The sequence below is a fragment of the Prunus avium genome, chromosome 5 (genome assembly GCF_965620075.1).
Source record: "Prunus avium chromosome 5, drPruAviu1.hap1.1, whole genome shotgun sequence".
NCBI lineage: Eukaryota > Viridiplantae > Streptophyta > Magnoliopsida > Rosales > Rosaceae > Prunus > Prunus avium.
In genome coordinates this window covers 16,236,904-16,299,260 of record NC_142288.1, presented here as the reverse complement: position 1 = coordinate 16,299,260, position 62,357 = coordinate 16,236,904, and the positions used below count along the sequence as shown (strand labels likewise).

The 62,357-nt window shown below is 36.9% G+C and overlaps 7 protein-coding genes across 10 annotated transcripts; 4 read left to right on the top strand and 3 right to left on the bottom strand.

Annotated features, from left to right (window-relative positions):
• The first annotated feature begins 3,368 nt into the window (after nucleotides 1-3,368).
• On the top strand, nucleotides 3,369-5,244 carry LOC110768014 (AT-hook motif nuclear-localized protein 23-like). Its single transcript, XM_021971694.2, has one exon. The coding sequence runs from the start codon at nucleotides 3,780-3,782 to the stop codon at nucleotides 4,632-4,634; it is 855 nt and encodes a 284-aa protein (XP_021827386.1). The 5' UTR covers nucleotides 3,369-3,779; the 3' UTR covers nucleotides 4,635-5,244.
• A 13,467-nt stretch (nucleotides 5,245-18,711) lies between these two features.
• LOC110768008 (aspartic proteinase nepenthesin-1-like) lies at nucleotides 18,712-20,061 on the top strand. The gene has a single exon (XM_021971686.2). The coding sequence runs from the start codon at nucleotides 18,712-18,714 to the stop codon at nucleotides 20,059-20,061; it is 1,350 nt and encodes a 449-aa protein (XP_021827378.2).
• Nucleotides 20,062-20,820: 759 nt separating this feature from the next.
• On the bottom strand, nucleotides 20,821-21,569 carry LOC110768020 (uncharacterized). Its single transcript, XM_021971700.2, has one exon. It carries the CDS (start codon nucleotides 21,369-21,371, stop codon nucleotides 20,988-20,990), a length of 384 nt encoding a protein of 127 aa, XP_021827392.1. The 5' UTR covers nucleotides 21,372-21,569; the 3' UTR covers nucleotides 20,821-20,987.
• Nucleotides 21,570-23,994: 2,425 nt separating this feature from the next.
• Nucleotides 23,995-29,466, bottom strand: LOC110768024 (AT hook motif DNA-binding family protein). The gene is made up of 5 exons (XM_021971710.2): nucleotides 28,733-29,466; nucleotides 28,583-28,635; nucleotides 27,281-27,412; nucleotides 24,843-25,004; nucleotides 23,995-24,665 (listed from the first exon to the last, which is right to left on the bottom strand). The coding sequence occupies exons 1-5, from the start codon at nucleotides 29,247-29,249 to the stop codon at nucleotides 24,399-24,401; spliced, it is 1,131 nt and encodes a 376-aa protein (XP_021827402.1). The 5' UTR covers nucleotides 29,250-29,466; the 3' UTR covers nucleotides 23,995-24,398.
• Nucleotides 29,467-35,591: 6,125 nt separating this feature from the next.
• On the top strand, nucleotides 35,592-37,391 carry MSP2 (microspore-specific promoter 2). Its single transcript, XM_021971687.2, has 4 exons — nucleotides 35,592-35,769; nucleotides 35,937-36,104; nucleotides 36,374-36,559; nucleotides 37,103-37,391. The coding sequence occupies exons 1-4, from the start codon at nucleotides 35,698-35,700 to the stop codon at nucleotides 37,274-37,276; spliced, it is 600 nt and encodes a 199-aa protein (XP_021827379.1). The 5' UTR covers nucleotides 35,592-35,697; the 3' UTR covers nucleotides 37,277-37,391.
• Nucleotides 37,392-40,649: 3,258 nt separating this feature from the next.
• LOC110768011 (abscisic acid receptor PYR1-like) lies at nucleotides 40,650-41,739 on the top strand. The gene has a single exon (XM_088252938.1). The coding sequence runs from the start codon at nucleotides 40,718-40,720 to the stop codon at nucleotides 41,342-41,344; it is 627 nt and encodes a 208-aa protein (XP_088109064.1). The 5' UTR covers nucleotides 40,650-40,717; the 3' UTR covers nucleotides 41,345-41,739.
• Nucleotides 41,740-48,393: 6,654 nt separating this feature from the next.
• LOC110768019 (protein HAIKU1) lies at nucleotides 48,394-50,968 on the bottom strand. Of its 4 annotated transcripts, none has more exons than XM_021971699.2 (2): nucleotides 50,643-50,968; nucleotides 48,394-50,343 (listed from the first exon to the last, which is right to left on the bottom strand). In XM_021971699.2, the coding sequence occupies exon 2, from the start codon at nucleotides 49,917-49,919 to the stop codon at nucleotides 48,987-48,989; it is 933 nt and encodes a 310-aa protein (XP_021827391.1). In that variant the 5' UTR covers nucleotides 49,920-50,343; nucleotides 50,643-50,968; the 3' UTR covers nucleotides 48,394-48,986. The 4 variants fall into 4 exon arrangements, with proteins under 4 accessions (XP_021827391.1, XP_088109756.1, XP_088109754.1 ...); XM_088253630.1 differs by lacking the exon at nucleotides 50,643-50,968 and adding an exon at nucleotides 50,557-50,574; XM_088253628.1 differs by lacking the exon at nucleotides 50,643-50,968 and adding an exon at nucleotides 50,450-50,571.
• Between the last annotated feature and the right edge of the window lie 11,389 nt (nucleotides 50,969-62,357).

The following is a 62,357-nucleotide window of genomic DNA, read 5'->3' as shown; positions in this document are numbered from 1 at the left end:
ATTTAAAGTTAGCCCCTGGAAAAGGATTAATGTTCTCAAAAAATAGAGATCTTGAAGTTGTGGGATATACAGATGCTGATTGGGCTGGATCCATTACTGACAGACGCTCTACTTCAGGCTACTTCACCTTCGTGGGAGGTAATCTAGTCACTTGGCGGAGTAAAAAAGAAAATGTGGTTTCTCGGTCTAGTGTAGAAGCAGAGTATCGAGGAATGGCTCATGGAGTTTGTGAATTGCTATGGATCATAAGACTCTTGACAGAACTGGGTTTCAAGCCAGGAAAGCCAATGGAGTTGCATTGTGACAACAAGTCAGCGATTGATATTGCCCATAATCCAGTTCAACATTATCGAACCAAACATGTTGAGGTGGATAGACATTTTATCAAAGAAAAAATTGAGAAGAAGATCATCCGCCTACCATTCGTAAAATCAGAAGATCAATTAGCTGATATCTTAACCAAAGCTGTTTGTAGCAGAGTGTTTTATGACTCACTTACCAAGTTGGGCATTGGTGACGTATATGCACCAACTTGAGGAGGAGTGTTGACGTGAGTCTCCTAATTAATCAAGGAGAATTATTTCCTTGATTAATTAAGGGATTTACTTTCCCATTCCATTTAGTTGACAAATCTGTGTATAATTAGGATATACTTTCCTAATTCCTAATTGTATCTTATTCCTTGTAAAGCACTCTGTAAACCCATATATATACCTCCTTATGGAGAAGAATAAAGTATCTGAACATATTGAAAACTCATATTCATATTTTAGCAGTTTTCTCGTACTACGTATATTACTTTCTTTTTTTGTCAACTTACTGTCAAACGGATCGATCAAACCTGGACGGGTTATATTGAAACTGTTTCAACTAAAAACTATTAGTGTCCAAACCAGACCAAACCTAGTTGGTTTTGTTCATTCTATTCTGATCAGTTTTATTGGTTGGTATGAGAGGAAGACATAAATCCGAGTGGTGAGAGACGTGGTGACTTGGGGAGTTGACACTACAATAAATAGTGGCAAACCAAAAAAAAGCCTTCTTGGTGACTTAAGCCTTTAGTCACCCCAACAAATGTCACTAAATAATGGTAACTGTTGTCATTATTTTTTTGTAGTGTGGAACGACTGAGATGAAAAGAGACAAATGCCGATTTTCCATTAGGGACTAGTCTACATTGCCAAGGATCAATCAATGGAGATCAAGAGGCGTAATAGACAAATAACCCGTGTAGGGGGTGTAAGATCTTGAAAGATGAGAGTTGACAAGTGGAAAAATTCGATGACATGTGCAAAACGTCGAAGAATATGAGAGAAACGTGGGTTATGTTTAGCTCTTAAGTTAAAGAAATGTGGGGATTGGGTGCTACAAATCAAATGTTAACACATAAAAAATAAAATACATAAGAAAAAACCTCCCAATCGAACCAATCTGGTTTGATTCGATTAGAATTTTAAAAGGTTAAAGTTATAAACCAACTTAAATCTATTCAGTTCAATTGTGGACCGTTTAACTTTATTTTTGTTAAAAATCCAGCCCCATCCAGCTGGTTTGGACCAATTCTTCGGTCCTCCGGTTTATTTACACAGCCCTAAAAAAATGCATAACCCTGTACTTAAGTGAAAACTTGATCATAGAAAATCAATATATTCGATGGATTCAATGATATAATTGGTCCTTGTTATAATTAATTATTGCTAATGAAAGCTGAGGCCGAGCCAGTCAAGCAAGGATGGCTGGCTAAAGAGAGGAGGAGGAGAAGGGGCCGTCCAGGTTGGGGGAAGAAGACAAAAGTGGGGCCCATCCGCCGCAGCACCATCTCCCACTTGCCCCATTCATCCCTCGTTTCTGTAATTTTATAATGCAAATTTGTCTACCCCGTCACGTTTGAAGTTAACCCAACTGGTCAACTATTCCAAGTGTTTTTGAACCATGGTTAATTACTTATTACACCCAAGTCCAAAACCCCATGACCAATGCATCTGCGATCCATCATCTAACCCCACCCACACACTTCTCTCTCTCTCCCTCTCTCTCCCATCTAAGGTTCTTTTCCTCAAATCTTTATGTATATCATTAGATCACAAAAACTTTTGAAATGCACTTCCCCACGCTCTCCTTCGATTCTTAATTTGTCATCAAACTCGCCCATCCAATTTAAATATACTTTCTTGGTACCACATCTCATTCAAATATCACAAAGCTAAACTATTTAGGTTTGTTTTTTCTTCATTCAAAACAATATTATAAAGAGTTGTTTCATATGGTTACCTTATCAAACAACTTCATTACCTTATATTAACTTACTCATCATAAGTCAACATTTTTTTTTTCCATTTTAAGATTATTCTATATATTGGTCTATCTTCATTTACATTTTATTATTTTGATGCAAGGTACACATTATACATGATTAATCTCTTATATTTTTCTCCAAGCTAGTGATTTAAATTTTGAAAGCCAACTAATAATATGATCATAATGTTGAAACTATATTTTATTTCCCATTTCGTCTTTTTTATTTGTTAATATAAAATAGTGTTGTTATTTGTACCACATTTACTGACTAAATTGCTGACCACTTTTCTAATACAGGTAGATCCCATGTACATTAGTGTGGCCCACTCATATTAAAGAGGTGATCAACAAAGTGATCAATAAATCTTACCATAAACCCTAATAACATACTATTTTAGAAATAAACACCGCATTAGAGAATGGTTGCCACTCATTTGTCTTGTTAAATGAATATGTCACTTTTTATTTTTTTTATTTTGAGTTTTGTGCTTGCCTATATAATTGAAATTGTAAAATTTTACCAGTATTAGTTATAAATTTAACCGACATGCTAAAATTTTACAAGTTCACATCCCATCTTAACATTTCTATCATGTTAACTAATTCTTATGTCTAGAAGAAGCTACATAGTTTTAGGCTTCCATCAAATTATCAATCTTGATTAAATTATAATTTGAGTTTATAATTTGTATTTATACAAATGATATTAAGAGATGGAAAATCGCAACCCCTCATATACATACATGGATAAATATTTTTAATAAGTTGAGCTACAACACACTTACTAAAATCAAATGACTTATCATTGAACTCTAGCAAAATAACTGATAAGTAGATCAAGATCAATAATTTTTTTTGAAAAAAAAAAAACATAGAATAATAAATATAATTCCACCCATATTATATTAAAGATGACGTTTACTTCACGCTCTAATATTGAAAGTCATGCTTGCAACCATGCCCTTCTTCCTCAGAATAAGAAAGCAATATTAAACTTTCAACAAAATATTAATTTAGTGATATATTTAAACTTTTGGTGTGAGAGAAATGACTGCGTTTTGAGTCCTTTGTCGCCCCCACCCCCTCACCCCCTCCTCTCATCCCTCCTCTTCTTCTTCTCCTTCCCTTTCTCTGCACTCGATCCTCCTTGTTCTTCTTGTCGTTGTTGTTTTTCTTTTCTTTAAATCCCTCTCTCTGTCTCTCTCTGTCATATATAATTCAACTCTTAAAACTTCGAGTACCGGAGCACACCCTCTCTGTCTCTCTGTCTCTCTCTCTCTCTCCATCTCTCTCTTCTTTTTCCATTCTCTTCTTTTTTTCTCTATATATTAATTTTTCCCACTTCCATAAAATAAACAAAAGCAGAAAAACACAAACAGTTTTTAATTTCCTATTCCCAGTTCCATAAACTAATTTTATATAAAAAAATCATTTTTAATAATTTTCTCCCCTTGTTTTCTGTTTTTCTTTTTGATGTGTCCATGGCTGGTTTGGATTTAGGCTCAGCTCCCCGCTACGTTCACCAGCTTCACAGGCAAGACTTGCACCTCCAACAACAACAAACCGACTCTGAAGACGATGCAGTAGTCAACAGGTCAACCGGCCAGTTCTCCGCGGAAGATCATCACCAGGGCCTTGACCTCGGGGGCATCAACCCCGGGCAAGGAGACATCGTGGCCCGGCGGCCCCGAGGTCGTCCTCCTGGATCCAAAAACAAGCCCAAGCCCCCAGTCATCATCACAAGAGAAAGCGCCAACACTCTCCGAGCACATATTCTCGAGGTAGGCAACGGCTGCGATGTATTCGACTGCGTCGCCACGTACGCGCGGCGCCGGCAGCGTGGGATCTGTATTTTGAGCGGCAGCGGCACCGTCACCAATGTGAGTCTGCGGCAGCCCGCCGCAGCAGGCTCCGTAGTAACCCTTCATGGAAGGTTCGAGATTTTGTCGCTTTCAGGTTCATTTTTGCCCCCGCCGGCCCCACCCGGGGCCACGAGCTTGACCATATTCTTGGCCGGCGTGCAGGGGCAGGTGGTCGGGGGCAGCGTGGTCGGTGAGTTGACCGCCGCAGGCCCCGTTATAGTGATCGCCTCCTCGTTTACTAATGTTGCTTATGAGAGGCTGCCTTTAGATGAAGAGGAGCAGTTGCAGGTGCAGCTCCCCCAGGGTTCCGGAGGTAGCGGTGGCGGCGGCGGCGGCGGCGGTGTCGGGAACAACCCTTTCCCCGACCCGTCTTCGGGGCTTCCTTTCTTTAATCTTCCATTGAATATGCAGAATGTTCAGCTGCCGATTGATGGGTGGGCTGGAAATAACTCTGGAGGTCGTCCGCCATTTTGAGAGAGTAGAGCAAATTAATTGAAGTGACATGATGCTAAGGGTTTGATGTGTTTAATTAGAATATTTTAGATGGGGATTTGAGATTTGAAGCTGGGTTGTGCATTGGATGAGATGAGCTTTGTTGGAGATAAAAGGTCAGCAAATTTCATGGATTAGCTAGTCCTCATCCTCATGTTTAATTTTTTTTTTTTTCTTTCTTTTTCTGTTAAATTTGAAGCTTCCACTTCTTCTTCTTCTTCTTCTTCTTCTTCTTCGGTCTCCTGGATTTATGGAAATAGTGGCTTTTGTTCTTTATAAGGAATGGTTTGAGGTTTCAGCTTTAAACAGATAGCAATTATTTTACTACGTTCAGAAAGTGGCATAGTCCCTGAAATTTAGGGGTTACTGCTAGCAATTGTTTCACTTGCCTTTTGCTTAATTTATGCTTCTTTTGTTTTAATAACATGATTAAATCTATCTTTAGAGCAGTTGATATATTGGGAGACTGTCTCAAGTAAATCTTGTAGGATCTGTGGCTTGGCATCTGTTTCCTTCAATTTGCAATGTTTTCAGATAAAACCCTTGCTCTTTTTTCTTTGTTTATTGGCTCAACGTTTGGATTTATTTGTTATGCTGAAGTTACATTAGAAATGTTCAGCTCACTTCTTACACTTGCTCTTTTAGCTTTCAATAAAATTTTGCTAGGTTAATTACATGCATAATTTTCACCTATACATTCAAAACCTAATTAAGATAGTTACAAGATTCTATGTAAATTTGGATTGGTTAGTCAGTACATCGTGATCCCCAGTTTGGAAGTATGAAGGACAAAATCTCGATGCTTCCAAGAGCTACCTACTTTTCTAGCTAGCTCATGGCCAGTTTACTTATTCAACTAAACAAGGAGTCTTTCATATCATTTGGCCACCTACTCCGATTCCAGCACTTTGTTGAAGTTTCTGGAAGCCCATTTGGGAGCAACCTCGAAAGTTGCAAGCTGCTAACTTGAAAACCAGGAGCTAGAGGAAATGAACCATTGTAGATATATGATCCTCGTCATGCATGGTTAATACAATGCTTCAAGTCTTTTAAGTGCAAAAGGCTGCATTTTTTTTCTCATACTACAATACAATTTGCAGGAGAGATAACATAAATAATCTAGCCCTTCATGGTCGGTATTGATTCTCTTAAATATTGATTCTCTTAGTGTTCGACCGTGCTTCTTGTCTGCCGAATTGGAGTTTTTAGATTTTTCTGGCATGCATAATTCTCTCCAGAGCAAACCAATTTATTTTTGTGTTTGGTCACTGGAGATGTTGTACTCATATTTGACATTGCATATACTCTATACTATTTCTGTGTTATCAATAAAATTACTATTGCTTTTAATATAAAAAAAAAATTCAGGTTTGTGTGTTTTATGAGTTATTTAAACTCCTAGCTAGAGCTTTACAATGCACACATTCAATTCTATTATATAAGTCAACAATACTAAATAATCACACCCTTGAACTTGAGAAAACCACTTCCACATCCACTCACCCACCACCATGCATTATATGTTTCTTCAAAGTCATCCGCTATGAAACAAAGTTGGCGATCATTAATAATCTTTCGATCGTGTTTGGTTTCTTTCTTTCATATGTATGTGGACTCCAATTTTTAATTCTCCATTTGGAATGTTTATGCGAGATGTTGATGAAGAATTAATGTGGTTGTTTTGTATTTTTGATGAAATCTATCGATTCTCCTCCACACCTATCAGTATCATAGTACTAGTGGTCATTTTAATTAGGAGAATATATATTTCGTTTGATTCCTTAAAGCACTTTAGCTCACGAATATGCTTGGAATACTCCTCTAAGTGGATTCTCAAGCTACATTTATCTTGTTTAGATCGAGATGTGATTTTTTTTTATTTAGTACAAACGATAGTCTAAACTATAGGGGAGGAGGGTTTCTAACATACAGACACACAACCAAGATGCCATAGGGGGTTCGAACTTAAGACTTCTAATATGCAAGTCAATGCCCTTTTCCACTAGGTTAGAAACCTAGTAAGATTGTCTTCCCCAACTTTGGGGATGTATAACCTCTAGCAGTTACGAGGGCAACCCTGCATATATAACCCATGTACTGAAGTTGCTGCTTACTGTTTTTGCATTCGATATTAATACCACTTTTCTTCTGTGACCATTTATTTCATGAATGATTTAGGCATAGCAACCATGTATAGTTGAAGATCTTTTGTAACCTTTCTTTCGTGGAATGCATTGCTCTTTATAAATAAATAAATAAATAAATCCGTTCAACCTATTCGATTTCTTGTAAATTTTTTCTTTGCTTTTAGGTTGGAATGTGAAATGCTTAATTATTATGTGGAGAAAAGAGCTTGAAAAACAATAGGTGAAAAGAGTTTGAAAAATATGGAAGGTAGTTAGAACATAAGCATCCCGGCTGATCACCAAAGCAAATATAATAGAGCAAGTGTTCTTGGATAATAAAATAACAAAAAGAACTTCGATCTAAAACATGAGATGACCAGGTCATATGAACAATATAATATCCATGCTTACCCATGCTAATTTAAGCTGTCAACATCTTTAGAGATAATAATGATCAAGAGCAGTTGAATATTACGGCCCCAGTCCCCACAGGAAAACATAATTTTTGTGTGCGCATTTCCATGAACGTATTAAATTAATAAAACAACATTAATCAAATGAAAACTAATGCGGACAGACAGCAATGATGATTTTCCAAATTACTATGGTGTCTACTGTCATGCTGGTTTTCTTGCTTCAAAAGTGGCTGCGGGTACTTTATAAACTCATGCTTTTCATTTTTCACACTCCCTCGAAGCCTCGAAAATGAATGCATTTGCAAGGTTAATCAGTGTGTTTTCTGACTTAGATTTCTGAGAGATGGTAAGGCCGACAAACTGGTCACAACCTAAGAGTTCTCTCTCTCTCTCTCTCTCTCTCTCCCTCCCCCTAATGCCTTGTCAAGCAAGCATGGACGTGACTGTAATAATTGGAATGTAGTGTGATAGTGACAAGGTGTGTGAATCCAAAAGTGCGGAAACATGTGATACAATCAATAATATAGAAAGTAACTTTGAACACAATTAATTGTTAAGAATTAAGTAATCTGGATTAAGTCACTGTATAACTCTAAGCTAATTCTTAACCAAATTAGCCCGTTCCTGGCATCGCCACAAAATCAATTCGATGAATGATATTCGAAAGGGGCATGTCCTCTTTCACTTCTCTGATTTTTCGAAGACCTTCATCAAGAACATCATATTTTCTTTGATGAACACAGCTGAGCTGTGTCAGTTGTGTCAAGGCAAAAGATTACTAAGCAACTTTGTCGTTGAAGAATGGTTGGTTACCATATTCTTGTTGCTTTTGAGTCGTTTAATGACGACTTCTGAAAAGGATTCTTCAATCTGGCCGAGGGTGGCACACAAAGCTTATTTTTTGGTGTTCAAAAAAAAATTTCCAAGGAGAAGGAAAATATTATATATATATATATGCAGTGGGGGATGGGAATACAATATCATTAAAGAAAGGAAAAAAAAGGACATTGGAGCATGGGAAGAAGCTATCGGGCTACATTGTAGTAATTCATTCCAATTGGACCCTGTATTAGGATCGCTGGCCCGATCTGTATGAACATCAGTTGACAATTCACCCCTCAAGCTTGCTTACCCTTATTTTTTCCTTTCCATCTTGTTTAAGGATACTGATAGATCCCTGAAATATCCGTAAATTGGAGGGCCGCGATGTTTTCACCATTGTATGCACATTCATATGATTTATTTATTTTTCTGTAACTACTTTGAAAAAAAATATTACATGAACTAAAATTAAAGAGTGTGACATAAAAACAAAAACACTATGCAATCCACACAGCAACATAACAAAAAGGGAAAAACAAAATTTACCAATACTTAGTCACTTACGCATATACAACATAAAATTCTAACTGGAGTTTCATCCACAAACGTACAATGGCCAAAGTTGGACAGCAGGCTAGCTGTAGTGGTGTACATAAAAGGCCACTTAAAAGATTTGCAAGTTACATCCATCTTCTTTTGGTAATTGAAAGCAGACAAGCACCATATAATAAACTGATCTATCTCAACTTATACATTTGGAATAGCTTATGTTTTCTTAATTGTTTCATTTACACTAACGAAGGTACTCTGCAAGTGCATGCTATGTGAAATCAATATGGGAAACCTTTGTCTAGTAGTGGCAGCGAGATATACCCAATATGGGAAACCTTGAAGCCCAAATATTCTAATTTTCATGTGGATCAAATGCATGCCTAGTTTTAGATATTCCCCCCAAGCTACCAAATTTCAAATGACATTGACAAACATTTATTTATATACAAACCAGCTGGATGTTGTGTAATCTCAATCTCACCATCTCAAAGCCTTAACATATGTGTTCACATAATAAAAAGTTATCATGCAACTTTTTTCCAGCATAATATGGCATGACTAATATTTCATCAATTACATACATGTCTAGTAACTGTTGGCGTGAATCACTGAATCATAATATGAATTATATACAATTATCTTTATTATAATTGATTGTAATTATAGGAATACCGGTTTGACCAGGATTGTATTTATTTCCTTTTTCTTTATTGTAATTATTTTCTAGATAGGCTTGTATTTGTATCACTATAAATACCTCCTTGTGAGAAGAATAGAAATATACTTAATTATTCATAACCTTAAATTCTATTTGAGTTGGTATTAGAGCAGTGATCCTAGGATCCTGCTGTTGCTGCTATTCTTTGCCGATGCCGTCGCTGTTACCTTGCTACCGCCGCTGCTATTATTGTTGTCGTACCATGCTGCAATTTTTTTTTCCTACCCTTGCCTTGCCATAAATTTCCTGACCTTGCCGAAATTTCTTGCCCTTTCTCCTACACCTTACCCTAATTTACCCTTATGGCTCGTGACGATATTGAGACTAGCAACCTTTTTTTATCAAGAGGCTGCTGCTGATGCTTCGATTACTTCTGCTTCTACGCCGATTGTGACTGTTGTTAATGAACCAACATCTATTTCTTATGGTGTTAAGTTAAATGGCACCAACTACACCCTCTAGTCCCAAGTTGTTACTATGTTTATCGCGGGCCGAGGGAAGATGAGATATCTTATTGGTACTATTCCAGAACTTGCTCCTGATGCGGTCACCTATGACAAGTGGGTGATGGAGAATGCTATTGTGAAAGGTTGGCTTATCGGTGCCATGAAACCGAGTGTGTGCCATGAATTTGTTTATTCGTCTTCCCACTGCCAAAAATATTTGGGAGGCCGCGTCTTAGACATATTATGAAGGTGTTGATAGATCAATTATCTATGATTTATCTCGCAAAGCTATGGAGACTAAGCAGGCAGGAAGACCCATTATGTCCTATTTTTCTAATTTGAAGGCTATTTGGCAGGAGCTTGATCACCGCAAGCCAATTACTTTTACCCACGCTGACGTGATTAATGATCGCCAAAAGGAGATTGATGAGGAACGTGTCTATCTATTTCTGACAGGTCTTTATGATATTTAGGATCCTATTCGAGGAGAAATTCTTCGTATAGAACCATTCCCCAACCCCGCGACAATCTTTGCCACTGTGAGGCGTGAGGAGCAACATCGCAATAACATGCTTAATCTGGATAGTGCTTCCGGTGTGGCTATGGCTATCAAGAAACATGGGAATTAGTCATTGACTCAACACTCATCTTATAGTTCTACTGTTGGGAAGTGTACTCACCAATGGCAGTACTTGCCATTATGTGGAGTAGTGCTTTCAGAAGAATAGATACCTCGAATGGTAGGATAGCTATAAATAGCATAGGGCCTATGAGGGCCGTGACAACTGCCCTAGTCGAAAGAAGTAAAGCCATCATTTGTACTGCTGAACCAGCACCTCTTGCTGCCGCCGTGTCTCCTGTGGTCTCCATTACCTCTACTTCTTCTGGGGTAGATGTTGTCATTCTCCAACAATCAGGTAATATTGGTCTAGCTCTCCTTTCTACTGATTCTCAAAAGAACCGTGGTTGGATTCTTGATTCTAGAGCTACTGATCATATGACGTTTGATGCATCTCTCCTTCACCATCATCGTTCTCCTGCTTGTTTAACTGTTGCTAATGCCAATAGTGTGCCCTCTCCGAGTCACTAGTGCTGGAAGTGTTGATTTAACTCGCTCTCTCACATTGGACCATACTTTATTAGTTCCTACGCTCTCTAATAATTTGTTATCTATTCTACAAATAACAAAACAATTAAATTGTTTAGTATTAATCTATCCTACTTTCTGTCTTCTTCAGGATCTCAGTAGCGGGGAGATTATTGGGCGTGGTACTATGTGCATGATGTGTGTGCAGGTAAATCTCTATCTATCAAGGGTTTGAACCTTGCATTTGAGGATCAACTGTGGTTATGGCATCTTCGTTTGGGTCATATTTCATTCGGCTATTTACAATATTTGTTTCCGTCTTTATTTTCAGCTTGTAAACCTTCGGATTTTAAGTGTGACACTTGCATTTTGGCAAAAAGTCAACGTGCAACTTATTCTATTAGCTATAATAAAAGATTTGTGCCTTTTTCTTTGATACATTCTTATGTTTAGGGCCTTGCTCCAATTACTACGACTTCTGGCTTCTGTTGGTTTGTTATTTTTGTGGAGGATCGTACCTGCATGACGTGTTTGTGCTTGTTGAAAAATAAGAGTCAGTTTTTGCTTGCTTTCGGACTTTTCACTAGATGATTAAAACTCAGTTTTCTAATACTTTAAAGGTGTCGTTCAGATAATGGTGGTGAATATGTTAATCAGTGCTTACACAATTATTTGCAGGAGCATGAAATTTTACATGAGACTACTTGTCCCTACACCCCTCAACAGAATGGTATGGCTGAAAGGAAGAATAGCCAAATTCTTGAAATTACTCGTGCTACTCTTATTGGTGTCTGCATGACCCCACAGTTTTGGGAGAAGGCGATCACCTCTGCAGTCTATCTTCTTAATCGTGCTCCTACTAGTGTCCTGCAGTTTAAGACCCCATTGGACAAATTAGAGGCTTATGTTTCCCTCCCATCTCATCTCACTCTTCTACCTCGTGTTTTTGGGTACGTTGCTTTTGTGCATTTGCACAAACACCAACGTACAAAATTCGATCTGTGTGCTATGAAGTATGTTTATTGGTTATCAACCCCATCAGAAAGGTTATCGGTGCTTTCATCCACCGACTCGACATTTCTATGTTGTTATGGATGTTACGTTTTCTGAGCATGAGATGTATTCTGCTCACCCAGTATCCCCTTCTCCTCTTTTGGGGGAGAGTAGCGTTGAAGATTCAAAATGGATGGAATTATTTCAAGATAACATTGAGGTCAATTGGCTAGCCATGCGTGACTTGAGAGTAATGAACCGACTTGCACAGAACCGACCTGTACAGATGTCACGCCCCAACCCACGGATTTACGTAATCTTGGATTAAGACATGATTCATACCTTAATTATAGAATTTAATAAAAACTATAACTAAAATGTGAAGAACATTGAAGTAAATAAATAAATTCTCATCGAATTTTCGGCGGAAACAACAATATTCGAAATTTTACATCTTTTACATTATTTTAGACGTGAGAACTACTCAAGAATTCGCTTAAAGAGTAGTTCATTATTCAACCACAAGCTTTGTACATGAAACACACTACAGATATGCCAACTTCATTTCAAATCCTAGATTTCAGGTTCAGTACCTGCAAAACCTGTTAGGAGGTGAGTGAAACCACAGCTCAGTAGGGACATAAACCTTTTCACAGGAAATTGATATAATTAAATTAAGTGACAAGCAATCACATAACCAAATATCACATTAATAATATTAATGCATGAATGCTCTTCATCTACTCCCCCTGTTAATTCATATAACTGGACAAACAAACATGCACATCCCATACCATACTTATACCATTTGGTCCCGAGTGCCCATTTATATGAACTTACCACCATATCAATCATCCCAAAATTCCCCTTTTGTTAGTCATGTTGTCTAACTCCTTGTCGCCAATCTCGCATCACCCAATAAAAACCATGTGCACTGTGGGATCCCTGAGATCTGGTACCTGCCAAGAGTTAGACTCAACTACACAAAAGATTATTTTCATTACCCTCTTTTCCATCATTATTTTCTCAACTCAACAACTCCAACCAATTTCTATAACATGATATAATTATGCATTTCACATATCCCATATATCTCACAACAATGTAACCATTTAAAATATCATCAATATATTTATATAATTATGCCAACATTATTCAACCAGTCAATAATACATAAATATTCTTGGGAAACCATTCAATTTTAATAAGAACATTAACCAAATAATCATATCTCACATAATATAGTGCTCAGGAAATTTAATTAAATCAATCTCTGTAAAGGCCCCCAAAAAACCCCCTACCTTGAAACCAAAGCTTTTGCTAGAATTGTGAGACGACTCCCTAATTTCCATTGCATTCACACTGAAACTCTCTTCCTACTATTTCCCTCCCTTTCTTTCTTATTGTTTCCCATGCAAACCATGCACGTCTTGCTTTTCAAAATGATATAATTGTACTCCTATTTATACTAAAGAAATGTCGGCTATACTTTCATTTCTATTGGATGAAGCAATTGGCGGCTATTTAAGAGATAATAACGTATTGTCCAAGCCAAAATCAAATATTTATCAAACTTTAAACTATTGCATGTTAGTGGAGTCAACAAGATGAAAACTTAAAGTACCACCTCTAGTACATGATGCCATCATTTTGTAAAAAGCTATACCAACTTTCTTACTATTCACACTTAACCATCAATATGAAGGCACCACATGTTTTGACAGCAAAATATGCTAACTAGTGGAAAACTTCAACTCCACACAATGAATTTATACAAAGATAAGTATGCACATATCAAATGAATGCATGACACCTCTTATTTCTTAAAAACAAATGTATAGACTCTCCAACCAAAATTTATCAATGTATCCTTTAGAAATATTTTAATGAATAAAATAACAAAGTAATTAATTATTATTAAAAACATAGATTCCATTATAAAAGTATATATATATATATAGGGTTAACTAGTGATTTGCCCCCTGAACTTGTACCCAACTTTCAATTTACCCCCAATCCTTTTTTTTCATAAAATTAAGGATATGAACTTCTTTTTTTCGCCAATTTCTCCCCTCCGTCTAAATCCGCAACATTTCATCCAATTTGCAGTTAAATATGATGGCAAAATAGTCATTTTGTACATTAAAAATAAATAAATAATGAAAAATAAGGGTTGGGGATGGGTTTCGGCTGGGGTTGGGGGTGGATCTCGCGTGGGGATGGGTTAGGGTTGATGAGGTTGTTGCAAACTTTACAAACACCGCTCACAAACACCACCTCTCTCTCACTTCTCAGACCCTCCATCTCTCACAAAGGACAGAGCAAAAAGAAGAGAGGGAATATTTTTGGGTGTGAAAATCAAACATGGGAATTGGTGCAACTGCCAGAAGGGAAGAAACCAGTTGGTTGCAGATGCGTTTATACCATAAAACACAAACCAGATGGTTCTATTGATAGGTATAAAGCCAGACTTGTGGCTCGAGGTTTTACCCAAACTTATGTTATTGATTATCAAGAAACATTTGCACTGGTGGCTAAGATCAATACCATTCGAGTTCTATTATCTTTAGCTACAAACTTTAACTGGCCATTGCAGCAATATGATGTAAAAAATGCCTTTTTACATGGAGACTTACAAGAAGAAGTCTACATGTTATTGCCACCAGGTTATAATGCTCCTAATGATGCCAGTGTTGTGTGCAAATTGAAGAAAGCACTGTATGAATTGAAGCAATCTCCAAGAGCTTGGTTTGGGAGATTCTGTCTTGCCATGAAAAAATATGGTTATGAGCGAAGCAATGTTTATCATACTTTATTTTCTTAAAAGGAAGAATAGTAAGTTAACAGCTCTTATTATTTATGTAGAAGATATGATTGTGACTGGTGATGATCTTGATGAAATTGGCACTAAAAGGCTATTTAGCCTCTAAGTTCGATATGAAGGATCTTGGTGGATTAAAATATTTTTTGGGTATTGAGGTAACTTGTTTTGAACAGGGAATTTTCTTATTACAAAGAAAATATGTTCTTGATATGCTAAAGGAAACAAGTATGCTTGTGTGTGAACCGATTGGTACCCCTATAGAACAAAATCATGATTTGGAAGAATATCCAGATCAAGTTCCAACTGATAAAGGACGATATCAAAGGTTGGTTGGTCGTTTGATTTATTTGTCTCACATTAGACATGATATTGCATATTTAGTGAGTTTTGTAAGTAGGTTCATGCATAATCCAAGTGTGCGGCATATGGATGTCGTAGTCCGAATTTTGAGGTATTTGAAGTGTGCTCCAAGAAAAGGTCTGATGTTCTTAAAGCATGGGCATGTAAAGATTGTGGCGTATACAGACTTTGATGGGGCAGGAAAGGGGGAGAAGAGGAGATTGACATCTGGTTATTTAATGTTTGTAGGAGGTAACTTGGTCACTTGGAGGAGTAAAAAGCAGAAGTTTGTCTCTTTGTCGAGTGCAGAAGCCGAGTATCGGGCTATGGTGAAAGGTATTTGTGAATTGCTATGGTTGAAAAGGCTTATGGGGGAGCTGGGTTTCCTACTGAGGATACTATGAAGTTGTATTGTGATAATCAGTCAACAATTAAGATTGCTAAAAATCATGTTCAACATGATAGAAAGAAACATGTAGAGATTGATCGGAACTTTATTATGAGAAATTGGAAGAGAAGATCATTGAAGTTCCGTAAGTTAAGACTATTGAACAATTGGTGGATATGTTGACCAAGGCCGTATCAAATCAAGCCTTTACAGATTCACTTGTCAAGCTGGGCATCTACGACATCTATGCACCATCTTGAGGGGGAGTGTTGACGTGAATCACTAAATCACAATAGGAATTATATACAATTTCCTTTATTATAATTAATAGTAATTATAGGAATATCGGTTTGACTGGGATTGTATTTATTTCCTTTTTCCTTATTGTAATTACTTCCTACATAGGCTTGTATTTGTATCACTATAATACCTCCTTGTGAGAAGAAAAGAAATGTACTAAATTATTCATAACCCTAAATTTTATTTGAATGTAACTAGTACAAATGATGAGCCAATTGCACAAATGGTTACACCTAACACCACTATTTAAATTTATGAAGAGAGAATGAAAAAAAAAAAAAAAAAAAACTATTGCCGAAATGATCACACCTTGCACTATATCAATACTCTCTTCTGAGTCCATGCTTAAAATCACATCTGTGCACAACAGATCATCAAAGCCTAATGAAAAACATGTCTCATAATCTTCAAGTTTTCTGTTTTGTTCTAGTAGCCCTTTTCGTGTCTGCTGCAACCATGGGAGGCACAGCTAGCACAAGGTTTCAGCATTAAGATGTTCCCCATACTTTCACCAAACCTCACCCTTGCTGAAAAATACCAAACACTTACCCAAATATCCAAAGCTCGAGCCCTTCACCTTCAAGCCACCATGTCCACTAATTCATCAGAACCACTAGTCCCAAACACTATTAGATCTCCTGTTGGACATGCATTCAGTGATTTCTTTTACACACAGATCTACAGTGGCACATCTCCTCAGAAAGCCAATTTGCACATCGACACCGCGGTATCTCTATCACATGGGTTCAAGGGAAAGAATGCCAAACATGTTTTCCGGTGTCAATACCTAACTTCAACGGCAAGCAATCGACCACATGCCGAGCCATGCTTGCTAATAACCCACTCTGTGTTCTTCCAGCCACGGGGCTTGTTCCTATTTCTTGGAGTATGCTGATGGCTCTACCACTGACTGAGGGTCTATTTGGACTTGAGAAATTTACTTTCTTATCTGAGCAAGGGCAACAAGCGATCCCAAATGTGGCATATGGGTTAGGACTTGACAACCATGTAAACTTCAATGACCGTTACCATGGCCAGCCTAATCCAATATCAGGGTCTATGGGGTTAGGGAGGAGTCACCCCTCCCACCAATATTCTACAACTAAACCAAATCACCCTTCAAAGATTCTCCTACTGCCTTCCACCACAATTTGAGTCCCAGCCATCCTTGTTACATTTTGGGCGGTCCAATGTGTACCACACCAATTTTGGGCGGTCCAAATGACCATTATTATGTGAGATTAAACGCTAAAAGTTTCAATGGACAACGTCCCCAAATCGACCTGAACTTGTTCTCGAGAGGTGGAAGTGGGATCATATAGTTGATTCAGGATCTCCGACACTCTTATTGTGGATGATGCATTAATTCAATGTCTTGAGCCAACAAGTGGTGGACTACTTTCACAACATGTACGGATGGCAACCAATTCCGAAAGGTTAAGAGTGATGAGTTCGACCTCTGCTACCAGAGCACCTCTACAGTGTTTACGGTCCCATGTGTGACGCTTCACTTCGAAGGAGGAGACCTCGAAGTGCATAGACCCACACTCTTCCAACACCCTGAAAGTAAAAATGAGTTTTGCATGATGATATTGTCACGGGGGGACAATAATGGTCCAAACCTTGTAGGTGCGGCTCGGCAGGTTAATTACAGGTTCTTGTATGATGTTGGTGCGAGGAGATTGTCTTTTGGTCAGGAAAATTGTGGAAGATTGGAATAAGTACTAGCTTACCTCTACTCTCTAGGATCATGAAATGGTTCATATATTGTGCCCATCAAACTCCATCAAAATAAATAGTAACTGCCAAATGAAAGGAAAAGAATGTGACCACTAATTACAAAATAAAGGATTACAAAATAATTGACATATTTGTAATTGAAAGGAAAAGAATGTGACCACTAATTAGGTGACTGCCAAATGAAATACACGCCAATTTTTAACCTTTGAATTTTTATTGAAGAGGAGGGCATAGAACCCTGCACCCATTTATTTTATTTATTTATTTTTTCTATTTTAGAACATCAGAATAAAAAAGATTTCAGAAAGAATTCAACCTTCAAATTGGTGAAGTTTGATCATCAGTACTAGAGATATCTGGTACCTTATTTCCAATATACCATGTTAAACTTCTATCATTAAATTTGTCATAAGGCTAATGAGTCAACAATGTAAGTTTCATACTGAAGTGGTGGATTCATTAAGGGACAAATGGGGTCGGGCAACTCCGTGGAGGCCAGAAAAACGGCTGGGAAGCTCCTCCGGCGATCCTGTGGAAGGCTGGTGGGCGACCCATGCTTGCACACCAGGTGCTCGACAAAATGCAGCATTGAAACTCTCTGCATCTGTCAGCAGCTCTCGGCAGCGCTCACATGCCCTGTTGCAACTTGCAGCTAGCGTGGCATGGTCTAAATATTAATCATGGTCAGGCAATAGCTCCTAAAAACCCTTTTCTGAAATTTTTCCTTTTATGTAAGACCATTTAAGTATATAACCTATAATTTATAGTATACACCCCCAAGTAAGTTCAAAATACTTGGTTTTGTTTGTGTGTACATGTTTGTTTTGCAGCCCATCTATAAATTAAAAGACCCTTTGAAGTTCCACGTAATTAATTAGAAAATCATCCAAAGAAAATAGAGATGAGTCGTTCGGTTGTGTATCATAGCTAGCCTAGCTGTAGTGTATATACATAAATAGTCACTTCAGAAACTTCCTAGTTCAACCACCTTCATCTGTGTGATTGAAAATTGACAAGCACTATCTTCCAATCTCTAAAGGGATCCGTCTCTGTTTATAGTATAGGAGATGCTGCAAGTTATCTCAAAGAAGAACGATTGTCTTTATGAAAATTTCAATGACAGAAAACTCATGGATAAAACGCACAAATTTGTGGTGGATCCAAATGGAAAACCTCTTCAAAATTTGTTGACATATTCCAAGATGGCATTGGCATGACTAATATTTCATCAATTGCATTCACCTTATGGTATGCAAATCACACCTTATAAATATTCTATTTCTTGTGAGGCTGGATCAAAATTCAAACATGAGCCTGAAAAACATGTCTAAAATCATTCCAGTTTTCTTTTTTGTTCTCATGGTCTTTCTCATGGGAGGCGTAGCCCAAGGATTGAGCATTAAGATGTTCACTATTCTTTCACCAAACTCTTCCATCTTCCCCAAAAACCTCACCCTTTCTGAAAAACACCAACAACTGACCGAAATATCCAAAGCTCGAGCCCTCGACCTTATCATGACCACCAACTCATCAGAAACCTTAGTCCCAAACGCCATAAGTTCACCTGTTAAACATGCATACAGTGATTTCTATTACACAGAGATGTACATTGGCACACCTCATCAGAAAGCCAACTTGGCCTTGGACACTGGTAGCACTCTAACGTGGGTTCAATGCGAAGGATGCAAGTCGTGCTTCGAATTGTCAATGCCTAACTTCAACATCAGGAGATCAACCACGTCCCGGCCCATGCCTGATGATCACCCACTTTGTGTTCCTCCAAACCTTGGTCCTGGTACTAAAGGCCAGAATTGTGTTTATGGGTTGTTCTACTATGATCGCAGTTCCACTTACGGCCCCTTTGGATTTGATACGTTCACATTTTTATCTAAGCAAGGGCAACTAGCTATCCCTAATGTGGCATTTGGGTGGGGACTCTTCAATAAGGTGAACTTCAATGACTATTTTCATGGTCATGATAATCCAATAGGAGGGATTTTGGGGTTAGGCAGGGGTCACCCCACTGGTATTCTACAACAACTAAACCAAATCACCCTTCAAAGATTTTCGTATTGCCTTCCATCACAATTTGAGGCCCAATCATTGCTACATTTTGGTGAGGATGCACAAATTGGAGGTCCTAGTGTTCGTAGCACACCGATTTTGGGCGGTCCAGATGACTATTATTTCACGAAACTGGATGCGATAAGTTTTAATGGACAACGTCTCCAAATCGATCCAAGTTTGTTCATGGCAGGTGGAAAAGGAATGGCAGTTGATTCAGGATCTCCATATAGCCATATCGTGGCAGAGGCATTCAAGGTCTTGAAACAAGCTGTGGTGGATTACTTCCACAACATGTATGGATGGCAACCCATGACGCAGAAAAGCAAGACTGGTTTTGATCTTTGCTACCAGAATATCCCTACTGTCTTTACTTCACCATCAGTGACACTTCATTTCGAAGGTGCTGACTTTGTGCTGCATAAACCCACACTCTTCCAGGCCTTTGAACATCACAATGAGTTTTGCATGACCATATTGTCAATGGACCAGAGTGATGGTCTAAACATACTGGGCGCGGCTCAGCAGGTCAACTATAGGTTCTTGTTCGATGTCGCTGCGCTGAGGTTGTCGTTTTCTCCAGAGAATTGTTGAAGATGGAAGGTTTTAATAAGTTTTGTGTTCATGAAACACCAGCAGAATGGTAACAGTAATAATAATTCAGCATTAGTTTTGTGTTTTGTTCATTAATATATTCTGAATTTTCTCGCAAACTAACATGCATATCGATCTGATTTTATACTTGGAATTTATTCCAAATCAAAAGAATGGATTACCAAATAATTCACAGTAACTTAAGCCAATTAGGACAAAGAAGGCACATATATACAGAACTGTTAGTTTTCTGTCCTTGCGCAAATAAAATGATTATAAGAAAGCTCATGGTGCAAGATTGATGTGCCAATCATTCTTATACACCTTTTGGCCAATTAAGACTATCGTGATGATAACGTGTTACAATAATCTTCGGTCAAATCTAAACTTAGAAAGAAAGAAATCCAGACTTTTGAAAGCTAAAAGTAATGTGGAAGTTATTAATTTGAAGCATTGGTTCCTTTCAGTTTGAAATGTAACCTATGATCTGTTTGCTGAGTTTCTCCTTGTTTACCATAATCCTAAGCAACATCTTTCTTGACTTTTTCAACATAAATTAGAATTGAAGACTTTTGTCGTTCTTTGCTGAATGTAAAGAATGATTTAATTCGAACAGGTTTTGATTCTCATTTGAGCAGAATGCAAGCACGTGAGTTTTCTTTTCTGATCTCTGTTATCTCCTCTGACTCCCCTCTTTCTCTTTAATTTAAAAACAAAAATTTGAAAGAAATATGACCAAAAAAGTAGAACATCTAGCCATAGAGAGATGAATAATTATCCATTGCAATATGTATATTCATGTGTGAGTTATTAGATTATAAAATATTTCTTTACAAGAAGAATTCTATAGACTCGTATCAGTGAGCAGCAGCATGGTACCTCTGTTTCATATGAAGTACCTCTCTGTATTTTCCTCTGGAATCTGCCTAATTATCTTGAGCATAGAAGTCGATGATCTCCTTAAGATTGAGCTTGAACAAAGAAGAACAATCATTATACATCAACCAAAGCATATGCTCGAAAAGAATAGCATCAACATCCACAAAAACCATCCTCCCCTTGCCATTCTCATGATCAATAAAATCCACCATCTTCTTGTCCTTGTTCATCATCTCGATCAAAACCCGAAACGGGCTCTCTTCTAGCACAAAAGGGTCTACCAAGAACTCCCTCTTCTCCTTCCCGACCACCACGGTCACCGGATTCTCCAACCCTCCGAACCCCTCTTCGGTTAAATGCCGGTAGCCGCCTATCCGTGACCCCATGCACCTCTTTTTCAGCATTGTAATTGGCAAGACCAAGCAAGCCATTGGAAGAAGTTGACACAAAAATGAGCTAACAATATTTGTGTATTTATTTGCAAATTTGCAATTTGCTTGTGGATTTTGTGCTTATTAATTTGGGAGTTAAGGCAAAGGCATTTATGGGGAAAGTGGTCGACAGACGAGTATGACTGAATAGGCCAGCCAACGGCTAGAGAGAGAGAGAGAGAGATAGCTTTTATTTATTTTTATATTTATTTTTGAGATTAAGAAAGAGTTATTTTGTATTTATATTTGTATTATATGGTTTTAGCGTGTCGCTTTGCTGGCAAAAGAGCCGTTGGAAGCATCGCTGGGTAGTAGGAAATTAGGAAATGGGAGTGTGACTGCCGCGGCAGTCGGTGGGCCCACCCCGCCTGCTGGCTGTTGGCGCGTTCCTGATTGTCATCAAAGGAACCTTGGAGACCGTGGCCGGTAGGTCCATTGAACAAAATGCATGAGGTGGTTGAATGAACTTGAACTTTGAGCTCCATTTCTCACCTAGACAGAGTGCTAGAATTCATGTCGGGAGGGATATATTAGACCATGAAACAAATATACTTAATAGGAGATAAATTGATGATTTTGTTCTGTTAATTTGGATACAATTATGTTTAGTTTTCCATTAAACAGGTATGAACACATAGGGAAAAGCAAATAACTAAACAAAATATATAGAACGAGCTTTAGAACATCTAGGGTCGATCAATAATCTGACTGGCCGACTCATTCCACAAGCAATATATATATATACATATCTAAGTAAAAATTTGAAAGAATAAAAACTATGAGAAGGGGCCCCGTCTCATCCTGGTCTTTAGGTGGCTACGTCATTGTTTGCCCCTTTAACTAAGGTTTGGTGTTCCGTATTTCCCTTTCATCATATAATTAGAATATTTAGAATACTTCTAGTTTTTTATGTCTCGGCCGCTTTAATTTATTTGAAGACATTTTTAGTCATTCTACAATCACTTCCAAACATAACTTTAACAAAACTAGAAACTTATGGTCATATTTATTAGTGATATAGTTCTTATGGTGCATAAATGTTATACATGTAGCATTGCACTCCATAGAAATAAAGTGAGATGATGATTAATCTTAAGGTAAATAAAAAAAAATAAAACAAAACAAAAGTTTTACGGCAACTTCTTTGTTGTTTGGTAGCTCCGCTCCTTTGATAGGGACGGGCTTGAAGTATGTAGGCCCCTACGTGAAAACCAAAGTATCTATATGCTCACAATAAACAATCATAATATCAAATTGACTAAATTTAACGCGTTACAGAACATAAATAATCTTAAATGAAAAACCCCAAAAAAAAAAAAAAAAAGTAAAATGAAAGAATATAAAACTATATATAAACTAAGTTTGAATCTTTTGAGAAATTACACCATAACATCTCGCTTGTAAGTAAACAAATAAATAAATAAAAGTCTCCTTTCAACCATTAGATTAAGTGCCTGTTTGGCATTGCTTATTTGGGGTGATAAGTGATTTTTTAAAAATTTTGGGAAGCCCAGTCCGTTTGGTAAACTATGAGAAAATCACTTATTGTTAAAAATTGCTGTGAGAGAAAGCTATAAGGGAAAGCAGCTAATGTGGTGCTTTCATTTTCTGATTATGCAGGAATCAATTTCGAAGAGGCGCTGGGTTTAATAATTATGCGGCAATCATTTTCTGATTATGTGGGAATTAGTACCGGCAACACTTTTAACAAAAAGTTTACCAAACGCCAAACTGCTTTCTCTCACAGCTAATTTTTCTCACAGCAAATTTGACAGCGATTATTTTCACAGCACAGCAATGCCAAACTGGCCCTAAATAGGGAATTCTATTCCAAAATGTCACAGAAATTTATAAAAAATAAATAAAGCAATGTGCTATCTATAACTAACTTCATCAATTTCTGTATCTAAAAAGTTGCATGTGCTTCACACGTAATCCTTTAAAAAAAACAGATTGTCTGCTGATATTTCAAACGTCGCAAATACATTCAGAAGGATCACGTGTGAATCATGTGCAACCTTTTGGATAGATAAAATTAGGCTAGCACATTCCAATAAATTAACCATCAGTTTATTTAAGTAGTAAACTAACATGAACTTATGAGCCATTGTATTGTACTTTCCAATCTTCTTCCTGAGATTTTTGCCTTGTCTTGTATTGGTCTTCCTGATAGGAATTGTTCTAATAAACCATGTGCAAATACCATTATGTGCAAATACCATTTTTTGCTACACTTCATGTGCAAATACCATTTTTTGCTCCACTCAAAGTTGCACTAACAATTTGGTAATCACTTCTCACACCTAAAATCTCTTCGTCACTACAAAAATAACTACAGAATAAATAATAAAGTTCGAATTCTAACCCTCTAAACCCTTCGCTCCCTGAACGACAAAAATTCTGGGAGGTGAAAACGGCATCACGCCTCCCCACCCACTTGCCTCACCACTACACAAGCTCTAACAGATCAAATCCTGATGTAAATTAAAAACATTTCAGGTAACAATTTACATCCGGTCCTGAACTGGATGAAAATACTGGAGGCAGAGATTCCAGGATATGAAACACAAGAAAATACAATGTGCCAACTCTGAAACTGTGAGAGAGCGAACCTGTAATAAGATTCCACTCAAGCCTATTCAAGACTGCCATGAAATTTTATATTCGTAAAACAAGTTTACATATTAAGTCAGATACTCCTAGCTGGGAAACAAAGAAAAATGAAAAATAGAAAGAACGAGAAAATATTTTAAATGCAATTTAACTCATGAGAACCTAAGGGACAGGCGGCATATTCTCAGCTATCAACAATAGCCCATGTTTTAATCATATTTAGAGAGAGAAAGGGAAAGTGTGAACTACTTTGAAAGCAAAAAAGAAAACAAAAACTCAACCTAGAACTAAAATAATCCCCTGTGAGTTGTCCCCCCACCCACCACCCACCCCCCCTCCTCCCTATCCACTAGGTAGAATAATGCAGTCAATACCCGAATGCGCTGTACTGGTAACCTGGAAGCATTTTCCTCTTCACTGTTGAGCTTGACCCCATATTTGGTACATCTGCATATTATGAATGGGTTGACTAGCATTATTGTAGAGCACAGGTCCCCTGTTGAGAGGGCTACTACCATTCTCATCGGATGACTCACTTGAGGCTCCTTGAGAGGAGGGGCTGGCCGCTGTCATCGGTGCACCGAAATTCAACATTTGAGATGGTGGTGGAGAAGAAGGCCCAGATTTTAGGAAGTTGGAGTTGGATTTTTTCCCATCAGCAATAAAACTACCCACAATGACCTGGCAGTGCATAAAATTGAGTTAAAATGCAAAGGCTATATATGCATTTAATGAATTTTTGGCTGTCAAACAGACAACAGGATATGTTTATTGCCCTGGATATCCTTTTACAACTGCAGAAGATGAACATAGTCATAATTTCAAAACTGATCTGAGCAAATAGTAGCAGAGTGATACCTGTACCGGTGATGCTGCCACCAGCATGCCCGCAACTCCACCACCCAAAACTTGGCCATCAGACCCTGCCAAGGATACACTCAAACCACCACTTCTGCTGCGGTTCCCATTATTTTCAGAAAACAAGTAGGAACCTGAAAGCGATATAATCTCAAATCGACCCTGCAAAGAAAAACACATAGATAATATAAGCACAAAAGATATCGACAATAGAAATAAAGAACTAAACACAAAAAAGATCATCCAGGTTCATATAAGTTTTTCAAATAACACCAGAAATGAATAATTGAGTGCTCAAACAAATTTGTGCATTTGTTGGACAAAGATCAACACTTGAAAGAGTAGAACACATTACCAATGCCTCGGTCAATGTGTAAGTGGAGTGGGCATGAAAGTGAGTGAGTGATTGTGCAAGTGAGAAAGGAGAGAGGGACTGATGTGCATGTGAGTGTGTATAAGAGAGAGAGAGAGAGAGAGAGAGAGAGAATTGCTTAAGCAAACTTCAATAAGAATGTCATAAGCAAACTTCAATAAGAATGTCATCGCTCAATAACGAAGACCATTTAAATTCACAGTAGCTCCAATTTTACAAAATAGAAGTACTCATTCTATTAAAAGAACGTATTTTGGATGTATAGAAGAAGGTTTGAAGGTGCTGAGATTCGGTTGCATATGCTTAACCTCCAAATTGTGAGATTGCTTTGCCATATACCACATCTATTCTTTTGTTTCTACTTTTTCAATTGTTTGGATGGTTATTCCATATGCATTTGTTTCATCAGCCTTGTTAGTCATCAACAGAAAACTCTACAATGTTTCCTTACCTCATGATTTCACGGCCTCAAGTTTCCTAATTCAATTGAGTTCATGTAAAAAGTTAAATTTACTGACTGCACGCAAAATTGAAACTTATTTATTATGGATGCTCTTCGAGTGGAATCTCATCTCCTATGTAAAAAACAGATCAAACTTAAGTGCTGTAGCACAGACTGTCAGGTCTTTAATGCTACATAATGCTGAATAAAATGTTATTTGAGAATCCAAATAGCATAATAAATTATGCTAAACGGCATGGAAATTCCATTGTGGAGTAATATAATCTAAATGGTAAGACTAAAGTAAACAAAAAGCACCCCAGCCTCAACCCACCCCCAAATATACGAGAGAGAGAGAGAGAGAGAGAGCATCACAGTATCGAGACAATAAACAGCAGCCATACTAATGTTCCCCAAGAAAATCATTTGCAGAAACAAAACTAAATAATATTTTCACAAAACACAAATCAGATTATATATAGATGTTGACCGAAATTGAAAATGTTATATCTGTAATCCTCAATTTCTGTAAAATGAGGATATCCAGTGCAAGCTAATGTAGGTGTGGGATAGCACTACAACCTTCAAATGATAAAAACATAGCATGCTTAGAGGAAACAACAGAGAAATATGAAGTATTTTCAGGGTGAGAAAACTTTGTGCACCATGCTTCTGATATAAATTTCTGCTCCGAATATACTTTTATAATTAAGGAATTTAATTGCTTCTGGGCCAGACATTTAGAACTGATTACTTAAAACCCACGTAGCACTTAGTATTATTTTGATAGGAAACAAGACTTGATTAACAAAAAGAAATTGTACGATACAAAAAGACTTATGCTTATCGCAAAATAATGCCACAATGTAGCTGGAATCACCGAGCTAGAACTCAATATGAACCAACCATGTCAGTCAGTTTCAGGGACAATTTGCCAGATTTGGGTTTGAGTAAATTGTTCCATTTTTTGTCTTGTGAAACATGCATATCCACCATAATTACCAGAAAATGTCACATATAAAAGCTTAAGAAAGAAAGCTGGCAGTGGTAACTGTGGGATCCCTATTAATGGACAATTTATATCTAACCTTTCAAAACCAGTACTTAAGGTAGTGCAAACATCTGGAACATTGTTTCCATGTGCAATAATATCACCTTGAATAAAATTTACTTACTAGAAAAAGAGAATATTTAACTCATTATACATTAAGGGAACCCACAGAAAATTTCTTATAACTATGAATGCAAAGTATTAAATCTAGAGGGAAGGTCGTAAATTTGACTACAAAGTACTCAATGTAGAGGGGAAAAGGTTGTAAATTTGGGTTTTCATTACTCCACAGTAATAAATTCAAAATGAATGACATTTTCTTACAGCATGACCCATTTTTATATGGACAAACAACAGCTTTTCTATATGGTACAAAAAAATTTGTATTTGTAAAATCTAGAAGAGGAAGGTAATATCATAATTATACACAAGTTTGTAGGTTTTTGCATCTGTTATCCTGAGTCCTCATCAAACTCATTTCTGGTTCTGTAATATCGCAGTAAGTACATATAGAACCACATCCATGTTCCAATGTCCATACCAAAATATTTGTTATAAAAATATCAAAGTACCTCATATGTGACAGTACCACCAGACATTGCTGGCTGGCGAAGGGTAACATTGCAGATGGCCCCATTTGCCGAGAGAATACAAACCGTACGGGGTCCTTGTTGTGAGAAGGACATAACCTTTGCTGCAATATCCTGCAAACCACAAGGCACACAAATAAGAAGGCAGACCATAATTGGACAAAAATATCAAATATCATTATTATCTATGCATTAAATTGAAATTGGGATAAAATATGCACAAGAACTGAAAATGAGAACATAGTCCTGGACACTTATATAACATAAAACAATGCATAATAAAGAAATGCTATTTTTCAATTTCAATTAATCACCATGGTCAACTACGCCACTGTTCTAGTGGATAAAGCCCCACCCGTCACACAGAAACAAATAAATAAAAAGTTATTGACAAAAGGATGCAAAAAATTTCTTCTCTTAGTATTCTGCTATATATATATTATTCTAAATTCGCAATTGATCGATATCTAACATCTACAAGTAATCCTCACATAGTCCAATGACGCAGATCAATGGAGAGGTGTATTTTGAGGAATAATTATCCAATGAAAGCAAACACAATGTATTTCCGGCAAAATACCAAAAATATCAACATTTAAGACCCCCAATGATAACAACCAGAAGAAATTCAAGAAAATAAAATATTCCTTATAATACACAAATGTAACGAAAAATCTACTAACTAGATAAGTGGTATCTTCATTTGGTAAACAACAAACAGGATAATGTGACACAACCATTTACAACAAACCAGTCAAATAAGTTTCATTCCTTATAACAAAAAGTTGAAAGATCTGGTATATCAGACATCACACAAAGATGGAAAAAAACAGCAAAGTGCATTTTAAATATTAAGGCACCCTTTATTTTGGCTGCTATATGCTTTTTATGAATAAATTTTTATTTTATGATGATGACAAAAACTGGAGAATTGACATGATTGCCGAACGTCATACCAAAATAAGGGAAATACACATACATTCTTAAAAGAAATTAATTAATATATTTCATATATCTTCATCTTGGAATCAGGACACCAATACAAGTATTTACACCATTGTTAAACTACAGACGCATTATTTTCACACCCTCAAAGTCATAACATCAGAATTGCGGTTCTGGTTCACACAACTTTAAATAAAATTAAAGGCCATCCTTTATTGCACTAAATAACATTCTTTATTAAGGAATCTCCTAATAACAATGAGAAGTTCCTTGCAAGAACTGCAATTAGACTCACTTCATTAACTACAATTTACTCTTAACATCAAGAAAATCACATACCTCGCCGGCTTGCACCATAATAACATGAGGCGTGAACCCAACCCCACCAGCTCCTGCACAGCACACAAGCAAACACCAATCACCAGAATGTACATCAATAAACTACAAATTCACACCAAATTTTGTTATGGCACTGAGAATATCAATTACCCAAAGCGTCCAATTGCTTCTTGCCCGAACCCGGGGGCCTCCCTCGGTTCTTCTTGGCCGGGGGGTCCGAAGACATTGTGCCACTCGACTCCCCGTGGGGCCCCGCCGCGGCTGTCGAAGCCGTCGAGGGCATCTGCGTGGGAGCCAATCCCAACGCAATGTTGCCGTCGGGTGAGTACTTCCTGGGCCGCCCGCGCTTCTTCTTCGCCGCCGAAGCCGAAGAAGAGTCGATGCTGAACCCTCCGCCGCTGCCGCAGGGCCTCAGCGACCCGTCGTACGGACTGGGGCTCAGAGAATCCATCTGCGGCTTCGATGTGGGCTGCTGCTGCTGCTGCTGCTGAGGCACGGCATTGAACGGGAACCGGGCCGGGTTAGGCCCGCCCATCATGGGACCCGAATTGGGGTTTAGGTTGCTGTTGGGCATGGACGTTTGGTAGGAAGGCGGACCCACCATCATGTTCTGCTGCTGAGGAGGCGGCGGCTGCTGCTGCTGCTGCGGAACTTCCCGCGAATCCATTTGCGGGGGATCAAGAAGGAGAGAACTGATTTCGCGTAATGGGGTGTTTGGATTCCGGGAAAATGTACTGAGAGAGTTGAGACCTACTTTGTTTCACAGAGAGAGAGAGAGAGAGAGAGAGAGAGAGAGAGAAGAGTAGAGATGGAATTAAAAATCTAGCGGAGAAAAAGCGTTTGATTTTAAAGTAGGGTTTAGATTTTTTAGGGTTTTAGTATATTATTAGGGCTTTTATAATAAAAGGAGTTTCGCTAATTTATGCCCATGGCCGCTATTGCGGATCTATTTTACGGTTGCTACGTGGCAGGGAATTAGAGTACTAATGAAACACCTTTCGGTTTGTTTTTTTTTTTTTTTGGAGTTTGGGACGGAAGACCAAAAGAACAAAGCAAGATTAAGGCAATTACCTTTGGGCCGACCTAGCCCACAGACATCCTCAGTCAAAATGGAAGACCTAGCAAAACTTCTAGTTCTTCTAAACAACTTTTTTTTATTCAATATAGAACTCTAGACATTGAATTCAAAGAAAAAGAAAAGCTCAACGAATTAGGCTTCTCTCAGAACAAGACTTGTAGTGACTGCAAACACTGAAACAAGTTATCCTAACCAAACATCAAAATCATAAGTTTGAAAGAGATTTGCCAAATAAATTGATTGCACCTAGTTGCAATCCAGTCGGAGGCCCAAGAATCTCCAAGGCACGGTAGTCTAAGGCCCTATTTAGGCCCGATCTTACATAACTAACGTTCAAGGGCCTTATATATGGCCCTTAGGTGAGACCCTATCTCTTAGCCTTTGGATCAAATTGCTTAGCCGTTTGATCAAATTTGTTAGCCTGGTCCAACGGTTAAGAGACAGGACATCACCTAAAGGCCATATATAAGACTCTCACTATAGAATGACTCAAAGCCTTATATATGACCCTTAGGTGAGGCCAAATCATGGCTTAGGCCTTAATATTAATTGAATATCCAAGCCAATATGTGGCCAATATTAAAGAAAGAGATTTTTTTTGTAGAAATGTCACCTAAACTTATAGCCCAGTTTTAATTTGTCACCTGAAAGAAAATTTTAAGAGACATGTCATTTTAATTTTTCAAAATCCATGATTTGTCTTCTGACTTTAACACCATCCAATTTTCCATCCATTTTTAAGGGTATTTTAGTCTTTCCATTTTCTAAGAAAAAAAAGATACCTCTCTCTCCCTTTCTCCACCACCCCAACCCCACCCACCCCCAAAACACATTGCATAGGACCCTCCATCCCCCTCTTCTCTCTCTCTCTCTCTCTCTCTCTCTCTCTCTCTCTCTCTCTCTCTCTCTCTATCCTTGAGCATGTATAAATTTTTTTATGGTGTTCATTGAGCATGGTAGAGAGAGAAGTAGGAAGGAGAAGAGGGAAGATGAATGGATTTCAAGGTGAGCGGAGTCGGTTGGAGCCACTGGCGGCGCACAGGGGATGGGGGAAGGTGAGAAATGATTTTTTTTTTTCAATTTTAATTGTTTAAAAGATATACAGTTTTTTATATAATGATTTTTCCATTTTTAAAATACCCTTGAAAATTGAAAGACTAACATAACCTTAAAATGGATGAAAAATTGGATGGTGTTAAAGTCAGATGAAGAATGATTGATTTTGAAAAATTAAAGTGACATTTCTCTTAAATTTTTCTTTAAGGTGACAAATTGAAATTGATGTATAAGTTCAGGTGACATTACACAACTACAAAAATTGAAATAGACAATTGGGAAAAACCGTCGTCTTTTTCTTTTGAAACCCGTCATTATATTGACCGCCATCTTTTGAATGTAAAACTACAATCGTCGTCTATTATTTGTAAAGATGACGCTTTTACTCCAAAACATCGTCTATTAATTGTAAAGGCAACGGTTTTTCTGAAAGAACCGTCGTCTATTAGATGTAAAGATGACAGTTTGTCTAATAGAATAGTTGTTTATTATATCCAGAGACGTTGGTTTATAATAAAAACATCATTAATATCAGTAAACACTACTGCAAAAAACAAAAAAGACGACAGTGATCCACCATCGTTGTAATGTTTTGAAAACCATCGTTAAATCGACCACCATCTTTTGGAGTATCAAACTACAATGACTTTTCATCGTCGTTGTTTATTTGTAAAGATGACGGTTTTTAGTAAAACCGCTGTTGTTCTGATGAAAGACAACAATGTTTTGTTAAAAACCGTCGTTATGTATGGGTAAAGCCAACAATTTATAAGAACTGTCGTTATTTATGGGTAAAGATGATGGTTTTCGTTTAAAAGATGACAATATTTTGTTAAAATAGTCATCATTTATGGGAAAGACATCAGTATTATGTTAAAAAGCGTCGTTGATTGTATATAAAGACAACAGTATTGTGTTAAAAACGATTAGTGATTATATGTACTGACGACAGTTTTTTCAATAAAACCATCGTTTATTATCTTTAAATCTGTCGTCTAATAAGCTCCCAAGCTGTTACATTTTAGTTTTTTGTTTCCTATGATTCTATACAACAATTTTAACTAGAAAACCAATTATAATGCTTTATTAACGAATATATACACTCTAAAATTATTTCTTTCATAAAACTTGAAGATTCAATAGTTATTACATAGTCAACCAATACGTCTTCCTACTTATAATTAGAAATAATGGAGCTCACAAATTCTACTAATTTGATCTTATCTACATTCTTTTTTCGTTTTTCTCCTTTTTCTCCATTTTCTTTCTTTCTTCCTCTTCTTTCCTTTCTCTTTCTTCTTCCTTCCCATGCCACTTTTTATTTTTTATTTTTCTTTCTTCCTCCTCTCCTCTCTTTTCTTCTCACTACAAGAAAAAACCTTTTCTGCGACCAACTATAATTTGGTCTCCAAAAATATGTATGCGCGACAAAACTAAGATAGTTGGTCGCCAAATGTTTCGTCCATAGGTAGGCTTGTGGTAAGACTTCACTCAATTGAGTAGTGACCAAATATTATTAAAGGGCGACGAACTGTTTTGGTGGCTAGGAGAGAACTTCGCGACCAAACGCGAACTTGGTCGCCATTTTGTCAATGTTGGGGGTTCAAAAATGAAAAATGAGAGGGAATGGAAATATTTTGCCACTCCAAAGGGAAATTCGATAGATTGGTGTGCCCATTGGAGCATAAGTGAGCATTTGATTATATAGTGTCCATTGATTCTCAATATGACTTTTTGTACAGTTCCCATAGATGGGGCCAACTATTGGAGCCGAAAATTTCGAATCCTCCAACAAGTAATATAATTTCCATGTTGAGAAGCCAGACACTATCTTTTATTGCTACCAGTGAAGTTGGAGGCTTAAGTCAATAGGAGTATAATCGCAGGAGAGTTTAGAATAGTATTGTACCCTCTTTCTCCTCTTTCTCTGGGACGTTGTGATAATTAGCCTTTTATAGGCAGTGGAGTCTTGGGTTCCAACTCCCACATTCCTCATTTTTCTCCATGACTCAAGATAATGAATGTCATGTTACTTGATTTTCTCCACTCCCCCAAGTTTAGGATGTATGGGTTATGGATTATTGCTTATGAAGTAAATTTTGCTCCCACAGTCCCCAAAAGTGTTTTTCCTTGTAGTGTCTTCCTTCCCCAAGGCCCTGTTTCTTTTTCTTCTTCTTTTTTCTTTGTCTCCACTCCTTTCTCATTTCTTCTTCCTTCCCAGATCCCACCTTGATGTACTATATCTGCCCCTACTCTCTGTATAAAAAAAACATTCATTTCTCTCTCTTCTCTCTTCCTGGTTTCACTATTTGGTGATTCTCCAGCATCAGTTAGCGGTGTCGGTGTAGCAGACTAGAATGGATAGACCAGCCTGAACTCAAGGTCAACATTGGTTGTTGATGACGATGGGTCTAGGTCGGAAGAGATAGTTTCTGCAGTGGTGCTCCTTAGTTCATTGGAGAAAGAGAGAATGAATTTTCATATCTTCATAAAATCAAACGGGCACTTATTATGTGGATAAAGGCTTCACCCTCCTCAATGCTTGAAGTTCAATGGACATCTATCTCACATGATTTAACTATTTGCCTTATAATTCGAATTATGCTGCTGTTATAAAAGAACTTGGATGTGTTTTGATTAGGCTTGGGCACGATCTAGTTCGGCCCTGTTTTCACCCAAATCTGAAATCGAAATGGTATTTTTCATCCAGTTCAATTCGGTCTGGTTCTCATGAAAAATTAATAACTAAACCTAACCAACTTGGACTAGTTTTGATTCGATTTGGTTTTGGTTTTCCCAGTTTGGACCGGCTACTAAGCCCAACTCTCTCTTTGTTGTTAGTCAACAAAGCATTCTCTCCCATGAACATTAGAAACCCTAAAAAGAAAAAAACCTAATTCAAATTTACAACAACAAAAAAGATACAATGAAGAACCTAAATTTTGACCAAACTTTAATCAAGTCTACAACGAAAAAAAAAAAAGACATATGAGTTAGATCTACAAGATATGACATTAGATCTTATAGATCTAACCCTAGATCTACATGCATGCTTAGATGTGCAATGATGGCGGCAGTGCGACGGTGGTGGTGGTGTGAAAGTCTCAATGCAAGATTGCGAAAGACATTGAAATAAAAGAGGAAAAAATAAAGAGAAAGAAAAGACAGAAGGATGAGGAATAAGAGGGGAGAAATAGAGAAGTAATGAAATAAAGAAAAAAAAATGAGGGAATGAGGGAGAAAGAAAAAGGAAGAATGGATGGAAATGATGGAGAAAAAAAAGGAAAAAGAAAGAAGAGAGGGAGAGACAAGAAAAAGGGACGGAGTGGAGAAATTTTTATATGTTCTGCGTACACCGCGTGACTGGTATACCATCCAATACACATAGGACATGTAGAATTATTCTCCAACTTAGTGCATTGATTTTTATGACATGTCGTTGACTGCATTGGAAATATTCCACATGTCCTACGTCTATTGGATGGTACACCAACCACGTGGTGTACCCAGAACACCCAAAAATTACTCGATGGGGGAGAGAATGGAGGAAAAACAAATGGGAGAAAAAGAAAAGAAAGAAAGTGGGGACGGGGAAGGAGGAAAGGGAAATAGAAGTTGGACTTTTTGTTTTGGTCAATAAAATAGAAGTTGGGGTTGGGGCATAAGGTTTGGCGTTTGGGAATTAGTTTTAGGCCTGCTGTATTTCGAATTTGGGTTAATTGGACTAGGAAGGTTGGTGGATTGAATATTTAGGAATAATAATAACTAGCCTCTCCGCACGCGCTTCCGCGCTTGCGAGAGGCTTTTTTTAAAAAAATTTAAAATTTATTTTAGAATTAAAAAAGATAATGGGTAGTTGTTTTCCATAAAAATAAGATCCATTATCTGATTTTTCTTTTAATTTTAATTTTTTTAAATATGAAAAAGTGTGAATTTACCATATTATCCTCATTTAATTAATAATTTCAATTCTTAATGTTTGCATTAACCAAGGGCATTTTCTGGTATTTTAAATGTTTCACCATTCTCTGCCTTTTGCTTTATATATATAGATAATAAAAATTACACAGCTGTTTTGGTTCGGTCCGATTCAATTTTTTTCCTACAAGAACTGAAATCAAAACCGAACCAAACCAGTTCAGTCTGATTTTTTGTCAACCCAATTTTTTTCAGCCTAATTTTCTGATTTGAATGCCGACCCCAATTTTGATCTTTTTAATTTGAATTCTTCTGCTGTTCAAAAACAACCACAAGCCCACCACTATTATCCAAGGCATGTTTGGAAAGGGGTAAAGGAGCTTTGGTTATAAAGCCTATGAAAAAGATGGGGTTTGTCGATGTGCGACAAAAGCCATTGCATTTGCTTTCAAACTCCAACACGCACATGAGCCTCAAAGTTAGATGATGGACACCATGTCTTTTTCCTTTTCTTGTTGATGGAAAATAACAAAACACAAAGCTATAGGCAAAGCCCAACGGCAGGAGAAAAAATTGCATGAAACGGGAGTAGCATTATTTTGTCATTCCCAACCAACAAAACTATGCCATGTAGAAAAGTTATCACGCATTTCATAGCATTATTAGCCGAAAAATAGTAAAATAGCGTTATTCCCATTGTAACCGAGTTTTTTTCCTAGGGCAGCCACCAAGAGAGTTTCTAGTTTTCCAAGCCTGCTGCGCTTTATTAGGAAGCTGGACACAATGTCAATTTGGCCTTCAATGAGCATATCCAATTCTTCGCCACGTGATGCAACAAACTGCAGATGATTTGTGACGTGTCCTCAATCGGTCAACCAAAAAAGGAGGGAATGCATAACGGCTTTGCGTAGAAGACTTCTACAGAAGAGAGCAGAAACACATTGCTCATCTCCTTTATCATCATCCTTTCATCGAAGCTGCCCTTCCTTAACAACTCTGAAGCTCTTTTACTTGCTATTTATTTATTTATTTATTTTAATTTTGGTCCATATTAAAAACTATAATGGATGGAAGAATCCAGTCTCACAATTCATCCATGCCTCTTGTGTCCAGGTTGGATCATTTGGATTTCATTGTAAGTTTAATCAATTTCTCTGCACTTATTATTATTTTTATTATTATTTAAAATTTTCTATAGTTTATTAGCAAGATCATGGAAATTATTGTCCTTTGCTACTCACCCTTTTATTTAATTAATTAATTAATTTTTTATTTTTGGAATATTTGGGGTGTGACCTAAAGATGAAGTATCTGGAAAGAAAACAAAAGTTCGCAAAATTGGGTAGCAATGGTTCGAGTGGCGCAAAATTGAAGGGGCAATGCCTGCCAATGGATTTGGCATTGAAGGAGACTTACTTCAAAGGCTCACTCTTGGATCGAGTGGCAGCTCTTGAACATAGGCTTTTTCAGGTTTTGTAACTCTCCTTCCTCTGTTTTTTTGTAAAAATTATGTCAATGTGTCTAAACTCTGTGATTATGAAACTAGACAACTACCATCATTTGGAACAAAGGAGTGACCTAACAAAAAAAAAATGGATTTGATGGCCGAAAAGAAAACAAAAATGGGTTTCTCTTTTCAGTGGATGCAGTTCTATATCAATAAAGAACACAATTAAATTTCCTGCTTTTATAGTAAAAACATTATAATAAAAAATTATCATTGACCTGTGGTGCTTCAGTTGTGCTTAGAGATGGATTCAAGCAGCAGCTCATCATGCACTTCTACACAAGCATCAGGGAATACCTATTGGAGCCATGGATCCAAGGGGGAATCATCTTGCTCATTCCCAACTTTCACCTCCAATCCCTATCAAGGTCACAATAAAAGAATATCCCAAGTCCATGCCTCAAGGCTTGAAATTGAGGTAATTAATTTTAACCCTCAATAAGTTATATATAATTAATGCTGGTGATAACACCACATTAAGAACTTTTGTACCCCTGCATCCGAGATCCTAAATTCGAATCCTCCTTCCCCAATATCGCTTGTATAAACAAATAATAATAATAAATAGATCAGGGAAGTATCATACTAAAGCATGCCAAGCCATGATGTAATTTTTTGTTTTTTCTTTTAGCAGTTTACCAAGCTGATGTAATTTTTATATATACATATATATGTATATGAGTGCTTGGCTTATTGTGGATGCTGACAATTTTGTATCATGCATAAAGCCTTGTGCATATCCATGTCTTTTGTGCAATGGTTCATGAATGAAGCTTTCCTTTTGGTCACATCAAAATATTCTCTAAAAAAAACACTTTCACTTTTGTTTCAGGTGATCATCTCAATCTTACATATTCTACTTCCCTATTGACTACTTTTCAGTTCCATTCAAAGAACAGCAGAGACTTATTCAGTGCCCATGGGACCTTGGAATAATGTCTGCTTATTTTCTTCTGTGCAGGAACATCCTGATGGAGAGCACCCAAACCAGAAGCCTCCAACTACTTGTTCTGCTCAAAACCAACTTACTAAGAAGAAGAAGAAGAACCAGACCAACAAAGATGAAAAATCTTGCCAAAATGGGAAGAAGAAAACCCCTTCCAATTGGCCATACTTGAAATTATTAGGCTGCTAGTCCCATTACTATTTCTTTACCCTATTTTCACCTGTTTTAAATATTTTTTATTTTTTATAAATATTTTCCTTGGAAACTTATGCTTGTTATAAATAATCGGCTCTTTCTTTTACTAGGTTTTTCAGTTTTCAGCTGCTACAAAACAAAAGCATTATAAAACTTGGAAATCTTCTAGGCTCCTCCTCTCCAAATAGTTTTATATAATCTAATGCATTGTGAAATTCAGGCTTTAATATATTCGAATACCAGAATTTTAAAATGACAATTATTGTCAACACAGCTATGGCAGAATAATTAGCCTCTCGAATGGCTCGACTCATATCTAAGCCATTGAAGCCTAAGTACAATGGAGTATGTGGTGCTAATAAATAACACCATTAATCCAGGACTAACCAAAAAAGCCAACATCATGACTTCAAAATGGGACATAGCCTAAACAAAATTGCACCAATCAAATATCTTCTTCGCAATCCCTTAGATGGTTTAGAGCAAAAGGAATAAACAAGAACCACAAACCCAAAAGTGGGGGAAATTAAATATATGAGGGCGCAACAAGTCGTGGGCAAAGGTGGCTACCAAAGACTTGGATTCTTCATGGCGATAAGAAAAATCATTTGCCTTGTCATGTTTTGGCGAATATATAAATAGCTTGAACTAGGGTTTGTTCAAATAGATTTATTTATTTTGTAGACGTGAGTTAGGTTAATTGGTCAAGACAATAAATCTGCCTCCTTCTATTTAAGTTCGAATTCCCTTCCAAGTAGATTAGACTTATCGCTTATATAAATTTGCATATATAAAGAAATTCAAATTTGAGTGTAAAGAAAATAATTTATTGTCCTTATCAACTAGTCTAACTTATATCTGCTTAAAATATTTTTAGATTAGAGGGAGCTAGAAGGGGATGGTTTGCTTAGGTGGATTAGCTGGGGAAGTGAGATGGACGTTTACTTTCCCAAAGAGGGAACCACGCAAGCTCCAACACCACCTAAGATTATTAAATTCTCCGAAGACAAATGAAATAACATGTCAAGTTCAGCTGACCTGAACAAAAAACAAAAACCTTATAGCTGTTTCCTCAGCTTCGACTTGAGTTACGGAGTTTTTTTTTTCTTTTCATATTAGAGTTAATCTTACCTCTTTTTGTGTTGAGCTACTGGACTTGTAGAATGAATGAATCATATGTGTCGAATAATCTGATTTCAGACCAATCAATGTTGATTTTTTTTTCTTTACTAAATCTGAAGACCTTGAATCACTATCAGAGTCGGGATTCAAAATAATAAGAACTCGAGATTTTATGTGTCTAATAACCAACGAATCAGAAAGAAGAATAATGAAATAACTCTCTGTGGGTGCTAAAGAAAAACTTCACATAAGGAGAGGAGGAGGAAGCGTCACTGTACCTCATCTCCCTCATCTCTTCTTTCCTTTTTCTATTTGGGTTAGTAAATAAGTTGAATAAGATGATCATAAGATGCTCATATCGAAATTCCCCATCAGTTCTTTTGGGATATGTCTTCAATCAAATCATTTTCTCAGAACCTGCTCTCTAACAGTGCTCATCTTCTCTGAATTTAGCTATACATCGTATGTAACAGAGTTTGCTGCAAAACACCCAATTGTTCCTTATCATGGTTGTTCCTTATCATGTGGGCTATAGTAGTTGTTAGTGCAGCTTCATTAAGCACTGGAAGAATCACAAAGCATAAAAAAGATGTGTCGATTCCGCCACTACCAAAACCGAAGATTATCCCCCACATGACAATCCTCATTGTTCCAGTTTGTTCAAGAATTAAGCCTTGATGGCCATTAACCAAACCACTTCTTCAAATTTGACGACTCAAGTATATCTGAAGACTTAATCATCCCGTTCAAAAACAAGTACTCGACACACCTGGATGAAACTCATCAGATAGATTGAATCAAAGTGATATCCAAGTAAACCATGAGATGTGGTGTGGTGGTAGCTCACCTCATTCCTTAACCATGAGGTTGGGGGTTCGATCCCCGCCCATGGGAATGGAGCGCATTTTGTGGCCAGCCGTTTACCTCCATTGGGAGAGCTCCCGCGGCGAAAGGGATTAGTCACTACTGTCGGCGGTGGATACCCTTGGGTCTCACCTAAAAAAAAAAAAAGTGATATCCAAGTAAATAATAAATCATAGAGCGTTTAACCGACACACTTAATAAATTAATACAATTTTATTTTGTACACATGTTCTTGTTTGATTGTTTTTGGAAAATTGAGTTTACACATCCATTCGAAAAGGCAGCATTAAACACTAAATTTGATTTCCCAATTAACTCACTCTTTTTTCCTTTTTACATGTCTTGATCTTTTAAGTCACTCTCATTCTTTGGAGAAAAGTCATTTTTTGTCCCTGTATTTTACCAAATCTTTCATTTTGATCCTTGTAGTTTAAACTATAACGATTTGACCCATCTAGTTTGATGTCTAAATTTTTGTCCAATTCTATGATGTAGTAAGCACTCATGTGTTTTTGTCTACTTGTGCCATCTACCTTCGTGCTCATCGAAAGTTTTGATTTTGGGGTTAAGATTTCTATCAATTTATATAAGATTTAGAGTGAGGACAAGTATAGGGTGCAAAAATTTCAATTCAGAGGTTGAAGAAGTGGCTCATCCCGTTGTGGTTGTGGTTGACAAAAAATACATGTCCACTTAAAGGGCACGCGCTTACTTAATCGCGAAATTGAACGTATCTTCAAATTGCAATAAGTATCAAACTAGTGGTTAAATTGTCAAAATTGAATTCATAGATACCAAAATAAAAACTTCGGGAAACTACAAGGATGAAGAGTGACTGTATTTCCCTTTTTTTTTAAACCTATATAAACTAACTTATACAATGCCCATAATGTACGATTCATTATACTTGCATTCTACTTCTTGTGAAAGGAAAGCATTACTGAATTTCCATTATTATCTTGTAGTGGTTCAAATATTTAAACAAATTGACCAATCCCATGCGCTATAACCTATACAATAATTAATCTCGACCTCTGTCACTTTATTATATATAATAATTTGCCGCATTGTCTTCTCTTTCTTCTTTGGGTAAAGCCATATCTGAATCTTGTCGTATTATGTATAGTTTTTATATTATTTTTTCTTTATGAAATTATTTTACAGAAAAAATAAAAGACGTGCAATTAGCTCGGCTTGCAGAGCTTAGCCAGATAGAACTGTCAAGCAAGCAACCAAGAAGAACCCATCTGTCCGCATCAACAAGTTGACACCTTTCCCATACACCTTTTTAAAAACCTATTTTTTTAAAATTCCCAAATTAACCCTTTCAATTTAATAAACAAACACATTTACCGTTTCACCCCTGCCATCCTACAAAATCCCCATCCCAAATAAACGAAAGTGCATCCCCTCATAAGCTCTTTCTTTTCTCTCTATCGGAGACTCGTAATGGAGAAAGGCGAGGGCTCAGCGGCCGAGAAAGACGCGGAGGAGACAACCCAGCACCACCTCACGATTCCCGCCGGGTTGACTCAGGATGAGTTCGATGACTTGAAGCGGATCGTGGCCGAGTTCCACAAGTACCCGGTGGGTCCCGGAAAATGCTCTTCCCTACTCGCGCAGCGCGTGTACGCTCCGCTCGACGCGGTGTGGTCGGTGGTGCGCCGCTTCGACAAGCCCCAGACCTACAAGCACTTCATCCGGAGCTGTACGGTCAAGGAGGGGTTTAAAATGACCGCAGGGTGCACGAGGGACGTCAATGTCATCTCCGGGCTACCGGCGGCCACCAGCACGGAGCGGCTCGACTTGCTTGACGACGACCGCCACGTCACCGGTTTCAGTATTACCGGCGGCGAGCACCGGCTCAAGAATTACCGGTCGGTGACGACCGTGCATGGGTTCGAGCGCGACGGGAGGATCTGGACCGTCGTTTTGGAATCGTACGTTGTCGATGTGCCCGAGGGGAATTCCGAGGAGGACACGCGTCTCTTCGCGGATACAGTTGTCAAGTTGAATCTCCAGAAGCTGGCGTCGGTCACGGAAGGGCTGGCGGACGCTAAATCGCAGGTGATGTGAGAAAGAAATTCACACGGATTTTTAAAAGAAGAAAAGAAAAGGAAAAAAAAACAAAAAATTTCTTTTTCTGGGGCTTTGTTTTGGGTTTTTTTAATTTCTGAATTTTGTAAGTACGCCGCCTCTCTTCCTTATCTTTCTGTTTTTTTTTAAAACTTTGGAATCACCAAAATGTCCTTGGTTTTAATGGATTGACCGGGATGCCATGCATGAGTAAGTTGAAATTGTGAGGAGAAGGTAAGGGCATTTCAGTCAATGCGTGTGTACAGAAATGTCAAAGCTGAGGGACAGTGATGTCATGTGTTCTTCTTTCTTTCTTTCTTTCTTACTGCCAAATTCCAATGTGAATATTTGATTTGGGCATTTGGGTTTGGAACTCAAGTGTGCTTTTCAATTTATTTCCTCTCTCTCTCTCTCTCTCTCTCTCCATATCTCTTTGATATTGTAATCTCTGCATTTTGTTGAGTGCAAGTTAGAAGTTAGGACCAACCAAAGGGCAAGGGATGAGTGGGTCACCTCCTAGTGCCTAGTTTAATCCCACCCTATAAATGAGCATTAAAGAAAATGGAATCTATGCTTTTGACTTTATGTAAGAATCTAATCGCGATAAATGGGGCTTTTTGTCCTTCGAATTCTCATCACAAATCACAATGCCCCATCATACTTTGTTCCAATTAAATGTTTTAATATGTTTGAAGAATAAACATAATAATTATTGATGAGAAAACACCAGTACAAAGAACTATAGATAAATTTTCTCCATATCCATATCCAAATGCAATCAAAAGTTGAATCGATCTACAGAGTGACTAGAATTCCCGATTCATTAATCTATATCGATTTTGAAAAGTACTACACATAAACAAAGAAGCATTACTATCACTCAACATCCTCTCGAGGCAAATTCGAAGAGACTCATAGCGCTATATCGGCTAAACTCGTAGTGTAATACCAGCTAAATTCGAACCCAAATGTGTTTTTTCTTAGGGCTTTCTATTCTTGAAGCATTTTATTTTAGGGACATCCTTATAAGGTTTATTCCGTATTGTATTTTAATAATCTAAATCGTCTATTTTTTAAGCACTCCGAATATCATCTTTGCAAAAACAAAACAGAAATTACTCAAATTCAAAACTATTTGACCACTCAATTAAATGGTTATCATTTTTATTTTATTTTTAATGAAATACTGTATTAATCAATTTTATTATTCACAAGTACATATCTTAGTGGTTTCCAATGTGTCTAATTTTTACAATGAATTAAAAGATGGATGGTTTGGATTTTTATTCGATGGATGAACTTTCATTACTAAAAATCTCACCCAAGAGGACGGTGCAAATACATCAATACAAGGAAACACAAATCTAATTTGCAATATCAGATGAATAGGAGCAAAGTACTACCCCAAATAATTATATCAATAGATAAACAAAACTAAAAACTGATAAAAACTAACAAAATTAAAAATAACATAGCAACAAAAACCATAGAAAAGCACAAGCACTACCAAACAGCCACCATAAACCAACAACACTCAAGGCAAAACAAATAGAACCATCAGGACAAGAAGAAGGTGGTGCAAGCACTCGAGCCGTAGCAGTGTTGTGGCTCTACACACCTTCCAAGATAATTGCGAGAAATCACTTTGCGGGTTATCTGCTACAATAAGGGAAAGTAAGAACCGATTGGAGAACAACCAAGGGATAACACTGAGTGGAATGGAATGGCAGAGATTTGGGGGAAAAATAAGGATAGGAGACATGAAGCCCCAACAAAGAGGCATAAAGCCCCAACAAAGAGGCAAGAAGCCCCACCAAAGAGGCAAGAAGCCCCACCAAAGAGGCAAGAAGCCTAGAAGCATGAAGCCCCAAAAACGAGCAGGAAAGCTCGAGCATGAACTGCGAAAGAAAATAAAAAACCAGGGAAGAGAGATAGGGAGAGGGGTAGAGACCTTCTCCTGAGAGCGGAACCAAAAATTTTTCAATGGGTGGGCTAGCTAAAGCTATTAGCTTAAAATCTATGGAGTTTTGTTTCGATACTTACTGTTTCTATAGTTTTTCTAAAAATAAAAGTACACATTGGGATAAAATAGTAAAAGGTTGAGAGTTAAAATAATGAATGTTTTATTAAGAGATTATGTTTCTTAATTGAGCAAACAAATTAAATATAAGATGATTATAGGCCTACAAAATTGAGTGGACAATGGGTTACAAGGCTACATTTGAGTGAGCTACTAAGTTTTTGTGGGATGTATAACATTAAAATACATGTAATATATTTTAATTTTATAAAAAGGCTACCTAGGCTAGAGCCCATGGTAGCCCTCTACCTAGTTCCGCCTACTCCCCCACAAGGAGGAGATGCGGCGTTGGATATGGAGAGCCCAAATTTTTCTAGGTCGCGGCGCTCTTGCCGTACATGTTGAGATTTTATTTTTATTTATTTATTTATTTATTGTGAACCACATAAGGTGTACCTCAAATGAGATTGGTTGGGGAATTCCACAAGGTGACTGTCTAATATATATATTATTTGTAGTTCTTAGCAATTTATCAGATTCAATGTATCTATATCAACCCCTAGGATAGACCAGTAAATTTATCAAAATGTAACTGAATAGTAATTAATTATTTATAGTTTTACCAAACAGAAAAGAAAGAAAAGAAAGAAAAGAAAGAAAAGAGTACAGCAACAGCAGCAGGTGAAAGGTTCATTGTACTGGTCACTGGTGGTGGCAAGAGTATTCATTGATGAGAGCTAGCAATTTGCATGTTGGCAGTTGAAAGCATTACTTACTTCTCTGACCATTGGTCTCCAGTCATTGTCACTTGTGATTGAGTTTGCATGTGATGCCATTGAGAAATACAATTCTTTTATTTTTTTTATTTTTTATTTCAAATATAATGATAATAATAATAATGATACATGGGAAGAAAAAGAAACCCATTTCTTCTTTTTCTCCTTTTTATTTCAAACGGTAAAGAAAAATGGAATTGAGTCACTCTAAAATTTGCCATTTTATCTCCTTTTGATTTAAACCCCTTTGAAATTCTCAAATGTATATGTATTGTTTTTTGAGAAGAAGACTTGATTCATAGAACCGAAAGACGTATATAGAGCGGCACAATACAGTAGAGAGGCACGATAACAGTGCCCTCTTTAAAATCTTCCTAGGAAACCTTGTTAGGTAGAGAGTAAGGTTAGAGAGGGTCTGTCCACAGAGAGAGAGAGAGAGAGAGAGAGAGAGAGAGAGAGAGTACTGCAGTAGGGGTCCAGATATGGAAGATTAACAATACTGTTGAAAGGAGAGGTCCATTTATAGTAGGACCTTATACCCTCTTTTCCGTTTTCAGCTTAAGATCGAAAAAGGGCATTCAACTATTGGGAGTAACATAAGTCTAGGGCCCCCCCATCCCTTTTTTTGTGTGGGGGTTTTACAATTTAGACCATACATAAGATCGAAGACGGAGAAAGACATGATGCGTGAGGAGAGCGATAGACAGAGAATAACGCTCACACTGACCCGAGAACATGGAAGTGTCTACATGTATTTTTTTTCTAGGACCATTATAAGAGTAGAGCGTTATTATAATGGACATGAAAACTGTACAAATCTGAACACAAGCATGAAAACCGATACCTTTATTATGAGAGTCAATGCTGTATCGTATAATTTGGTATCTTGGTTGGTGGTGGTGGTGGGGTGTGTGCCCTTGGAGATTATGCACACCCTTTCACACTGAAATTTTTTACTGGCAATTTATAGACAGAGTCAACGGTCTCGATGTCAGGCTGAGGCATGGGACCGGAACGTATCCGAATTGATGGATATGTTAGGTGTATCTTACAATACCATATACACTATGATGATGCTACCAGGGAAAAAAAAAAACACATTATGGTATGATGTGATGAGAACCAACGAAACAGCAACGGCCATGTGGCTGAATTATTATTGTTATTATGTTAGTCTAAATTGTTGAGCGGTAGTGGATTAGTTAAGTTGACTAGAGCAGATGTGCTCGATGTGTACTTCACTCTGCACTCGTGTTTGAATCTCATTTCTTGTAATTTAGATTAGATTAAAGTATAATATCGTTCGTATAAAAAGATGAGAGCCAACGAAACGGCAACGGCCATGTGTCTCAATTATTATTGTTATTATGTTAGTCTAAATTGTTGAGCTGGAAGTGGATTAGTTAAGTTGATTAGAGCAGATGTGTTCGATGTGTTTTCCACTATGCACTCGAGTTCGAATTCTCTTTTTTATAATTTAGATTAGATTAAAGTATAATATCGTTCATATAAAAAAAAAAGTGTAAAAATGTTTTTTGAGCAAAAAAGGAAATAATACAAAAATTGTGAACACGTATTCACTTTGCTACTCCTCACAAGTAATGTCCCACGATCAATATCAAATTAATTGACTGCAAATTTTTTCTGTGGCTATTAATATATTTTTTTTTTTTCAATTAGAGATAAGTCTCCAATTACACCAAGATATTATCTATATATATAAAGCAAAAGGCAGAGAATGGTGAAACATTCAAAATACCAGAAAATGCCCTTGGTTAATGCAAACATTAAGAATTGAAATTATTAATTAAATGAGGATAATATGGTAAATTCACACTTTTTTATATTTAAAAAAATAAAAATAAAAATAAAAATCAGATAATGGATCCTATTTTTATGGAACACAACTACCCATTATCTTTTTTAATTATAAAATAAAATAAATTTTTTTTAAAAAAAACCTCTCGCAGGCGCGGAAGCGCGTGCAGAGAGGCTAGTCTTAAATAAATAACAATAAACTAGGTAATGGCAGTATTGATCCAATTAATATCCAATAAATATTCTCATGTATCCAATTAATATTAATATTCTCATGTATTGATTAGAGATAAGCTCATAAGTCTCCAATTACACAAAGATCTTAGATAAATACATGAGAATATTAACAAGTGTAAAATCATCCACGTAATGATATTTGACAACATTTATTTATTATTTATTATTTATTATTTATAATTATAAATATAAAATAAAGGGAGAGAGATGATGAATGAATTTATGATAGGAAATAATAAAGATAGTGTATAGAAAATAACAAACCATCAGGCAATCAGTCTAAGTTTTTATTTTTTTGGACTATTTTATGTACTCTTCTTCTCACTTAAGCGTGTTGAGTTGAGAAGACATGAGCAAAGGAGTTTTGAGCAATTATTGTTATATTTTCTATGCTAAAGCAATACCCGGGGATGGACAAATTGGTAAGAAATGCATACGTCTGCTATATTTAGCTTCTCCTCCACTCCCCCTTTTTCCCATGATTAAGAAAAAAAATGCTTGCCAACAGGGTTTAGTCCGGTGAAAGAGGCCTTGACTTCTAGATTACTGGTGGGAAAACTCTTATAACATCTTGATAGTGTGTGAGAAAACCTCATTCCTCCAATATTGCTTGTATAAAACTAAAAATAAAACAATTTTTTATTATTATAAAAAGGGCTTGAATTTCCTATAACCCAAGTTAAATTTAGTAGTCTCAAATCTTCTCTTTCCTCAAAGAGCAACGCCTAAAGGTTAAAAACAAGACAATTTGTAGCTCAAGCGATTAAAGGTATTTGCCTATGAATATGAGGGTCTGTGCTCTATTCATTCTCCCGTAATATTGTTTGCATAAAAAAAAATTACAATTTTTTTTTTTTACAATTTTTTTTAAAAAAAACTTCAAGGTTAGAAGCAAGCATTAAGAACCAAGATGCGAGGATTCATGGTTAAATCTCACATCTTACCCTTAACCCTAAGGATATATGGCTTTTGGGTCATGATCAGGTTACTGATAAGCCACAAATGCTAGGGCATCCTTTCCTATGCCATCCCTCATCTTCATTATGTAACAGGATCAAAATTACAAATCCAACATATGCTTGATAAGGCATAGCAAGGAAAATGGCTGTGCCCTATACTTGATAGGGCATAGCCAGTTTCCTTTCTACAAGAATGCATTCATATTTCATCTTCTACTATCTAGAGCAATCTTCATACGGATGTCCTATGTAAATAAAAGTATCAACGGTTACGCCCCGGGCCCTAAATCATTTAATCAGCCTAGATCAATTCTAAGTGCAGCAACTCATCTTTCCCTTCTAAACAATACCATAACTATTCAGACTTGATCTGCTCCATAAATTTCCTCAATGAGAAAAACCCTAAAGGTTAGGAACGTCAAGCAGTACAGAAACAAGATGTGAGGATTCTTAGTCAATCTCATATCTCTAACCCATATCTCACCCTTGGTTTTGATCATGCTAATAAGACACAATTGCTAGTAAGGTCCTCCTTTTACTATATAACATACTCAATTCTAATAATTACAAGAACTCTATGCACAATTCGAAAAATGCACGGCCATGTTATTCTTACCATAACTAAAGGTGTAAATAAGGTCCACCACTCAAAACTTCATCTGATCACCCAACAGCCAGATCATAAGAAATAGGGATATACAGGAACACAGGCACCCAATCTTGCAATGAAAAATAGCTGAAACCCTATCCTATCCACATCCAAGTGTAAAAGCGAAAGAAAAATGGAGCAAGAGTTGAAAGACATTGAATGGCTGCAAATACAGTAGCACCACTAAGTTGGAATGTACATAAAAATACTTCCCCGCCCACAACGCCACTTGTGAGGAGAAGAGTCATTTTTACCAGTAAGTACAATAATAATGCCAGGAAGTCTAATGCTTAAACAAAAGGAAAAATGCTAAGATGAAGATAGTTGAAGAGAAGAATGCTGGTAGATGTTAAATGCATTCCCTCAACATACATGAATCTCGTAAGAATTAAATTATATTTCTTCTTTCTCGTACTATTTCTTTCAAAAAAGGAAATTAGCAAGTCACATGCGTCAGAAATTCATTATCTAGGTAAATAATCTTGGCATTATATATAGAAATCTGGGTTGTAGTTTCTCAATTTCATTTTCTTTCACAAACATGAGAAACTAGAATTACTTCATCCCAACACATCATTACAATGTTTAAATTTAAAGCAGAAAAACAATGAACTAGTAGCATTATTCAAATAATGAGTTGGTCAAACAAGAAATTCTTCCTTGAACAAATCTAGGTACAACAAAACTATAATCACTAATACGAAAATTCATTTCGCATGCCAGCTAACTTAAGAAGAGTTAACATCATCAAACTACAGTTTAATTCAAATATCACAAAATTACAAGAACTCTTCCACTATAGACCCTACATAGTAAGTTTCAAGTGTCCTACCTCCTTTCATGTTATAGCTCCATCTTTCCAGTCTTTCAAATTACAGCTCCTGTCCAATCTTCCCATTGCATTGTTGATCTTCACTATATTGCCTAAATTGAACTTGTTGAAAACAAAAATAAATAAAAAAGATAGCAGCTGATACAGGATTCAAGAATCAAAAAAGATGTAGAGCCTATCAACGAAAGAAAGATAAAAAATGAAAGCTGAACACTAGAGGTAGCCCAAAGGGCCACTTACACTACCAGTATACAACACTGTTTTCACAAATGAAGAAGTAGATGAGAGTCCACATAAAGACAGACCTCAGGAGAAAGCATGGAACTGACATACATAACAATGGTGAGACAACTATTGGTCCCTCCATCTTGGACTTGAAATGGGGAAAAACCCCGAAGGAGATAATGGAAATAAATAACCCGGAGAGGGTGGAGGTTGAGGCCCTGGACCTAATATCCCTGATTGGGCCATGGGTGAAAACTGAAAATTGGGGGTCAGTGGTGGAGGAAACTGCATCCCAGGTGAAAGCAATGGATAAGGTGACCTTGGGGACAACAGGTTCATGTAACCTGTTGGGGATGGCAATAAGAACTGTGAAGTTGGTGAGGGTAAGAGGGCAGGACCATTCACTGGTGGGTGTGGTAGATTAGGCGCAGGTGGTACAGGACCATTCATTCTTGGGGGCGGGTGAGCAGGCATGGAAGGGTTAGGAAGTAAACCAGTCGATGGTGCCTGAGACTGACTTTGACCTGGCCCTTGTGGTTGTGGCTGCGCTTGGTTTCCCCTTGGAGTTGGATCCAGCATCGAACTTTGAAGGTACCTCATATATGCTGAGATAGGAGACTCAGCTGTATTTGCCCACATTGAGTCTCCATGTGGAAATGGCGGCATCAGTGTAGGTGATGGTTGTCCAAACTGAGGCCTCATGAAGTTATTATTGTATGGAACCGGCGGTGGGGCTGAAGGATGAGGTGCTGGAGGTGGGATTACTGGTCTATTATTGATAGGTGTTAATGGAGGAGGCCGAATTCTCTGCAACCGCATACTTTGGGGTTTTGGCGGATTCTGAGGAGGTCTAGGCAAAGGTTCTTGTGATGGCGAACCAGTAAGCTGCTGAACAATGTTGCGGAAATCATTCTTGCTTATGTTGTATACCTGAGGCTGAGGCTGTTGCCTAGCGGCATTATTAGCAAAATTGGGTTGGTGCAATGGACTCTTCCTTATATTTTTCCCAATTTTGTTCACACCCAAATGATCATTATGCCTGTTTGCGGAGTTATCCATTTTGAGGAAAACACAAACAAACTCACACCACCAACCAATTAACTTTCGCCAATGTCCCACAAAGTCAAGCCATTCGCATAAGCTTCAAAACAATTGCCCAGTACTTCAACAGAAAGCTCAAATACAACTTTCCAACTCCTTGAATCTCAAATACAACTTCACCAAACGAAATATATGTACTTCTGCTAAGTACCCACAAAGTCAAACCATTCCAAAGCTTCAAAGGATACCCAAAAACTCACAAACCAAGCTCAAAACAACCCCAGTTTTGTTCAGTGATAAGTATTGAACGCAACAATCTTAGAAAATGCAACCAATTCAAACAAATCGAAAAGCACAAAAGCTGCCCTCACAGTCCAACACAAAAGCCGCAGATACAATTAGCTTCAGAAACCAGGCAAAAGTTCCAAGCTAAGACAGATTCCTGTAATAACAAAACCACAAATCTTAAATCTCCCTGTAGCTTTAACCCAAAAATAAAAAAAAAAAACCCAAAAAAACAATTCAAGCAAACAGAACAAATATCTTACTGTAATTGAACCACAAGCATACCACAAAGAAAACCCAATTTCAGAAACTCCAAAACCCACCTACAAATTTTAGTTTTTTTTCCTTTTGGGTAAAGAAGAAAACCCACCTAGAAAATTCTTCAAATGGTTCACAAGACAAAGAGTAAACGCAAAGAAACGTAGAAAAGTAAGAAGAGAGGGAATAGAAAATTACGCCTTGACTTGAGGAAGTGATACGGCAAAGAAGAGTCAACCTGGATCTTTTTTCCTCTTTGAGCTTTCTATCAGCAGCAAAGAAACAAGACAAACAAGGAGAAAGGTGGTGCGGGAAGAAGCCCTGGCAATTTAGTAAATTAGCAATTTGCAGAATGAGTTGTGCAAGTGGGTCAAATATGGAAGGAAAGGAATGAATGAATGAGAGAAATTTAGATGTAAAACGAAGAAAATAAAAGAAAGAAAGGGCGTGTTTGGGTGAGAACGCAGTGGGGGCCAAAAAGCGAAAAGCCAAAAGCGTGACGACGGGCTTGCGTTGATTATTGTATACAATTTACATTTTCTACTACAAATGAAAGTTTTTATTTTCCGATTTCAGAAGAGAGAGAGAGAGGTGAGTCAAAATTAAACGGAATTGACGCTGATTTGATACTGCTACCTCTCCGTTCTGTAGGTTTTGACCGACCTTCCCCTAACTACAATCTGACATTAGAACAAAAATCTTTGTGGGTGTCGTAATCATAAGCAGCGGATTTAATACCAAGTTTTCATTTTGTCAAAACAATTTACAGCAATATGCCAATATCGTCTAAGGGATATGTGAATGAAGTCGGCAAATATGTGCTATACGAACTTATATGGCATGTTGCGTATTCATTTGTCATATTGAAAAATTGATCACTCTAATAGACTAAGCAATTTAATTGTATTAACTATTATTATATTATTTACTTTCATCTCTTACATTATCTTTTACTACTACATAAAAAATAATGGGAGAATGCATATGTGGGTTAGTCTAGTTGGGCAAGGCAGTGTGCCCGCCCACAACCGAGTTCAAACCAATTAGGGAGAGTATGTATATTTTACCTAGTCATTTACTTATTCCCTTGGAGAAGAAAAGGGCTTATGTGGCGCATCAAACATGGTTTGCCTACTCATTTGTCTATACCCTTAGTAATACTCTGATTATAGGTCTTTTGTGACTTTATAAAAAGAAAACAAAAGGAGTTATTTTCCACCTTGATTAAAATTTTGTTGTGATTTGCAGCTGATAGTTAAGGTACTAAATATCAATGTTAATAAAAATATAAGAAAATTAGAATTGAAATATATATTATAATTTTTTTTATATACAAGTGAAATATATATTATATATTTTTTTATATATAAGGGATAGTCTAAATTATTATAAATTAATTTAATCTAGAAAGAAAGGGACTCGAACTTGAGTGAAAATAAATTTTTTTTTGTTCTTTCATTTTTCTTATATTTAGGGACACTCTCTATGCTCAACTATTCTAACCCACATATGCCTAAATGTATTATAAGAAAGGGGTCCAAGCCCTACTCAATTATGCATAGCCTTAAAGATTGAATGGGCTGGGTCGAATCCACCCTATCTTAAATAGGCTAAGCCCAGACCCTACCCAAGGGTCAAGAATGTTCATGATCATGAATGGAGCTTATATAGCCCTATAAAAAAGGGCACTAATAATAAATTAAATAAAATCATAATTAATTAAATACAACCATAATTAATATTAATTTACTTTTATATGAATATTAAATCAATCATAATTTTTGGCAAAAAAAATCAAATCAAATCAAATCATAATTAATTAAGAGTGTTGCTATTTCCACCCAATGTCCTATTTTCCAACCCACTTTATCTTCTCATCCACCATGTAAATTTAGAAAAACATAATCTCATATTTCCACCCACCATTATTCCTAACATACCATTTAATTATTAATTCAAGCAAATTCTCTTTGCTAAGCTGATTCAATTCGAATCTCAGCAGGGTTACAAAGCCAAGGAGACCAGTAAGAATCCTCATTATGGGCAAGGAGGGAAGCATTATCCATGTATAAAAGACCCTCATCCAAGATAAGAGTAGGAATGAACATGATGCCAATACGGTTAGAAAATAAGACTTTACGTACCACAGTTAAATAATCCTCTCATAAAATTAAAATGATCCTAATCAAAAGTGAGTAGGTGATCACTGCATAATTGTATATCATTTTATACCCTTATAGCATATGATTTGATTATGTTTTTGAGTTAAACTTGTGCCTTTAATCTCTTTTGTGTTTGTTATTCAGTTAATTGAGCTCTAAGTACCATTGGAGGCATTGGATATAAGAAGATGCAAAATGGTGCAAAGAACGTGCAAACCTGAAGTAGTTAGCAACTTGTTTCGGGCTTAACATCTTCATCTGACCTTGGATTGGCCCAAATGACATGTGGTTGGAAAGATGACATTCTGGACTTCAAGTTGGAGGGCTCAAAGTCGTCATTTGCTGAAGTGAAGCCCAAGTTATGAGCCCACGAAATTGTTGGTCATTTTGACCTAAGCATGAGCTAATTGTTGCTTGGTAATTCTGACCTAAGCATGAGCTGTTGCTGATGGTGGGGAAGTTAGGTGAAGCAGATTCATTACTTATAATTGAAGTGGAGCTTTCCAGCAATCAAAAGAAATAAAAGAAGATGAAGTGGGAGTTGTAGCACTAACCCTAAAGAGAAGAGAAACTAATTTCAAATGCAATTGTGTGTTAGGTCAAGTAGGTGTGGTTGGTGGACTCAATTGTAAGATCAGATTTCAACTAACCCATGTGCCTATAAATAGAGAGTCCCCAAAGAGCTGAGACTCATTCATTGATAATTCCTCATTCTAAAATACCTTTCATTACATTGTACACAAAAGGGAGAGTTGAAAGTCTCAAAGAGAGAGTTGAGAGTCTCAAAGGGAGAGTTGAGAATCTCAAAGGGAGAGAAGAGAGAAGGTACCAGCTGGAAGGCTTTGGCCTCTTGGTAGCCATGGAGATGAAGCATATCCATCTCTAGCATGCTTTCCCTATCTTTTACTTCCCCCTTTGCCTTTTATTTTCTTCTTGTATTTCTTTAGATTTACTTTGTCTTTCTGTCATTAGTTTTAATAAACATCTTGCTGGTCTTGTATCATGGTTTGAGTTTATAAAGTTTGATTTCATTCATTAATTTTTCTTCACTGTTTTAATAGAACTACTTTGCATCCTTTGATTGATCACCTTAGGTTTTATACATTCTACTCTTGTTAGGAAGGTTTGGGGACCATCATATCATCATTCCTTCCACTAGCAACTCATGAACTGCATATAAATGGTTCATGTGATTTGGTTTCTAGGACTCCTAATGTAAACACCATGCTTTGGGGTCCTTGTGATGTTCAATGCAATCTGATCCAAACACCATGGACATATTTGTGAATATCGTCATGAGTGAATCAATTTGTTTACTTGTTGCCATAACATGATTAGAACAATTAGGATGGACCCTAAAACCTCACCATCTTGTCTTAGTTCTTTTCTTTCTTTCTTGTTTTATGTTCTTTTGTTTTTATTTTTGTTTTGTGTAGGGAAATTGAATTGGATCATTCAATCACCAATCCTGATGGGACCGACCTCGCATTTACATATGCTAAACTATCAACGGCTCATGCACTTGTGAGTATCACAAGTTGAGGATGCAGTTGAATTGATCTTGGCGCAGTTGAATTTATGCAACAAGTTTTTGGGGCCGTTGCATGGGATTGGTAACTCACTTGATTCTATTTGGTTTTATTTTATTTTTTATTTTATTTAGTAACAAGACAGTTTTATGTTTTTTTATTTAATGATGTTAATTGATAAGTTGTGTTTGTAGTTCAACGAATAGGACAATTGCCTCCAAGTAAGAGACATGGGTTTGACTCCTAGCTTACACAACACAAATATTTATAAATCTGAAAGTCAATTGTCAATTTTTTTATAAACCACATACAAGCTTTGGAAATTTTTAAAAGTGTGTCACATTTGGAGTTACTGAAAATAGCTAAAACAATATTCGTGTCCCATTATATCTTGTTAAAGAGGCTAGTTGATTGTAGAGAAGCACTACAAACTACTGTTAATGAAAGAGTATGGAAAGATTTGTTGAAAAATTTAGATAAAGGCAAAAGGAATTTAGCTACTCTCGTTCAAAATACCATGCAAGATGATAATTTTTGGGCACATACTGAGGCAACATTAGATTTCACAAAGTCAATTTATCTGGTGGTAAAATTTGCTGATGATGATGGCTAAAAGATGGGTGAAATTTATGAAAGAATAGAATGCTTGGCGAAATAAAAGATATTATGGCAAGTGGAATATATGCCAAACATTTTCTTGAGGCTCGTTTGCTACGAGAACAATTCGCTCGCTTCCATCAACGAAAAGGTTTTTATGGTTCACTAGAGGCTCAAACATATGCTGTGGTTATGGATATTGATGTAAGAAATGTGCCCTAAGAGCCAATACATTTGATGTAATCTCCTTAGAATACATTTCGTATATGATAAATAAAGGGCAATATTATTTTGTTATCTTTTATGTCGTGTAAAGAAACAAAAGTCCAGGGTGTACTAAATAAGAGATAAAGTAATCTAAAGAAGTTTAGATTCGGGAGACCTTTAATCTCTAACTGTAGTATCCCAAAATGTTCCTAATCATAAGGTTATCAAATGGGCATTGATAAACCGTCAAGATTGGCACATACTATGTATGCTCAATAATGAGGATGGTTGGTCTCAAACCATTTGTGTAGTTGACACTAATACAAGTATGTGGGTGCTCATTAGTGAATGAGTACACTGAACGCGATCAACCGGAGTTCTCGTATGGAGTATTTATCTATATGTCAAACGAGAACTCATAGTTGCAATAATGCAAATTAGTCCTTAGACCTGAGGCATCATGGTTGTCTTGTGATGCGTTATTGATCTTTGATAGCTCACAAAGGCAAGTTGTAAAAGATTTTCCTTATGTGTTATTGGGATCTCTTAATTCATCATGGAGGCATGTGAATGTACAATAAGGAATCTCTACCTTGATAAAGAAAGGAGAATGTTTCAAGATATGATTCAGTGAATCTTCGGCCGAAGTACTTGAACATGATTTAGAAAGTGGTTTTAATTGTGTTCTATTGAATCATATGAGTTTAATCATATTAGGGGTTTGACATTATCAATCCGTACCCTAACAATATGATTGGAAACATTGTATAAGAGAAGGACCGTATTGCATTGCAATTCCAACTGAATAGGTTCTTCATCTATTCTAATTAGCTTGGGTAGCCATGATATATTGCTAGATGTCACTCTTGGCTTGTGGAAGTCCTAGGACTGATTGTGATCAATCCAAAATAAAGGAAGAATTAAAAGGGGGTTTTAATTCCAGTTGGTTAGAAAGAGTTCTAATGTTTTCCCACTGCCTTGCTAAATTAGAACCTAATGGATCGCACACCTTAAATGGTTAACTTTGAGTAATACAAATGAGAATGAGGAAATCAATTTGATTGATTTGATGTGGATGATTTACTACGTGTAAAAATGTATTTGGGCCTCGGTAATAGTTAATGAGAAGCCCAAATGATTGGGTATCAAGCCCATGGACTTAAGACACCTAAATTATGGCTTAAGTGTCATAAGGCCCAATTTTGGAAGCCCAATGGGGTTTGGCCGAAAATGCTTAAGTAAAGGTGTATGGGAATTGTTTCCAAAAGCTAATTAACACAACAAACACAATCCAACATCAACCAAATAGGTTTGGGAGATCAAAGAGAGATAGTTGTGAGTTTTCAAGAGTGAAACACAATCATCTTTCAAAGGGGTTTAGATTGAAACCAATCTTGAGGATCTTGCACTAGCATCCTTGTATTCTCAAGATACTTCTTCTCATCTCAAGGTTCCATTGGTGTGGAGACTTAGAGGCCATATACTTTTGTGGCTCATAAGGAGGAGAAAGATCAAAGAGGAGATCAACAAAGGGAAATCATCAAGAGAAGACCAAACACAAATTGGTTCATATAATTGCTTCAAGGGTAATGATATCTTATCCTTTTCTCTTGTACTTTCACTTTATGAAATCATATCAATGTTCATGGCTTAAGATACTTGGAAGAAGTTTTGTTTTGAATTTAAACAACCACCATATTCTTCCGCTGCGATTAATTTGATTAAATGCATGTTTAATATTCAAATCAACTTCTTAAAAATGTTTTAAAACCAACAATTGGTATCAGAGCCATAGGTCATGAACTTGATATGTTTCTAGGGTTTAGAGATGCATATGTGGGTTACAAATTCATTTAAAAGTGTAATGGTTATACTTGATTTATTTTGATATGATTAAGTGTAAATCAAATGGAGTGAAAGGGGTTGTTTGGGATTTTGAATTTCCGGATTTATGTTTTGATGATTGATGCTCTCTTTGTATGCATATATGTATGTATGAACATTAGAGCATAGTTGCATTAAAACCCCATGATTTTAACTTCATGAAATATTTGATACTAAGAGCATGAGATGGTTAAAATGGAATATGGATTTTTCCGGAAATAGCATGAACATTCATATAAGTTCATATGCATGTTCTTGGTGTTCTTGATGTTCTTGTTATGGGATCTTTTTGATCCATAAGTTAGGTGGCTAATCTTGATGATTGTGTTTAGTGGAATTTTCCACCAAAATAGGTCAAAAGATGATGATGGTGTTTTATTATAAAATTAAAAGTTTTTCAAAAAATGTTTCCACTCAATAAACTTTTACCCACCACTAAAATTAATAAGATTACTTTGGTGAGTGTGTGAGGCTTTCTAGGTATAAATGTTGTTGATTTGATATAAAATGCAAAAGTTGTTCAAATTATTCCCATAACTAATTATTTACCCACCACACTAAAATTAATTTTGATTACTTTGGTGAGTGTGGTTGGCCTACCTAGTCACATTCATGATTATTCACCTTGTTGGAATAATCATGATCACCACTTTGTATTATACAAATGCATGCTTTAACCCCACACCCTAGTGGATCAACTTTGGATCCATTATTAATTGTTGAATAGTTTTGGACCTAATTACTATATATGATAAGTGTAACTATGTCCAAAAGATTTCCACAATTACTTTTGCTATTGTAGTAAAACGTTTTCACTCCATGGTAAATTTATTTTGAATATGGTTACCACTTGAATTAAACCCACATATGTATGCAACCCAAGAGTATGTATTTACATTGCTAGTTTAATTGTTTAAAGCGTTTAAATAATTAAAGGATGGTTATGGACTTAGACCAAACAATTGAGCTATGTGATTGGCCGCTTATTGGATATGTATTCGATTTTGATTGGCTATGTAATAATGAAATGGCTTTCATGCCTAATTTATTTGGCTATGTAATAATGAAATGGCTTTCATGCCTAATTTATTTTTTATGCGCGCGTAATTAAAATGAATCACCTTCCAAGACCATGATCCAACATGGTGGCTCGTGTTGGATCAACAAGAAAGTCCATAATCATCCTATAAGCCCAATGCAATTTGAATGTTCGGTAATGACAATAATTAACCAATTAGTAGCACCATGTATTCTCGCTATCTTAAGCAAATGGTTTCTAAAATATTTAGTGGGAGTATTATGTGCTACTAATATGTTGCATTGGGAACCATTTAATGAGATTAGATAGGTATTTTTAACATGATTAAAATTGGATTAAAATGAGACCAAATTAACTACCCTCAAAGCAATATTAAGTTGATAAGCGAAATGGCATTTTGAATGCTATTTTGTGGCCTTCCACCATGGTAGTCTCTTATTGGGTGGCACATTTACACTTTGTTGTACCTCAGTGAGGCAACATCCAGTACTTGTAACCATCCAAGGGAAGCCTATTACACATACTTGATGTAGTGCGGATAGATAACGAGTGTGGCCAACAAATCGTTAGGTTGAGGTCATGCTTGAAACCCTATACCCACAAGCATGGTGGGAATAACTTAACTAAGACGAACGAAACCAACAAACTGTTAGGTTGAGGTCTAGTTCTCTAGAGGCCATAGTGATGGGTATTCGCATGAATGATGTGATTGGATAAGAGTATCCTCTCATTAGTAAGATAGCAATCCAACAAACTGTTAGGTTGAGGAAAACTATATGAAATTGAGACTCCCATCCCCACTAAGAGCTTCAACGGAAACTCTCGAATTTCAAGAGGGATATGAAATTTGCCAAAAATAGTGGGAGCTACCATCATGACTTAAAGACCCTAAGTTTTTGGTAGAAGATTAATCTAAACTAAAATTTGTTTACGTTGTTGCAGAATTTTCAAATGGCCGTTAAAAACCCAATCTCATCGATACTTAACAATTACATCCTTGATGGCACGAACTATCCGGGTTGGCTTCGCAAAATGAAACTTGTCCTTAAAATGGATGAGATTGATTATGTGTTGACACAAGCCCCACCACATATTGCTCCTGACGAAGAAGCTACTCAGGAAGAGATAACTGCTTATGAGAAGCATGTTAAGGATGATAGTAGAGGTAAATGTTACTTACTAGCATCCATGAATGATGAGCTACTTAAACAACATGAAGATATGGATGATTGTGCTTCCATATTGCTTCACCTTAAAGAGCTTTATGGTGAAGCTACTCGTAGCTTGCGATTCAATACAATATGTGAACTTGTCAACACAAAGATGACAAGAGGGACTCCGGTTAATCAGCATGGTCTCAAGATAATATCATTGCTTGAGAAATTGGAAAAATTGGATTGTCCATTTAATGCTGAAGTTCAACAAGATTTTTTTTCTTTCGTCCCTCTCATCAGATTTTTCCCAATTTGTTATGAACTATAATATGGGAAAAATGGAAAGTTCCTTACCTGAGCTACTCAATATGGCTATAGTAGCTGAAAAGAATATCTCAAAGGATAAAGGGTTGAAAGGGACAGTTGCGGTGTTTGAAAAGAGTTCTTCCTCCTCTTCCAAATCCAAACCGAAAGGTAAGGATAAGGGAAAGAAGAAGAAAGGTTTTCTAAAACCCAAGGAAAGAAAAATAACAAAGAAAGGCAAGGAACCGAAAGGAACTTGCTTTCACTGTGGAAATGATGGACATTGGAAGAGAAATTGCAAGGATTACCTCGCAAGCTTAAAGAACAAGCCTTCGGAAGGTAACACTCTTGTTCTTGAATCAGTTTTTACAGTTAAAACTTCTACCTGGATAGTTGATTCAGGAGCTAGTCAACATATTTGCAATTGTGTGCAGGGACTAGTAGGAAGTAGAAGACTCGGAAAAGGAGAAATGGTGCTAACTGTGGGTAATGGCACTAAGGTAGCTGCCAAAGCTGTAGGCACCTATCGTCTCAATCTACCTTCCGGGGAGACCCTGAATTTGAATAATTGTTATTTCATTTCTGGTTGTGTAAAGAACTTAATATCTGTCTCTATGCTTTTAAGAGACGGATTTGTTGTTTTGTTTGACAAACTACTTTGTTCTATTTCACATAATAATCGAATTATTGCTTATGCAAATTTGATTGATGGTCTTTTTCATTTAGAAATGAATGGTAGTATTAACTGTATAGATAAAGATGCACCTAGACCGAAAAGGCCTAGAGAAGTGGATAACTCAACTAAATTGTGGCACCTCAAACTTGGACACATTGGCCAAGATAGGATTCACCGGATGGCAAAAGATGGATGCCTTGGATCTTTAGACCCTGCTCCTATGCCTACTTGTGAATCTTGTCTACAAGGTAAAATGACCAAGTCTCCTTTTACAGGAAAAGGAGAAAGAGTTACAGAGTTGTTGGGGTTAATCCACACAGATGTTTGTGGACCTTTGTCTACAAACGCAAGGGGAAGTTATTCATACTTCATTACCTTTACTGATGATCATTCACGGTTCGGGTACTTATACTTAATGAAGCATAAGTCTGAATCTTTTGAAAAGTTTCAGGAATTCAGAAATGAAGTTGAAAACCAAACAGGCAAGAGTATTAAAATCCTTAGATCTGATCGAGGAGGTGAATACTTAAGCACAGAGTTTCTTGATTACCTCAAGGAACATGGCATCTTATCACAATGGACTCCACCAGGGACTCCACAACATAATGGGGTTTCTGAAAGGAGAAATCGAACCTTAATGGATATGGTTCGTTCCATGATGAGCTATACTGATTTACCTATATCCTTTTGGGGATATGCACTTGAAACAACAATTCATTTGTTAAATAGAGTGCCTTCCAAATCTGTTCCACAAACTCCATACGAAATGTGGTTTGGGAAGAAACCAAGTCTTGGTTATATCAAGATTTGGGGTTGTCCAGCATATGTCAAAAGACAAGATGTGGATAAACTAGATGCAAGGTCAGTGAAGTGTAGATTTATCGGGTATCCCAAGGAAACTATGGGATATTACTTCTATCACATCGACGAGCAAAAGGTGTTCGTCGCAAGGTCAGCTACCTTCCTGGAAAGAGAATACGCTCTTGATGGGAAAGGGGGACATGAGATAGAACTCAAGGAATTGTCCAAAGAGCTAGAAATCAACACTGAACTGAATGCAATCCCAGATCCACAAACTGATATGACACAAACTCCGCGTAGTTCAAGTAGGGTTAGAAGAATGCCTGAGAGGTATTACGGTTTCCTTCATGAAAACGAAGGAGAGTTAAATCTCCTAAGTGATTGTAAGGATATTGAAGACCCTTCGAACTACAATGAGGCAATGTCAGACATTGACTCACAGAAATGGCTTGGAGCCATGAAATCCGAAATGGATTCTATGTATACCAACCAAGTCTGGACTCTAGTTGATCCGCCTCTTGGTATTGTACCAATAGGAAATAAATGGATCTTTAAGAGGAAGATAGGCTCAGATGGGAAAATAGAAACCTACAAGGCAAGGCTAGTAGCAAAGGGCTACAAGCAGAGAGAAGGGATTGACTATGAAGAAACCTTCTCTCCTGTTGCTATGACAAAGTCTATTCGGATTTTGCTTGCAATAGCTGCATACCATGATTATGAGATTTGGCAAATGGATGTGAAGACGGCTTTTCTTAATGGCCACCTTCAGGAAGAACTATACATGGATCAACCTGAAGGCTTCATTTCTACAGCTGATAAGCATAAGGTAGTAGCAAAGGGCTACAAGCAGAGAGAAGGGATTGACTATGAAGAAACCTTCTCTCCTGTTGCTATGACAAAGTCTATTCGGATTTTGCTTGCAATAGCTGCATACCATGATTATGAGATTTGGCAAATGGATGTGAAGACGGCTTTTCTTAATGGCCACCTTCAGGAAGAACTATACATGGATCAACCTGAAGGCTTCATTTCTTCAGCTGATAAGCATAAGGTATGCAAGCTACATAAATCCATTTATGGGTTGAAGCAAGCTTCTAGGAGTTGGAACATCCGCTTTGATGAAGTTGTCAAATCGTTTGACTTCATGCAAAACATGGATGACCAATGTGTGTACAAAAAGGTCAGTGGGAGTTCGGTAGTATTCCTAGTGTTGTATGTAGATGACATACTGATTATTGGAAACGATATAGGAATGCTATCTTCAGTGAAGCTGTGGCTCACTAAATCATTCGCAATGAAAGATTTAGGAGAGGCATCTTATATACTTGGTATAAAGATTTATCGTGATAGATCTCAGAGAATAATTGGATTATCTCAATCCTTGTATATAGATAAGGTGCTAAAGAGATTTCATATGGAACAATCTAAGAAAGGGTTACTTCCAGTTAGACATGGACTTCACCTTTCTAAGAACATGTGTCCGAAAACTCCTGAAGATATACAGCAGATGAGTAAAATCCCTTATGCATCAGCAATAGGGAGTCTCATGTATGCCATGGTT

Excerpts from the sequence above, each read along its gene's own strand:
- LOC110768014 (XM_021971694.2), top strand. The coding sequence starts at position 3,780 with ATGGCTGGTTTGGATTTAGGCTCAGCTCCCCGCTACGTTCACCAGCTT.
- LOC110768008 (XM_021971686.2), top strand. The coding sequence starts at position 18,712 with ATGAGCCTGAAAAACATGTCTAAAATCATTCCAGTTTTCTTTTTTGTT.
- LOC110768020 (XM_021971700.2), bottom strand. The coding sequence starts at position 21,371 with ATGGCTTGCTTGGTCTTGCCAATTACAATGCTGAAAAAGAGGTGCATG.
- LOC110768024 (XM_021971710.2), bottom strand. The coding sequence starts at position 29,249 with ATGGATTCGCGGGAAGTTCCGCAGCAGCAGCAGCAGCCGCCGCCTCCT. Across the intron at positions 27,413-28,582 it reads TTATGGTGCAAGCCGGCGAG|GATATTGCAGCAAAGGTTAT; the intron begins GTATGTGATTTT and ends TGTGGTTTGCAG. Across the intron at positions 25,005-27,280 it reads GTGGTACTGTCACATATGAG|GGTCGATTTGAGATTATATC; the intron begins GTACTTTGATAT and ends TTTTCTTTGCAG.
- MSP2 (XM_021971687.2), top strand. The coding sequence starts at position 35,698 with ATGGATGGAAGAATCCAGTCTCACAATTCATCCATGCCTCTTGTGTCC. Across the intron at positions 35,770-35,936 it reads TGGATCATTTGGATTTCATT|ATGAAGTATCTGGAAAGAAA; the intron begins GTAAGTTTAATC and ends TGTGACCTAAAG. Across the intron at positions 36,560-37,102 it reads CCTCAAGGCTTGAAATTGAG|GAACATCCTGATGGAGAGCA; the intron begins GTAATTAATTTT and ends TCTTCTGTGCAG.
- LOC110768011 (XM_088252938.1), top strand. The coding sequence starts at position 40,718 with ATGGAGAAAGGCGAGGGCTCAGCGGCCGAGAAAGACGCGGAGGAGACA.
- LOC110768019 (XM_021971699.2), bottom strand. The coding sequence starts at position 49,919 with ATGGATAACTCCGCAAACAGGCATAATGATCATTTGGGTGTGAACAAA.